The sequence below is a fragment of the Corvus hawaiiensis genome, chromosome 6, assembly GCF_020740725.1.
Source record: "Corvus hawaiiensis isolate bCorHaw1 chromosome 6, bCorHaw1.pri.cur, whole genome shotgun sequence".
Lineage (NCBI taxonomy): Eukaryota > Metazoa > Chordata > Aves > Passeriformes > Corvidae > Corvus > Corvus hawaiiensis.
Window position 1 is genome coordinate 3,102,723 of NC_063218.1, and position 71,709 is coordinate 3,174,431.

Below are 71,709 nucleotides of genomic sequence, written 5' to 3' on the forward strand. Positions count from 1 at the left end.
AACCTGGCCTTGGACACTTCCAGGGATGGAAGCTTCCAGCCTCAGCTTCTCTGGGAAAACCTGTGCCAGGGCCTCCCCACCCTCCCAGCCAGGAATTCTTTCCCAATCTCCCATCCATCCCTGCCCTCTGGCAGTGGGAAGCCATTCCCTGTGTCCTGTCCCTCCATCCCTTGTCCCCAGTCCCTCTCCAGCTCTCCTGGAGCCCCTTTAGGTCCTGCAAGGGGCTCTGAAATCTCCCTGGAGCCTTCTCTTCTCCAGGTGAGCACTCCCAGCTCTCCCAGCCTGGCTCCAGAGCAGAGGGGCTCCAGCCATTGGAGCATCTTCATGGCCTCCTCTGGACTCGCTCCAGCAGCTCCACGTCCTTCTGGATGTTGGGAGCCCCAAAGCTGGACACAGAACTCCAGATACTTCCATCTATTCTCCTCCTTTGTTTTTCTGGATAGTCTGAGGAGTCACTGGCAAATAAATACTGACGTGATTCCCCCTTCAGCCCCAGACCCCGCCAGGGAGTTCTGCATCCCAAGGTGTGTAAATGACCAATTGCTTGGAGAAGAAACTCTCCTTTCAGGTGCCCCTGGGCAGGAGATGAGCCCTGGTTCTTCTCTCCCAGAGGAGTTCTCTGGGGGTGAAATCTGGGGAAAGGTCTTGATCCTGCTAGGAAGACAGAAGTCCCAGTCAGACCGTGGGATGGGGTATGCTTGGATCACACATTAAACCCTTCCAAAGCCAAGACTTCCCACTTCAAACTCTGTCAAAACACAGACGATGCAGATATATCCAATTTATTCTCAATAGGTTTTGCAGACTTTCACTTTGCTGGGCTGCTTTCCTGGAATCAAAGGCAGAAATCTCTAAGCTGCCAGATCGCCAAAACCTCTGATAAAGATTTAATCCTAAATGCAGGCTGTGATTATTTGACTTTTATTCTCTTTTTTTGTCTATTGTTTGCTGCTATCTTCACCTGTGTCATCTGCTCTCAGCCAGGCAGCCCAGTGCTGTGAACAGGAAAGATCACCACGAACAAAACCTTTTACAAGGGATTAAATTTCATCTAAAAGCATGTAATTCTCCATAGCCAGGAGCAGTTTCTAATCTTCATATATAGGAACTTACAAGGCAAGGAATTCAAAGCCACCGGATTAAATGAAAAATGTGAATGAAAAGCTACATGCTGATACTCAGCTGACCTAGGCAAGTTACTGTACATTTTTCAAAGTTTTAAATTACCACTAATGGAAAACGTGGGGAGTAAGGCTGAAGTGTCTCTCTACATCATTCCTTAAAAAAAAAAAGAAGTCCAAAACAATGAATGAATATTTTCAGCTTAGCCCCTGATGCTTTCCAACACAGTTGGCCTCACTTTGTTCTCACTGTATAGATCAGCAGGTATCATCGGATTAGATTAAGACCAGCTGTTAGTTTCTAGTAAAGGAATTTCCCAAAAAGGTAAAATATAATTCAAGCTTAGCAGCCTAGATACTTTGGAAGAATAAAAACCTCCGCTCGTGACTGTAAAAAGCAGAGAAAAAGACATTATAAAGCATTTAAGAGCTTTGGTTCCAATTATTTTATATTAAAGGATAGGTAAGCTTAAATTGCTCAGACTCTTTATAAAAATAAAAGGGATTGTAAATAAAATTGGAAACAGATATACAACAACCGAGTTCCCACAGGTGCATTTTCTTTACTGGGGAAATACCCGTGTGAATTTCCAGTTTCCCATCATGTAAGGGGAGACAATGAATTCTGAAGTTACCCCGTTTGCCTTCAGACTTTGCCACAGAAGAAGAAACCTCTTGTCTCTTTAGACCCCAATGTCCCTCTGTGTGTCTCACACCAAAGCAAAGGTTTGTGCTGCCCGCCGGGGCTCAGCGCGAGATCAAAGCTCTGGGCCACTCACAACAAAACAAGAGGGTAAAGCCCAAAGAATCAAAGAGACAAAGGAAAGGTTTAAGAGATAAGGATCAGCCCCAGATATGATATTTCATCCAGATCAGATCCGGTGCAGAAGTTCAATTCAAAGTTCATAAGACAAAAATACAAAAGAGATCAGCTCCGAGGTTTTGTTGTTCTCTATCTCTCCAGGTTCACAGTGACATTACCATCTTCCAGGCAACAAAGGTTTCACCTGTATTATGCAAAACCATGGAGCTTATCTCATCTCCTGCTCCTGGCTATGCATCTGCTCAAATATGAATTTCAGGCATTTATAATATCCTTACCCAGCCCTACGCCAAATGCCTCCAGCTGCATCTCACAAACAAGATGTGACATTCTGGGGTAACCAGCCAAACCAGAAACTCCTTTCCTCTGAGAAAGGCATCTCTCCACTCACTGAAGCTCCACCAAGTTGAAACATCTGGAGGGTTTTTTTAAAGACCAAGAGAGAAAAAAAGTGCACCTCTGGATTTGTCAGAAGTGCCAAACCTGGTGCATATTATATTTACAGCCATAACAGTCTTGGCTTGCAGGGGAGTGCTTGGGAATTACTTGGTTGAAAGAGTCCATTTATCAAGAGTTTAGGAATGAGAAGATGATGGCTGTGGAGGTCTGTACGTGTTTGGAGGTAGGGAAGGCAACTGGGAACTGAGATGTCATTGCCCTCGGGCGAGGTGCACACTTGGCGGTGCCTCCCCTGGGAACAGCTCTTCTGAATGAAGTGAAAAGAGCATCACTGACTCTCAGTTGCTGCAGGCAGGACTAAAGGGACGGCAGGATGCTGTGCTCCACAAAATCCTACAGCTCTTTCAAGCTTTTATAAAAATACAACCAACATCTCCCTCTCAGTGTTACAGACCCTCAGCTTTTTTCATAGAATATCCTGAGCTGGAAGAGACCCACCAGGATCATCGAGTCCAGCTCCTGGCCCTGCACAGACACCCCAACAATCCCACCCTGGGCATCCCTGGCAGCGCTGTCCAAGCACTCCTGGAGCTCTGGCAGCCTCGGGGCCGTGCCCATTCCCTGGGGAGCCTGGGCAGTGCCCAGCACCCTCTGGGGGAAGAACCTGTTCCTGATATCCAACCTAAACCTTCCCTGGCACAGCTCCAGCCATTCCCTCGGGCCCTGTCACTGTCACAGTGGATGGATTCATGGATGTAGCTCCTACCAGCCAGTTCCCAGGCCAGCCCCAGCTGCTCCAGACCAACACAAACCTGTGCAGCCCTTTGGGGTGAGCAGGTCACAACACACCTGGCACGGGCTGGGCACTGCCCATCCACAACTTCCATGCAGGAGAAGAGCCCTGAGCGTGGCAGGGATGCATTGCACCAGCACACAGAGAGCCCCTAGGGATGCAGAGCCTTGGGAAACGGTTCAGCAGGACTATTTACCATGGGGTTTTGAAACAGATGTTGCCTAAACACAAATGTGATTTTATCACTTGTCAGTCTCAGTGGTCTGCAGACACACAGGTTATTTCAGGCAGGGCTGAGCAGAGCACTGAGTTCCCTTACAGCAAGTGAGGTTTCTGCCTGAACCCACATCTAGCAGAGCCTGCTCTGGCATCTTCACACCCTTCTGCTGGCTTTCCTCACCCCACTGCTCAAACAGAGTCACTGTGTTTCACAAATATTTACTAGAATACCTATTTCACCATGTTGCAAAAGAGGACTCTCTACTTTGTGAAGCACCAAATCAGAGGCAGCAGCTGGATGCAGTAGAAGACACAGGAAAATCAAGGAAAGGTTTGGCAGGAATGATGAGCACCTTTCTGAGCACTGTGTGAGGCAGCTGTCACTGCCTCCCTCTTAGGCAGAGCTGCACAAAACTGTGTGGGAAAAAAAGCAAAGAAAAAGGGATTTAGGAAAGCGCAAAAGAAAAAAATAACTAGAAGACACAGTTCTTAAATTTTGTGAGTGCTGCAGGCTTGCGGTTGGGTTAGGGCAGTTAAATATGTGCTGTAAATATACAGCAAATGGGTCAGGGCTCTATACAGCATCCATTCTCTTACAGGGATGCTTTTGGCATTAAAATATTGAAGGACATCACCAGGCCTTGGGGGGGGCAAATGCCCCCAGTGACAATGGGGTTGCACCTGAGCCATGGGATCTGTGCACAGCCTTGCAGTGAGGTCACCCTGATGGCACAAGGGCAAAGATGCATTTTCTGAACCAGTTGGAAGCCATGGTGCTTTCCCAGGCACCAGTGCAGCCCTGGATTATCCCACTTTCCAGCATGAAGGAATCTGGACCCCAAGCGCCAGCACCTCCTGAAGGGGCCGGGTTGTGCTTGTGGGGAGAATTTGTGGAATGGAGGAAGCCACGTGTCTGTTCCAATACTTTCTGCTCCAAAGGAGGTTTGTGAATGACTCACTCACAATCCTCAGACATGTGAAGACCCTGGAGAATCAGAGGCAGCCTGGAACATGAATATTGTCCCCACCACTGTTTATCTGATGCAGCACAAGAGCGTCACTCCAGGGGTTTTGTTTTGGCTGGGGGGGATAATTGGCTCCCTGTCAACACCACAGACAAACCCACCTCCTGGGGGATGTGAGGTTTTTCATTTTGCCCCCAGAGATCACACACACCTTCTGAAGTTCCCTCACATGTGGTCTCCCAAGGTGCTTTCACAACCTCCACACCACGGGTACATCAGCCAAGCAGAATTCCAGACTCATAAATCTCCCAGCAATTACGAGACCTCATTCAACCTCCCCGTGAGATAAAACAACCTCTGCACCGTGGTGTCATGATGGGATTTTTTGTTTTCCTTTTCTTTTTTCCTCTCTTTCTAACACATTGAGCTGGTGAAATGACAAGATGGAAAGAGGAGGGATTGTCCAGGATGATCCTTCGGCAGAGCCTGACTACACTGCAGAGATTGGGAAACCTGCACCACTGCTGGGACCCATGGTTGGGTGGTAGGTAAAAAAACTAGGTGAAAAAAGTCACAATATAAAAATAAATACATAATGTGAATAAACATATATACATATAATGCGTTTATATAAATAATTATAAATAAATAAAAATATAAATAAATATATAAAGATAATAAATATAAATATATGTTCACAGAACAATATAGTTTAGACAAGACTATGCCAGAAGTAAAAATAACAGGTTCTTTAGTGCTGCAGTTGTGGGGTTACTATTATTATTATTATTATTATTATTATTTCCCGTCATAGTTGTTGATATTGTCGTTATTATTATTTTTTGCTGTATGTAATTACTTCAGCTCTTAAAAAGGAGAACCTATGGCAAGACAAAGAAAAATTTTAAAAGAAGATGAAAAAAACTCCATGTTTAAATTTGCTTTTGTATTAAGCAGTCTTGAAGCTTTGATCTGAAGAAAATGCCAAAAAAGAGCAACCAAAGTGTCTGTTCTTACCTGGAGTCTTGTCACAGCACTTTCATACCTGCTGAGTTCTTAAGAAGGCTCAAACAATCAGGTGGAGTTGAATAAAATTCAGAATTTCAGTCCCTTGGACATCTCTAATATCCTGTCACCTGTTTAGATACTTGGTTAGAATTAAAAAAAAAAACAAATTAAAATATCACAAAGAATGTAAAATGAAAAGGTTGGGGAAATTTCTGTGTCAGAATCAACACTTAAATGAAACTAAAATGAAACTAAATTAATAACATTAAATGAAAAATAATAAAATTAAGTTAAAATAAAGTTCAGAAGGTTTAGTTCAGAAAATGCAATTTTTAAATTTTTCACTGAAACAAATCAGGCTTCCTGGAATTTCAGGAGACAGAGAAATGGGGATTTTACCCTTTTTCTTTGACCAAATCCCATCTTTTAGTGGAAAAAAAATACAGTTATGAAAACTGTAAGTGAATCTGTTAAACCATGATTTGTGGGCCCCACATGAGCAAAGGTGAAACAATATCCTTGTCCACAATCCCATGGAGCTCACAGCAATTACATGAAGCTGGAACAGCATTTGTAGTTACATATTTTTAGATCCTAAAGGATTTCATCCTTTCCAGTCCCAGGACACTGAACCAGCCCATCTTTTCCTTATTTCCTCAGACAAACAGTAGAGTCACAGAATGGTTTGGGGTGGAAGGGACCTTTAAAGGCCACTTTTTTCCACCCCTGCCTTGGGCAGGGACACCTCCCACTATCCCAGGTTGCTCCAAGCCCCATCCAGCCTGGCCTTGGACACTTCCAGGGATCCAGGGGCAGCCACAGCTTCTCTGGGCCATCTGTGCCAGGGCCTCACTGCCCTCATCATAAATAATTTCTTCCTTTATCTAGTCTGAATCTGTCTATTTTTAGTTTAAACCCATTATGCCTTGTCCAAGCATCACCAGTTGCAATCCACCAGGGAGTGACAGAGGAACCCAGTTACTGCTGAGAAAGGGAAGAATTCCCAGCCCTGTTGGCATCACTGGGTGACAGCCGAGCATGAGCAGCCCCTCCAGGCTCTTCAAAGACTTCCTGCAAGTCCTTCTTGACTTGCCACAGATTCCCACTGCTGGTTGTCCAATATCTGGAAAACGTGGCAAAGAGCTGGTTCACTGGATTTTGCTTCCCTTGCCAAGCTCTTTAGGAACAAAGTCATGGGTACCCTGCACAGGGCACTCAGACTTTCCTGTGCCCCCATCAGCAATGGAAAGTTGTTTGAGTTCAATGGGCAAACAGCTTCCTCTGGAAAGCTCTTCCCTCTCCAAACACGTGACTGCGCTGCTGGACACCGTTCAATTCAGCAAAGTCATCAAGTTAAGTCATCTGAGCACATTTTTGCAGCGAGAGGAGGCTGTGTGGTGGGCTGCTTTGGGAGAACAGTTGGATGCAAACCTCCCTGGGGGGAACAGATGCGGATGACATGCTGGAGTCCGGCTGCTTTTCATACAGCACTGTCCACTCCAGCTCCCCAGCTTTACTCCAGCCATTCCACACTGGCCAAACACAGACCAGGGGTGGTACAAAGCCATTTCTACACCTGCCTTCTGCCACAGCTCATCCCAGAGCCCACTGGAGGGGCCTCTCTGCTACCTGGCCCAGAGCAGAGCAGCTTTGGGGCTGCTCTGTGTTGTTACTGTTGTTGGTCCTGCTCAGCACAGCTGAGGCATCTTCCTTCCAGATGTTTGCAGGGTGTGTTTGTGCTCACTTCGCTGATGCATGAGAACAGTCACAAGACAAGATGCTCAGCACCAGCCAACATGCCCCAGCCTAAATAGCAGCCTTTATTTCAACCTCACCTGTCCTCAAAACAATGGAGTTTGTGATTTCCTATGTGTGTAATACAGCAGTGAGTGCTGAATAAATAAACAGGAAACCCTTAGGTCTGATGGTGTTGCTCAAGAAAGGCACAAAAGCAAAAATTCCACTTATCTGAGCATCCCTCCCAAATCTGCTTCCCACACAACCTTTTGGGACATCACGTTTGCATCAGTTTCCTCAATTACTGATTCTATCACTGGTGTGATTCTTCAAGTGGCTTCCCAAGGGTGCCCCAGAGATGAGCCGGGGCTGGGAGGAAAGGGGGTGTAGTTCCTTAGCTCTTGTTTTCCTGAGTGCGCCTGAGGCCACAAGCCATGAGTTTTCAGCTTGTGATTTAACCAGGTTTCCTGGAAAGGCAATTCCTTGGATTTTCATCCTACACCTTCCTCCTGGCTGAGCTCTCACCAGTCACACCAACCCGCTGCATGGCCAACCTGTGTGTGTGGGACCGAGCTGGGGCAGGGACCTGAGACAGGCAGGGGCAGAGCCTGGGGGGACCGAGGCTGAGCAGGGAGCTGGTGCATGGAAAGGGATCTGCACTCCTGCACAGGGACCGGGAGATCCGAAATTCTCGAACGTGCCGTGCAGCCGAAGGAAATCAGAGCATGGGATTGAAAGACCACTTGGAAAACATTAACAGCTCATTACTGATCGTCTGTTTAAAAAACCCCATTAATGTATATACACATGTCCCTGGACAGCACGTTTACCCCCAGCTAATGGCACTGAGTGGAAGCTGGAATGATCTGTGCATAACGACTGAGCAAACTCCCAGCCCTCCCTCATTTGCACTTTTCCCGCACAGGCTCCTCCTGACCTCTTCAAATCCCATCCCAATTACAGCCTCCCACTTACCCTTCAATGTAAATAAATCCTGCGTGGTGGGGAAGGCTGCTACCAGCACGGATAAAAACAGTGGAGGGAAAGCACAACCTGCAGCCGGCTCTGGAAAAGGGCAAGAAAACAAAGCACAGGAAGGAGGGATCGTGGGGCCGAGCCGTGGGATGGGAGGTGACACCCTTGGGATTCTCAGAGCTTGGGCACAGCTCAGTCCTCTGGGGAGAACTTGGAATCATTCAGGTTGGAAAAGACCCCTAAGATTATTGAGTCCAACTGCTCCCCAGCACTGCCAAGGCCACCACTGAGCCATGTCCCCAAGTGCCACATCCACACGGCTTTTAAATTCCTCAGGGATGGGGACTCCAGCACTGCCCTGGGCAGCTGTGCCAGGGCTGGACAACCCTTTCCATGAAGAAAATTTCTCTAATATCAAATCTAAACCTCCCCTGGCACAGCTTGTGGCTCTTTCCCCTTGTCCTGTCCCTGTTCCCTGGGAGCAGAGCCCGACCCCCCCAGCCGCCCCCTCCTGTCAGGGACTTGTGCAGAGCCACAAGGTCCCCCCTGAGCCTCCTTTGCTCCAGGCTGAGCCCCTTTCCCAGCTCCCTCAGCCGCTCCTGGTGCTCCAGCCTCTTCCCAGCTCCATTCCCTTCTCTGGACATGCTCCAGCCTCTCAGTGTTGTCATGAGGGGCCCAAAACTGAACGAAGATCTTGCAAGGCGGAGATCCAAAGCAGCATAAAGATACCTGCACCAAATAGACGGATATCCAGCAAATCCCTACAGGTTATCCACTCACCTGACTCTTCTCCTTGCTTGGATGCATAGGAAACTGCCTTAGGAAACTTAGGATCTTCCCCTGGGAAAAAATTCTGTCTCCCCAGATGGATTCAAAAGGGCTTAGAAAGAAAAGAACTGGATCTCTGTTGGCTTCCTGGGACATCCTTAGGCTGCTGCTACACTATATTTTCTCTGGATTTATGGATGCTGACGAGCACTTTTGGGCACTGGGGCAGGGTGAACACCATATGGATGCTCCTCACAGCACAAGGTGAATGGAGGCAATGAGCCAGCTAAAGCCACCCAGGCTGTTCATTCCTAAATCTCATCTCTAAATGCGTCTTCCTCGACTTGCACCCTGTCTCATCCCTGGGTTGGGATGCTGGGATCTCACACTGCAGTTTCCCCAGGAGCCATGGCTTCCTTTGCAATTTCAAGCCACTGGTGCAATTACAGGTGTGACAGGTCTTGGGTTTCAAGTTGCTGGAGGTTGGGGGTATCTTTGATTTTTTTTCCTTATTTGTGGGCTTAATGTGGGACTCTTATACTGATCATTAAACCATTACCCTGTGGCTTGAAATTGTTTTCAAAGAACTAAATGATGTTATAATGCTCTGGAGCTGTCAACTTAATATATGGGGATGTATTCAGCATAAATTATAGGCAGTTTCCATGCCACAAAAGCCGCACAAGTTCATGGATCCAGCCAAAATATTCAGCCGAAAGTTGTGCCAGGCCGCAGGGCCCGTTTTGCCAAGACATGCAGGTGTTCACCATGGAGAGCAGCCCCACCACTGATCCAGGAGATTCAGCATCTCCTCCCAGCCAGCCACACTCTCCTTGGGTCACCTGAGCCAAAGCGTGGCATGATCCCAGAAGCCACAGTGGGGATTTTCAAAGGTATTCCAGCCCTGAGGAGACACAGCCTTTCACCTGCAGGTGCAGGAGCTGTGGATGGAGACCCTGCCAACAGTTCTGGAGAGATTCAGCTCCAGGATGCAACAGGGCTTAGAGCCTTGGGCATCGCTGGAGCTTTGTGGGATTGAGGTGACACAAGGCCATCCGCTTTCTTCTTGCTCATGAGGCAAGTCCTACCCTGTCAGGAGAGCAGAGAGTTTGGAGGCTGGAATATCGAGGGCAGATTTCACACACACAGTCCTGCAGACAGGGCCCAGCTCGTGGACACGGACACAGAATATCTGAACTGGACAGTTCCTCAAGAAAGGCCAAGGCTGCTGCTTTGCCATCACAAATCCCAGATTTGGGGCATCTGCAAATGAAGTCCTCCTTTGGAGGACATGTGTGAAGATCAGGATGGCAGTGCCTGCAAAACAGGCGTCTGCATGAATAATCCTAATTATCCCAACAGCTAAGCCACCTGCTGCTGGGATGCTGGGCCTTGGCACGGATTCAGTGCAAGGAGAAGGTTGTTTGTGTGAGTCTGGGTTTCACTGTCATGTTTTTCCCATGTCTCAGAAGAGCATGGAAAATACTGGAAAGCATGCCAGGCACACACACTTCACATCCACTCCATGGAATGGCGCTTCAAGGCCTAATCGAGGCCTTTGGATCTTCAAAACACCACCACAGGCTGAGGAAATGCTGTCTGTGCTCTCACTTGAGTTCAGGGGTTGCAAAGAACCTGCTCTGCTCCTCCTGGAGATGGGGAAATATCTCCAAGCCTGTCAGATTTCAAGAGGCATTTGGAGAAAGCCCTTAATAATGTTCTTTAACTTCTGGTCAGCCCTGAAGTGGAGAGACATCATTGGAGGTCCCTTCCAACAGAAATTACTTAATTCTATTCTACCCAAAAGGACATTCCAGTAGCAACAGGGAACCACCAGGCAATGCTGCCTCATCTCAGCATAAATACTGGCTTCAGAGCAACATCCAGAAATAATGATCAAATAATCATCATTTTGGGTGCTCAAAGGGCACTTGGTTCACTGCTCAGCTGGACAAGGCTCCCACCAGCAGCTCTGTGGGACATCCTCTCCTTGGCCTCCCTCTTCTGTGCCTGCCACAGAGATGGTGAGCTCCAAAGCAGGGCAGAAGCTCCAGCAGTTGGAGATGCTTCTCACCCTGAGTTCCCAGCAGATTGGAAATGGATCCTGTCACCCACAAGCCTCAGGGAACAGAGGAATGATGGAGTCCCACCAGCTTTTCATGGCAAATTTGCCCACCAAGTGCTGGCTCCTCCAAAGCAGGGATGGAAGAAAATTCAGCAGCATTTTTGTGGCAGATTCTTGCACTGCTTGGCCCGGCTGTGCCTTTCCCAGGGAGCAAAGGGAAGAGCCCTGTGTCCTCATGCAAGAACAAGGTCAGGAAATACTTAGTGCATCCCTGCTCCTGGTTTTGCTGAGTCCAGAGTGAGTTGTCCAGAACAAGATAAACGGAGAGCAGCGGATGTGTGCAGGATGCCATGGGCTCTGTGCAAAACATCCTGTTGTCCTCTGCATTCGAAGTGGCAGGGACAAACACAGCTCATCAGGGTGGATGCAGGGCAAACTGTCCCTCCTCTGCATCAGGGACCTCCTTTAGGATGGAAAAACTCTCTCTCCTGCAATCTCATTTGAGTGGCCTTAATTGCTGGATGGGCTGAGATTGGTATCAAGGATCCTTCAGGAAAAATTAACTGCAGTAGAGACAAACCTCCTGCTACGGTGTCGGAGCAGGGCTGAGAGAAGGGAAGGGAGGAGCAGCACCCAAAGCACTGGTACAGAGGTGGCTCTCCTAGATGTCACATTTTGCTTCATAAATGACACATTCCAACAGAAAACACTTCCAAACATCCCTCATGTGGCCTCTGGATCAGACCAACCCAAACCAGTCACATCTGCCCCCAAAACGAGAAAACATCCACTTGTGTCTTGCTTTTCTGGGAGCATTAATACACTTCAGCCACATAAAACCTTCACCTTCTAAAGGGAAAGGGGAGAGACAGAAAGGAAAGCCACGGAAAGCAACTGGCTTAGCCCCAGTTACAAACTGAACAACACCAATCCAAGAGGAGCTGACCTGGTGCAGAAGGGTTTCTCCACACGGGGCTTCAGATCAAGCAGGGATCTGGGGATGCCACGTGGCAAAATGATGGGATGCAGGAACAGATTCAGGATCACTGTTCCCTGGTTGTCCCCAGGATGCTGGGATGCTGCCACCGCCTCATTCCCAGGCGCCACGTCCAGCCTGCAGCTGCAGACAGCCGTCATCGCCCCGGCTGTGGGGTCTGTCCGTGGTGATTTGGGACTTTTTTCCACGGAAGATGCTCCTAACCAAAACCAGATTTGATTCCCAAATATCCCCGATCTCCCTTAAAGCTTACAAATCTTCCACACCTGTGTTTGCTCATTGCTGCTGCTGGGCCCTGCCCTGGGAAGGACGATGTTTATCCCACTCCTCCACAGCTATTTACAATGGGGTTTTCGGATGGAGATGGAGCACATATTTGTCTAATGGCAACAGGGCAGTGAATTTAACTCTCCTCATTAGCAGTCATCAGCTTAACGGGAAGCAATAAAAGATTTTTTTCAAGAGCAGCTGCCTGTGAGATAATATTTATGGCCGGGACTGTCAGCAGGATGAGTACATTGCTGGCTTGCAAGGGGGGAAACTGAGGCACGAGGCCATTCACTGACCCACCCTGGACCACACAGATGGAGGTGGGAAGAAAATCCAGTCCTCCTCTCTCCCATCCTGAGGCCGTGCTGCCCCAAGGCTACACAAGCCATGTTGTTACTATAAGCCAGCTATTCATCCCACAGGAACGGGAATTTGTGAGCAGTGTCATATTTCCAGTACCCAAGGGAGTCACAGCAGGGCACTCCACCCTCTTTTTCCCTCCATAAGCCACTTCCAAATCTCTGACTGGCTGGGAACAGAAAGTGCCCCTTCCCATGTGCCCCCCACTACCCATCAATTCAGGAAAGGGCATTTTGACCCCATTCGGATGATGAGAAATAATTTTGTCTGAGGTTGCTTCTCTTTTGGCTGTGGCTGGTGACATCCACAGTGAAACCTGGGATTGCAGGTGCTCCCTGAGTGGCTTTGGGCCGAGGTGCTCACCTGACATCCTGTGCCCAAAGCTGCAGAGACCCCCAGCAGGGGAGAGCTGCTCTCTGCTCTCCTGAGAACCACACTTTGCTTTCCCATTGGTAAAAAGGAGTCACCTCCAAACAAGGATAGATTTATGACCTGAGTGGCCCTGTTGAAGTGGCCCATCTGGGATCTCATTTCTGATAACTGGATTTTTTGTTTTGGTTCCCCAAATGTTCCTAATCAGAGATGAGCAGCCCTTCCCTCTCATTGGTATTTAACCCAAGACACACAAAAAAATCCCCTCCAGCCTCTCATTTTCCTGGCAGAACCAGACCAGGCTGTTCCCTAAGGTTGTTTGATCCTGATGCCAGTCCAGTAAGGTCTGAAACAACTCCCCATGAACGCAGGGATCAGAAAACCAGTCAGCATTTAGCCCTGCCTTTGGCAGCTCTGGGGGGAACTCCTTACTTCATCCATCCCAAGTGTAATTTGGGCTCTCTCGAGTTGTTTTCTGACCAGCAAAGCCCCCAGGTCTTTGTTTTCTGCCATATCCAAGAGAACTGCTCAGCTCTCTGTGGAGCCCTTCTCACCACATTTTGTTGCTTGTACCACCAAATTTTGCTCCCAAATTCCATCCTGCTACTGAGGCACATGTGAGTCCTGCTCAGTGCTACCATTGGTTAATCAGATTAAAAATATTATCTTTGCAAATGATCCTTGGGGACTGCCTCTTACTGGGAAACTGTCCAGCTCTACAAACTGTCTTTCAAGGAACACTGCCATGATTATTTTTAATCCTTTTAAACACCAAAATAAGTAGCGACTCCTCAAGCTGTATATATTAAATCTCTTCAAGTGACACCTAGAAATACCAGTTTCTGATGCTCCAAGCCCAGAAGTGGGAAGGAGCAGGATGTTCCACAGCCTGTCTTGCTTGGGGTCTCTGCCAGAGGCGTTCATGATGTGAATTGAGGCCCTTGGATGAGGGTTCCTGTGGTGAAGAGCAGGAGAGCAGTGCCATGTGGGGTTGGAGCCCTTCTCCTCAGACATCCAAGTAGGAGACACTGATGGAATAAGGGCCCAGTTTTCCTCTTTGATGTAGAACAACACCAAGAAACTCCCCTCCAGTTCCAGCTCAGCAGCGTGGGTGCCCTCAGAGCAGACCCAGAGCCCAGCCACGAGCAGCCAGTGAAGCACCTGTGGGGCTGTGCTGCTTCCACCAGCCCCAACCCAGCCCACAACTTCATCCATTTACTCTCTTCTCCCCAAAGAGCTTTTTCCAGCCCGGAGAAGCATTTTCATAGAATCACAGACTGGTTTGTGTTGGAAGGGACCTTAAAGCTCATCTTGTTCCACCCCCTGCCATGGGCAGGGACACCTTCCATTAGACCAGGTTGTTCCAAAAGACAGGGAAAAAAGGACATAGATGGCTCTTCACTGAGCTCCCCAGTGCTCCTCCTTCAGAGATAACTGCTTAGTGTGGCATTCAAGCAGAGTGCTTGCTTCTATTTATTTAATTCCCAATTAAACATCCTTCAACCTCCACATCCTGTCCAGGGCTCCCCCGGTGAGGTGTAAAATCAATTTGGCATTTCTGAGCTAATCTTGGCATGAAGGATTCCAGTACTGAATAGCAGGTGTGCATTACAGCCCAGGCAAAACCTGCAAAGCCAATAACAGCAATGCAGATTGTCACCATCTTCCCTCAAGTCTGAGCTGTAAAAGAGCATAGTCTGTATCAGGAGATCACTTCATAACATATAATCTCATATTACTGAAGGAACAGGTGAGGGGAAGGTGGGTTACTTGGAAAACCACTTGCTCTTTGCCTGTGGGACTCCACTGTGTCCAAAAACATAAGAACTGTGGGACATGAAGATGAACTTCTAGGTGATGGTTTCAAAACCAATAAAAGGCAACAGTTCAAAAGGAATGGATAAACAAAGTGTGGGAATCTCTGGCACAGGATTACACTGAGAAAAAAAGTTTTAAGATTTATAAAGTAATTCTATAAATTACTGGAAGTAAAGTTCACAGTGGCCTATTAAATACAGTGACCCTGATTTTGGATCTGGAAGCTCTGACCTGTAAATAGCTGGAGACTGATGGGTGCTGCAGAAAAAAGTTGTTACAGACCTGCTGAGCTCCTGACTTCTCCCACAGCACTAGATGGAGAGAATTAGCATGGACTTTTTTCCTTTTTTTTCATTGTGAATATAGAGTAACTTCAACATTTCCCATCCATAGTCTGCTAGAACGGAGGGTCAACGTCTCCTCCAGGAACCGTGTGGTCTCCCTGGATCTGCACATCTGTGATCTCCAGGAAAAAAAGGAGAATCAGACCAAAAGTGGAAAGGAAAATCTGCATCTATAAATACATTCTGTGCCAGCAGCTGAAAGCAGACTGGAAGAAATGCTGATGGTGTAAAGCACCTCAAGTTGCAGCCACGCCTGGAGCACATGGACAGATCCAAAGCATAGGGTTTGGATAAGGATTTCATTGGCACCCTGGTGTTACACAATGGGCAGCTCATCACAGGTCCTTTCTAGGATGAAATCCTACTGGTGATGGCCTTGTTTGAGCAAAAGGTGCAGGCAGCCCTTGTGGTCTGTAGCACAGCTCTGGGGCTGGGAGTGATACCCCATCCTTGGAAGAGTCCAAGGCCGGGTTGGATGGTGCTTGGAGCAACCTGGGATAGTGGAAGGTGTCCCTGCCCATGGCAGGGGGTGGAACAAGATGAGTTTTAAGGTCCCTTCCAACACAAGCCATTCTGGGACTCTGAGATTTGATGTCCCTGCTCATTGCAGGGGGGTTGGACTCTAAGCCCTTTAAAGGTCCATCCCAAAGTATTCTGTGATTCCATGGTGCCTCTTGTGGACATGGATCCCATTAACTCCACCGCCATTGCTCAGCAAATGGGCTCAGAGCAGCTCTCCACAAAGCCAAGCCGGAGTTCTGGGAGAACACAAGGGATCAGTGGGATCTTGCTATTCTTGTGTAAAACATGGAATCAAGGCATGAGCAGGAGGCAGAGGATGAAAAATGCTGACAGTGTAAAAAATAGCACAGAGGTCCAAGCTGGGGCAAGTTCTGGATGGACCACTGAGAACCAAAGTCCCAGCACATTTTTTTCATCTGCTGGGTGGAATAAATAACTCACAGCTGATCCAGCAGAACCAGAGCTCCCCATGGAACCTTCAGACCTTCTTGGGCTCTGCTAAGGTGTAAGTGACTGATGGAATTTTTCCTTCACTGCTTGTATCTTAGTGGGTGCTCTGCAGTCAACCAAGGAGCAAGTTTAAGGCACTTCTTTAAGAAGCCAGGTGAAAATAGGGTATTGAAAATCCTGTTTTATACTTTCAAACTTGAATGCAGGATCCATGAAGTAGATGAGCATTGTCTGGGCCATTTCTGATGCTCCCTGTCATTATCACTTCTGCCTATAATACAACATGGACTTTGTAGCTTCTTCTCCTTTATATTATACAGGAATCCACCTCTGGTTTGAGGTGAAGTGGTGGATCTTCAGAAGGCCAGACTCTAGACCAGAGAAGAGTTTTGTGCTGCATCACCGGGCACAGACTGAGATGTCAGACACCTCTTCTGGCTCTACCTGCTCTTCATACATGATTCTGCCCAAGTCTCTTCATCTCTCTGTGCTCAAGATCCTTATCTATAGGGGCTCAGTGACATCTCCTCTTACCTGTTTTGGTCCTGTGATTTCAGATACAGGCTCCACGGCAGAGGACATTCAGACCTGCTCTTATGCTATGAAACCCCAGGACAAAGAGAACAAAGCCTCTGTTGATGCCAAGATTTCCAAGGCATCCCAGCCTGACTGTGCCCATCACTTTGTGATGGGTGAGAAGTTTTCCACAGGTGTCCAAGCAGTGCAGCAGGGAAGGGCCCAGTCTTCCTTTGCTGGCTCCACAGCAAAGCCTCAGTGCTCTTCCCAGAATAGCAATGTGCAAACCTCGGTGCTTCTCTTCCAAACCCATTTGTGTTTTTAGAAACTAATTTGCAAAGCCTTTGCCCCTGTGGCTGCAAGCAAAGCCTGGCTGTCTCTGCAGCCTCCTCAGCCACGGCATCTCTGGGGCAGCAGCTTTGCTCAATATGATGCTGTGAGCTTGGACTTGGGGGTGGATTTACACCTGCCTGAAGAGTCTTAGGATCCTACAAGCCAAGAGGGAAAGGGTTGGGGATGGGATGGATCGGTGTAACCACAGGTCTCTGGGGGGAGCTCCTGACACATGGCAGAGCCTGGGACCCCATTTTCCAGCGTACCTGACCCCACACTCTCACCTGTGCTCAGCAGTAACATCATTCCAGAGCACCAAGAGGCTCTCACCATTGCCACTGTGACCACTGGAATGCAGGGAGCTGGCAACCCCCACTGAGATCTTCTCCTCATTTCCAGTACCCATAAGCCAGGCACACAGTACTTTTTAGGTATCCAAAACTACAGCCTTCCTGGGGAAAGCGGTGAGTGGGATCGTGGTGAGCTGCAGAGCATCTCCCATCCAGCTCACATTTCTGGGAATGCTGGTCCATGGGCACAGCTGCCAGGACACCGGATGGGGGAAGTGGCTGCAGACCCACCTTCAACCTGCTCCCCTTTTGTTCACAGCTTGGATTGAATAAGGGGGGGATTAAACTGATATGCTTTATCTCAGACCTCCCAGGGATCCCTGCACCAGCCAACACAAACACAGCTCTCCCTCTGAAATAAGTCACATTTGCAAAGAGTAAGTTCCACGGTCAGAGGGATGATGGCACGATAAATTTGTCGTATTTTTAAGCAAAGATAAGCACTGGTTGCCTGAGACTAAGCCTCACTCCAGTTCACTCCCTGTTGAAACCAAACCAGCACTTCCCTAGCACGGAGCACTCAGCAAACAGACAGGATCAGTCACCACATTAATTCCAGCACGGGATTAAACCCCGTAACTGCTGCAAGAAATGCACAAAATAATGGCCAGAAATACTGTGTGGAATTCCAGGGTCTCTGCACCAGCACTTCACTCCCAGCTTCCCAAGAGCAACCCTGCTCCTCCTTGACAGGATGGTGAAGAGAGCCCAGGTGAAACCCAGCATTAATTGAAGTGGTGGGGAAAAAACACCACTGGCTGTCAGATGGAAACGAGAAAAGGCCTAATTCTGGCTTCTCTACAATTCTGTTGTGTTTTCCTATTTTTAAACGATTTAGCAGTTTGAGAATTTCACTAAGTGCCTCTCCAATCAGACATGGTTATGCAGCAGTTTGCCACCCACGTGTGACAAGGACACACACAGGGACAGGAACCCTCAGCCCCTGTGCTCAGTGTAAAACACAGAAGTTCAGCTGTGATGAATAAATTCCTTAATGCATCTATGAGTATTTTGTCACTGAGATCACGTTTACTGTCAGCAGGTTTATAGCCACAGTTTAGATGCCTATAAATTTTACATAATTAAAATACTTTAGAATTTTTTTTTTTTTAAACAGTTGACTTTTTTCCTACACTTTCTGAGCAGAACACCCCATGTCGGATCTCACCAGCTCAGGCAAAGAAAAATCTCCCAAAGGCCTCAGGACAAGAGCAGCACCTACGGAAAAGCAAGTGCCTGTGCCTCCACAGGGTCAAAACTTTGATTTCATCGTTGAAAGGCAATGCAAAAAGAAGCACCAAAATAAACAGCTCCATAAAGCAGCAGGAACGCAGCAAAGCAGTTGGAGGCTCCTCCAGCAAGAATGACCTAAATCCAAGAGGCATTTGTGCAGATGCTGCTCAGCTCCACAAAAACCTCACAGCCTCCAGGACAACCCGGGATGCACCGACAAACAGGGAAGCAAACCTGGGAGAAACCTCTTTCTTTTTAGTCGAGTCACAGTGATTTTTAATTTTTTTTTTTTTCTCAAGGTACCCTCCCCACAGTGGCTGCCCGACATCCAGGGCTGCCGGGGGGGCCCAGAGACCCCTTTTCCCACCCGACCCGGGGTTATCGAGGGAGATGTGTGTAATTGCCCTGTCAGGCAGCTGAAAGGCGCTCGCCTTTAGCTGATGCCACTTCAAAATGAAATTCTTTCTTTGGCATGGCTATGTCTGATATGCAGGCATCAAAGGGGAGGCAGCAGGTCGCCGATGCCCCAGGCCACACATTTCCCTTCTAAAGGCAGAATGAGAGTGTCAGCTCGGGGCCGAGGGGGCCCCGGAGACCCAACACCCATCATTCCTCCATGGGGTGCTGGGAGCCTGGGAGGACCCCCCCAGCACCCGGAGACACCCGAGAGCTCTCCGGCAGTGGATGGGACCCTGTGGCCTGAACACCACTGGGATGGAGGGGTGGGAAAGTCTCACTGGCACAGAGGAGGTCGAGGGCTGGGGTTTTTTCATTCCGAGAGAACCACAGGGCCACGCTCGCCTCCCCCCCGCAGCTCCCATCTCCTCTCTCCACCTGCACTCTTCAGGGAGCCAAGGCTTTTGGCAAGCTTTCCGCTCCAGTTTTTATTGGTTTCAACTAAGCTGCCCCTTTCGGAGGGTTGGAAAGCTTCAATCGTTAAAGGAAAAGAAGAAAAAAGAAGAAAAAAAGAAAGCATCACACACCCTCACCCTGCTGCCACCTCCCCACTCCCACGACGGCCCCACACCACCCATTCCAGGCACAGCTCCCTATTTTCCAAGCCAAACACAGCCCCTCCAATACATTTGAGGCAGGGTTTTCAAGGCCCTGGATACCTCCAACTGTACCTGCTTGGCTCCAATCACCTTCCTGCTCGGAAGCAATTTAGAAAGGACACAGCACAGGTAGCTATTAGCTAACACATATTTAACTGCTCCAGATATCTTTTTTTTTTTTTTTTTTTTGGCATTGTAATGGAGCGATTTGATCTTCAAAGGACCCGTGGAAACCTTTGAAGCTTCCCAATCTCCAGTGGGGAGGGGAGGAGAGGGGGAAAATGTTAATAGTTTTAAAACCTGGGGAACCCTGAAGTCAGAGAAAGGGTATAAAACCCAGCAGGTTTAGCATAAAGCCCTCAGGTAAATCTTCACCTTCTTTTCAAATGCATTTTTGGTGGGTTGCTTTGGAAAGGCTTGGGCCAGGTTAGCAAGGTCGGCTCTATTCCCAGCGGCTCTTAAATCCCCAGGGACCCTCATCTCCCACGAGGCACAGCCCCAGCACCGGGGCACCCGAAGTACCTTGGTGAGAAACAGAAAGACTAAAGTTTGCAAAGCCTTTAAATGAAAAAAGGATGGGGGAAAAGGAGTGAAGGAGGAGGGGGTAAGAAGATAAGGAGACAAGATAAACTCCCGGCTGCACTCCCAGCCAGCACAGCCTCAGCAGCACCCTGAGAGGCGAGACACAAAATGCATTTACCTTTAAAATAATGACTCATTTTATTTTTTTCTTTTAATATGTAGTTATAAATATATTTTGTCAAAATATATGATCATTATTGTCAAAAACATTTGCACATAAAGTCATAAATAAGGTCAAGGTGAACGTTTAGTTTAGAGAAGAGTCCAGCTATAGCAAGCAGTTCTGGGGTAGGACGGAAGGGAGAGAGAAGGGGAGGAGAGGGCGGTGGGGAAGGGGGTCAGCGGCACCCGCACCCCTCCACCACCATCTCCTGGTAGTTTTTCAGGACCACCTTGTCATACTCATCCAGGTAGAGCATGGAGATGGCGCTGAGCTCCGTGGGCACACAGCAGGCCTTGGGAATGCTGGAGTTCACGGAGTTCACCAGCGTCTGCACGATGGCATGGTTCGTGGAGTTGAGGTGGTCGGCCAGAGGGAAGGGGCAGTCCCCGTGGCAGTAAAACGCCTGGTACCCCGGGGGTGCCACGATCCAGTCGTTCCAGCCCACGTCGCTGAAATCCACATAGAGGGCATGGCGGCGGCAGTTTTTTTTGTTCTTGCGGGAACGCTGGTGCTTGGGGCTCCGGCGGGCTCTGCGGGTCAGCGCGTGGCCTCGCCCGTCGTGCCCAAAAGTGACCAGGAGCGGCCTGAGCTGCGCCCAGTCCCCGCGCCCTTGAGGTAAAGATCGGCTAATCCTGACGTGTTTGCCCTGATGAGTCTGTGCGTGGTGGAGGTGGGTAACCTCGATCACCAGCCCGTGGTTCGGCTGCTTGTCCTTGGTCCACCGGATCACGGCCGGGCTCACATCAAAGGTCTCCCAGCGCGTCACGTTGTGGTGCACCAGCCGCGTGTCCAGCAGGCGCGTAATGGCCTGGGCGCGCTCTGACAGCGGCTTCATCACTTCATAAATGTTTATCCGGTGGAAGCCCCTCTCCCACGCCGCGCTCGGCTCCTCCACCTGCTCCCGGTACAGCCGCAGCTCCGCCGAGGAGATCACCTCGTTTTCCGGCACGCTGCTGAGGTTGAAGACGAAGCGGATCCGGGGCGCCTCGCTGGGACCCGGGACGGTCTCCAGGTGCTCTGGAGGGGAGCAGGGAGGGGGGGAAGTGGTAAGACAAGCAAACGAGCACGTCAGCCTCGGGGCACTCAGCCACGGCCCCGGCACAGCCACAGCTCACACCCACGCTTCACCTGCCCGGCAGCCACCGGCTCCTCTCCGCTCCCCCACGCATCCCTCCCGGCCAGACCGGAGCAGCTCCTGCCCGGCACCGCTCCTGCCCCGGCACCGCTCCTGCCCCGGCACCGCTCCTGCCCCGGCACCGCTGGCTCACCCGCACCTGGAGCAGTCCACCCCTTCCCATCTCGCCTCCCCGCTCAGGGAGACTTTTTCCCTTTAGCTTTTTCCCCTTTTGCTTTTCCTTCCCCCGCCTCTCCAAAATCATCTCCCCGGCGAGATGCGGTGCCACGGAGCACAGAGGTGCCTTGTTATGGGGGGCAGGGGGAAAAAGAGAAGCAAATTCCAACGCAGTAATGATGCGGCTGGATTAATAATTCAGATTTACTTTGGAAAAGAAACATCCGCTAGGAAACATTTGGATCAGATTACAAGGGTCTATTGAATAAACCTTATAAACACACAGCTGTAAGTATTAAATTCGAGTCGGGGTTTGGGGGGATCTTTTTTTTTTTTTCTTTTTTTCTTAAGAGTAAAAGCAGGCAGCAATTGCTTTGATAGTTCAAAAGAAACACTCCAGGGGCGAGATCCCGCCCTCGCTTTACTCCCGCATCCGATCCAGAGCCATTAAATCCACGCGAGCCCAGGGAGTGACCCCGAGGCAGAGGCACCGAAGGAAACTCACTGTTGTCAACAGAAGCAAAAGCACTTCAAAATATGGTCAAGCTCGGGTTAAGCACAGGATGCTGGAAAAAATACCGAGCAGCACGCCTGTCACCCACACACGGCAGGCTTGGGGGGGTGGCTTTCCTCCCATAAATTTAGGGCCGGGCACGTCCTGCTTCTAAAGGCATTTGTGAGCTTCCAAACGCAAGGAAATCCCGATCGCTACCGGGACTGGGAATTTACCGCCTCCCATCACTGACCTTCATGGTGGAAGCTCCTCACGGTGTTTGCCCGGCTGGTCGATCGCTCAGGGTACTGCAGGCTAATTTCCTGGAGGCTTTCCTCCTCTTCTCCGGACTGGAGTCGATAGAGATCCAGCATGTAACTAGGAATGACGGCTGACTTGCTGGGCTGAGGCCGCCTTCGCAGCCCAAACATCTGCAGCAGAGTTGTTTCGAAACCCCGCAAGAGTTCATGGCTTTGGGCAGAGCGGCGTCCGGATCCGGCTTGTCCCTGAAGCTCTGCCACTTTCTTCCTGCCGGTCTCAGGGATCAGGCTAGCATGGTTAGTACCTCCTAGAAGGACTTGGCATAGTAGGATGACCATCAGCATTCGGTTACCAGGAATCATGGTGTCTCTGGGGTGTAAAAAACGCGACAACAAACAAGAAGGATAGTCAGGATGAGAAGCGAAACCCCCCTCCTCTTCCGAATAAACTTTAAAATAATAATAATAGTAGTAGTAATAATAACAATAAATGGCAAAAGGACACGGGGAGCAGCCCCCATTCGAGCGGCAGCCGGCGCGCCCCGGCGGGCAGGGACCGGCCGCCGGCCCTGGGCTGCCCGCAGCCCCCCTCGGGCAGGCGGGCTCCCGGCGCATCCCGGCGCCGCTGCCCCGCGGCCCCCTCGGGCAGGAGGGTTCCCGGCGCATCCCGGCGCCGCTGCCCCGCCGGGACGGGACGGGAGCGGGACCAGCGGCGGCGGCGCCCGGCGGGGAAGGAAGGGGCGCGCGGCTCGGCGCGCTCTGGAGCCGCGGGTTCGAATCCCGCCGCCGGACCCCGGGAGGGAAACCCGGGATAAGAACCGCATAAAGTTTTTTCCCCTTAAAAAAAAAAAAAATAAAATAAAATAAAGCTCCGCGATGAAAACAAAAAGCGAGGAGCGAGGCGGAGGAAGAAGAGGGCTGTACTCACTGACAGCAAGCAAGGCATATCAGCACAGTCCATGATTCTGGAGAGCCAGCCCGGACCCAGCGCGCCGAAAGCCCCGGGGCAGCGGCTGCCGAGCGCCTCCCGCGATCGCCACCCGGCGCAGTGCAGCCGCCGCCGCCGCCGGCCCCGGTTTTCTGCCGGCCCCGCAGTCACGTGGAGCCGCGCTCGCCGCCAGCCCGGCCCGGCCCGGCCCGGCCCGCCGCCCCCGGCCCGCCCCCGGCCCGGCCCGGCCCCGCGGGGGACGGCCCTGCCCGCCCCGCCGCCAGCGCTCGGGGATTGGGGGGAGCGCGGGGACCCCCGGCGGAGCGGCCGCGCTCGGACCCTCGGGGCGCGGGACGGGGTCGGCGCGGTGCCCCCGGGATCCCCCCGCGCCGCTCAGGTGCATCCCCGGGGGACCGTCCCGCCCCGCCCTGTCCCCGCACGGCCGGGGCGGGGTCCCCGGGGAGGTCGGGGCACCGCGGGGACCCGGCTGGGGAGGGAGACTCGGGACGGGAAACTCGGGAAGCGGCTGTCCCCTGAGGAGAAGGGAGGGAGAGCTTGGGAACGATAAGCAGCTGCGCGGGGAAAGGGACGGCGGCAGAGTGCGGGTTTCTCCTCTGCTCCCACCACCCCCGAGGGTCTCCTCCCGGGGAGTGGGAGCGCGCTGCCAGCACAGGGGCTTATCCCCGGTGCCTGCCGTGGGTTCCCACTCGCCCTCCAGGTTTTCTCATCCTTCTCCCTGACTGCTTGAATAGCCCTCTCCCTCTTTCCACCAGGCCGGGTTCCCGGACCCCCACCTAGGTGTGCAGCGAGCGCCTTCCCAGGCCCGCACGGGCTGTGTATGGCCACAGCTGACTCCAGAGAGGTACGGTATGGCCATAGCTGGCGGCTCCAGAGAGGTACGGACAGGGGTCTCCGGGAAGAAGGATGCTCCCTGCCCCGCAGTTCAACCACAGCATTGCTCTAGGCCAGCTTGGGGCTGAGAATAAGAACCAGACTTCCCAAGGCTTGAGGCTGCTCCCAGGTGGGGGTTTGGGACAGCCTGGTTTGCCATCAGTACACATTAACTGGATGCAATGCTCTCAGGCACAGGATGGGATTCTTGGGGCTGTCCGGTACAGGACCAGGAGCTGGATTTGGTGATCCTTGTTGGGTCCCTTCCAGCTCAGGATATTCTGTGATTCTCTGACACACTGGGGGTGGTGTATGAACAAGGTGTGGAGAAGGCAGCTCTGGGGAAAGGCCCCCTAAATGAAGTGTGATGGGTGCCACATACTTTGGAGACACAGAGTAGACTAAGCAACCCCATGGTAAATAAAGGCAGCTCCACCAGGGCATTAAAATCTGTCCCTTTGTCCTGCTGGGGTATCCCTTTGTGTTGGGCAAACTGTCACCCACAGTGAGAACACTCGGTTAATTTATGAGACCAAAAGATGTGGTCATGGAGTGGCCATGGGAACTCCTAAGCTCATCAATTAACCACAACCAAAAACCAGCTCAAAAACGATGACTGTGGCCACAAACCACGGGGCTGCTGTGCCTGAGCACAGCAAACCCACACCAGCGCCTTGGTGTCCTCCCAGCACTGCCCCAGAGCTCACACACCATCACAGACGCCTTCTTTTCATATTTCACTTTTTTTTTTTTAGCTTAGACCTGACCCATGCATTAGAAAAGCCCAGGGATGTCACCGAAAGGACACGCGCAGATAAAAGGCAGTGCTGACACTGTAATATCTCTGAGTTATTCCTATACCACTCCGAGTTTAAAAGAAACATCTGTTAGCAAGGTATTTGGACTATGAATCCATCAAAATTTGTGAAATATTGCTATCGCCATTTCAAATGTATCACACTGTGTGTTATTCTTAACAAGGAAAAACAATTTTGGGAGTAGCTGCTGTGCAACTTTTTAAAGTTAAATAACATTTTCATTGAAAATACTCCAGTCTATAAACAAAGTTTACATGAGGGCCTGTATAGCACTGTTCCTAAAACAGACCTCTGGACTGGGAAAGGCAACTGGCTCCCTCTTTGTGGGATGTGTTCCCCTCTTTGTCTGAAGACCTCACTTGGGTTTTGTTAGGATCAGAGAGTGGCGGTGCTGGAAATGTTTGTCCCTGAGGAATTCAGTCGCACGGCATCCAGTGCCTGCTCTCCTAAGCCATCCTGTTAAACTGAGATCCCAAAAATTGCTTATGTAACGCTGGTTAACCATGCCCCTGTGCGAGGAGGTGGCCAGCTGGGGCCAGAGAGCCAGGGCAGAGCAGTGTAGTTTGGGCTCTCGTAGGAGGCAAGAGCGTATTTGAGTAGCTCCTTGGTTACTAAGAAGTGTTAGTCATGGGGAAAGCTGTAGTATTTATTCCGTAAAATGTAAATACATAACCCAAACCACAAAGGAATAACCATGGATGGAAATAGTGTAGCGTTTACTGAAGGAGCTGGGCTGACTTTCTACAGAAGCTGTATTTCCTCAGCCCCATAGAGCGTAATTCACCTTGAACGGAGCTTCTGCTCCAGCCCGTGGAGTTACACATCGGCTGAACTCGGTCCAGGCACACTAAACAACCCAGTGTGTTACATATTCCAACCAAAAAAGTGATGCCAAAACGGAGCTAAAAATACAAATGTGGAAGGTTTGAAAAGCAAACACTGCTTAATTCAGCGGTAGATGCAGCATTAAAGATCCAGCACATCAAAAACAGAGAACATTGTGTCTCCACTCAACGCAAGGCTCAGCTCCCCTGATCACACCTCACATGGGTGAGAGGGGACTGATGGTGGTCTTGCCTGTGACCCAGTCCTGGCCTGACTTTGGGATCTGTTGCCAGGTTTTTTCCTCTCTGTCTTCTGTGAGAAACCTTCTGGGAATCTCTGCACCTGGACAGCAAGACCATTGGTCTCCTCTGGAAGCAAAGCACTGGGGCATTGGGGACATCATCCTGCAAAGACTGGCCAGACAAAGGGGTGATTCATCATGTGCAGACCTTGGCTGTGACAGTAGACTTTGTTGGTGGCAGCAAGAAGCCCAGGTGTCCTGGAGCCCCAGTGCCCAGCTCTGCTTGCAGGGGTCATTAGCTGAGGGGCAATTATTTGCTCACTTTTGTTTCAATCGTGGGTTTGCCCAGACATGTTCCTGATAAAATCCCAGCCACTCACATCTGACCCATTTCCAGGTTTTCTGTACTCAGGACCTACCAGCAAGCACTGCAGGTTGAGGTTCAGCACCTCTAGAAATTAGGCCAGCTCTGTTTACAAGGGAAACTTCTCCTCTAATGGCAGCATTTCAGGAGATGCCTCTGGACTCAGACCTTCCCAAACCAGTTCTTGCATCCTATGTTATTTTTAGAGCAGCTGCACCTTTTTGGGCTCTAAAGTTTGCAAACAACCCGCCTTGGGAAAAACAAAAAAGAAAGAAAAAAAAAAACAAGTGAACTTGCCTCACCAGATTTGTGCTTGAGCAGAAACAAGCCTAAAACCATAAATAAATAAATAAATAAATAAATGCCTATGTCAGAGACATTTTAGTGACATGAATTACAGGAGGAGATGCCCATAAGTGTGCTAAGATCAATTCCCTCCTACCCTTTCCTTTCATCTGCCCAAGCTTGTCAATTAAAACAAAGGGAACTGAGCAAACAACTCCAAGGGATTACATTTTCCAAAGTAGCTCTTCACTAAAGAGCCGACTGGTAAAAACAAGTGCAGCTGCTTGAATGGCGAAAGGAACATTTTTTACAACCACTCTGAGATTTTCATGATTTCTCTGAGTGCTTCAGAGCTGGCCTGTTCTACCAGAATGTTCTACCTCCTCTTGAATAAATAAATTCATACTTCTCCTAAAACACAGAACTGGGCCCAGCTTGGACTTTATTTCTGTTTTACATTTAAGTGTCTCTGCCGAGGTGTCAGGACCACGTCTAGAACCACTCCTGAGCTAAGAGGAGAATCAGGTTCAGCACTGCTGTTTTATTCCAAACAGGGTTTTTTTTTTTTTACAAATCCCTCCAAAAACACTGTGTGGGAACATTAAAATAATGCAGTTCTAAAAAGGCAGTCCTTGGTAATCAGACACATGACAGTCAAAACAGTAGGATTGTCTGCTCTTTTCTATTTTTAAGTTTTTAAGGATGATTTTTATTGTTTTGAGAATGCTATTAAAAGGTTGGCTGTCCCACGCAGGGTGAATCTTAAGTTGCTGTTACTTGACTCATTCACTTTGTCACTTTTCAGAGATGCCCAAGAGTGAGCAAGGGTAGGAATGTCACCCCTTGTTGTTCATACAGACACTGTCTGTCTTCTGCCGTGAGAGTGTGAGGTCTCTACCGCTAAATATTGTTCATTTACAGATGACGGGCCTCAACATTCGGAGGTGTGGATCTTTTGGGCTGGACATCAAGAAGAATTCCTTCACAGAAAGGGTGGTTAGGCATTGGAATGGGCTGTCCTGGGAGGGAATGGAATCAGCATCCCTGGAGGTTTCAAGAAATGGCTCAGTGCTCTGGTCTGCTTGGGAAGGTGGTGATCGGTCAGAAGTTGGACCTGGTGATCTTGGAGGTTTTTTCCAACCTTAAAGTTCCTGTGATTTCATGATTAGGGAACACATTCAGCAACACGACTCATAAAATAGAGGGAGAACCATTTTAATGGTCTGTTGTTAAAATTCCCCTGAGCTGTGTTAGAAACACATCTGTTGTAAAATCATCTCCACATCAATGGATTTCCTCGAGGGATGTTACAAGAAGAACACGCACTGATTTCATCCAGCTTTTGGAAAGAATCGCTGCCTTTAGCCCATGTTTGCTTCTGCACTGTGTTGCTCCCCACCCCATCAAAACCTCATCCCTGTGAAGCAAGGAAGACCTCCAGAAGATGAAGGACTCATTCCTCCTGCTCTGCAATTGTGGCTGGTACTAATAAAGCCCATCATTCTCCTAACGAGCGCCGTCCAGCCATGTGGCTACTGGAGACAAGCAGATTCCTTTTGGATCTGATGAATCATGAAGGCTTTTGGAGAATAGCACAGGGCTGGCAGCTCCCTGACCTTACAAACCACTCAGTGTGTCTCTAGCCCTGAGATGTGGCTTTGTCTGACTTCTGCTGTGACTGATATTTCGCTCTCCCTCACAGCCAAAATCTGCAATTCCACACAACCACATAGCACCTCCGGGGTGCCAACATTTGTCTTTGTCCTTTAATTGCAGCTTGAGATCTGCTGCCAGCAGAAACTTTAATGATCTCAAACACTACTACAAGGTGTAAATAAGCAGAGCAGGACAATTGCTGTAGAAATAATTCATGTGAGCTCTACTGGATTTTTAGCAATAGCAAAGGATTTTACTGGTAGGTGTTATAGCAAGTGCTGGGAAATGTCAGCACATGGATGAATTTAGAGTTCATTAATGTGAACATCCTCACCTGAAAGCAGAGAGGAAGGATCCTGCCCAGATCCTTCCCAAGGAGTCCCTCTTGGGAAACATGGCTATGCCCTGTGGCCTCCATCTCCAGCAATAACAAACTGGTGGGGCTCGTTTATACCAGTTGCCTGGTGACAAAGTTCATACTCACAATTAATCATCATTCTTAGAAAGTGCTCACTGAATAAACTTACACAGGGTGTGTGTGAGAGCAGAGCACGAGCCTCCCACAGACACGTGACACTGAAAAGATGGTTTCTGAGGGAAAGGCTCCTGCTCATACTGTCACGGAATATCCTGAGTTGGAAGAGACTCAGAAGGATCAGAGTCCAACTCCTGGCCCTGCACAGACACCCCAACAATCCCACCCTGGGCATCCCTGAGAGCATTGTCCAAACACTTCTGGAGCTCTGGCAGCCTTGGGGCTGTGGCCATTCCCCTGGGCAGTGCCCAGCACCCTCTGGGGGAAGAGCCTTTTCCTGATACCCAGTCTAAACCTGACACAGCTGCAGTCCTTCCTGACAAACCTTTCAGCAGGACCTACTCCAGCCCAGAATGGCAAGGCTCTCTGTTCTATTATTGATCAAGCAAGCTAACGAGTGAGGTGTTAGCTGGGTTTATTTTCAATTAGAGACGTTCTTACTTACTATTACCTGCTCTACCTCGTTGTGGGGCAATAAAAAAAACACTTGTAAGCAGAATCAAAGCCCACCTTCTGCCCCAAATAACCATGACCCAAAAGTACTTGAGCGGGGATGCAGTTTGTGTCAACAGTAGTGAAACCTGATTTCATTTTTGGCTTTTTTCTACATAAGCAATTATCTGTTTTCCTCTTCCCTGCTTCCATCATGCACAGACACTGACTCAGCAGCCCAAAGGAGGCCTACTCCAACCTGGGAAGTTCAAAGGTGATAGATTTGGTGCAGAGCTACAAGTACTGGGATGCCTAAAGGAAGGTTGTCCTAGTGATGAAGGACCTGATTTGGACTTCAGAAGGTCTAGGTTCAGCTTTGTGCTTCTGTGACAGTGGCTGAATCATCAGGAATCTACTTTATCCAAGTGGTTAGGAGTATATTAAACAGTGAAGAGTAATTAAGAAGAGGCAATTAGAACTAAAAGCAGGTCAGAGCCTCCATTCTGGAAGAACAAGAGTATTTTGCACCCTTCTCAGAAATAAATAAAAAATAAACATTACTTCTGAAGAGGTCCTCAATTTCCATCCCAACAAACAAAAGGCTTTTAAACCATTTCAGTGGGACTCCAACTCCTGGGAAAATACTGGATGAGTAACAGGATATGGAGACTCTGTATGATCTCTCACTGACAGCGTGTGGAACAAAAATTGTACTGCCCTGTCCATCAGTGGAGAGACCCTGGTGATTCACTGTCACCCATGGCAGAGGAAGAGGAAGGAGAAGGAGAAGGAGGAAGAGAAGGAGAAGGATGAGAAGGAGAAGGAGAAGGAGAAGGAGAAGGAGAAGGAGAAGGAGAAGGAGAAGGAGAAGGAGAAGGAGAAGAATGAGAATGAGAATGAGAATGAGAAGAAAAAGAAGGAGGAGAAAAATTAAAAGAAAAAGAAGAAGGAGGAGAATAGGAGGAAGAAGGGAAGAAGAAGCAAAACTGAATATGCCTGGAAACGAGAGATTAAACACATTGTAGTCAGAGCTGGGTTTCCAGCATTTTTCAGAAATACTCATCAGGGCTTTACATTACTGGCTGGCAGCCACGTGGCCTGTGAACTGAAGGGAGGCCAATTTCTTGACCTGCAGGTTTCAATGCAAAGACAGTCTGTCCTCTCTGATACCTTATCCAAACGATGTGGGCAAACCAGCGTCGTACGTGCGTTCCGTGCGTGTCTGATCCCACAGGCAAACCAGCCTTTCTATTTCTATTTCCTAAAATATCAGCCACCAAATAGCTTACAGAGGGATAAAACTGAAGAACAGGGTCAAATAAAAAAATAAAAAAGGAGGAGAGGGACTTTTAGAAAGGAATATCTAAAAGTCAGTTTGAAGAGAAAAAAAGTGAAATGGCAAAAAATGAGTGAGTCTGGAGACAGCTCATATCTCTCTCTTGCATATGAAGGGACCTTGGAAGTGAGGGGGTGCTCACCTCCACAGAGGTCCACCTGGGCAGAGGGTTTACAGAGCCAGACCCCAGAAGATCAGCAGGAACGTAGAACAGGAGAGAAAACTGATATGGAAAAGAAGTGAAAACCAAGAAGGCAAATTCAGACTGGGCAAAGGGCCAAGGCAAGGCCAAGTGCAATTCTAGAAAACAGGACTGGAGCCAGAGGCACCAAGGTGTCATGACAGGCCCGCACTGGTCTGCAATTACAACCCAGGATGATGCACCTGCCAGGAGCACAGCATCACCCAGACAGGATGAGAAATAGGCTTAAAACAAGATTTTTGAACAAAAGGCTCAGGATGGAGGGCCTGAACTAGCAGTTTCTACTTGTGCAGGATCTGGAGTTAGCATAAGGCTGGTATCTCCCAGTAGCAGCCCCCTGGGCACACAGGAGTTACACTTTGAGTCAGGGAAAGCAGAACTAAGTTAGAACAGTTTCCCTGAGGACCTGTTTGTTCCCCTGGCTTCACCCTGCATTCCTGCTTCTTCCACCTCTGTCCTGCTGACTGTGCTGCCTTTTCCCACCTTCTGTACACATACCTGATAGAGCAGCAAGCCTCAGAACCAGGTATTGTACGCAGCACCACACCCCAATTCGAAGAAATATTGCAAAAAGCAAATGTGCAATGTCATTTATAAAACTGGCATCAGCTCACAAATGTTCCTCACAAAGACCCAACACTGAGGTTACTCCATGGCTGCCAGAAAGTCACCTGTCCTGTCTCCAGAGGCCTCAGCAAGTCACTTCATCTCCATCACTCTTTCCCTACATAGCAGTTAGGTGCAAAGTGGTGCAGGAATCCTGATGCCTGTCCTCTCCAGCCCAGGCTGAGAAGCTGAGTGGTGTTGGGGCTTCCAGGATAAAAATGAAGTGGATTAAGGCAGATGTTTGAAGAGCAGAGGATAAAATGAGAAGGTCAAAGAGGACTTAGAGTCCATGAATATTGCCTTGAGTCAGGGATAGTGGAGACAAACCCCAGATCCAAAATACCAAGGTGAGATTGATGGAATCTCTCTCAGGGTGGTGCTACGAGGAGAGCTTGGACTTGCAAAGCTGTTGTGTGAATTTTTTCCCTCTCTTGGGACCACTGGCTGCTCCCAGAACAGCCACCATCCTTTTTCACAGGTTCCCCAACTGTTAAAACACCAGGAGTCCAGGATGAGACCACCACAGGAGGTGCCTTGATATGGATGGCACAACTGGATCACTTCCATCGTGTTTTCTACTGGAGGAGAGGGACGGGAAGCAGATTCCTGAAGGTATCTATGGAGTTGAGAATGGCTATGACCTGGGGGCTGAGAAAGAGTCACCAGAACTTTGGAGACCCAAACACTGTGTCTATGCTTGCAGGAGGTACACAGCTCCAATGTCTTGGAGTATCTCCCAATTCACTCTCAACCCTTTCCAGAATACAGAGAATTTACCTCACCCAGCATCCTCCCTTCCCTGTCCACACAGGATCACCCCAGGCCTTTTACCCAAGGATCCCTTTTGCACAGGATCACCTTTTACCCAAAACAGCAAAACTCAAAGCCCAGTCTGAAAAAAACACCAAACCTAAAACCTGAAATGAAACCCAAAAACACAGCAGTGTACAAAAGGCATTTTTAAAACAGAAACTGACTGAAGGCTGGGCTCTGTTCTGTTGCTTGAGGCATGTAAATGCTCTATTCATACATTTCAAACTCCTCCCAGCAACAGAGCTCCCAAAACACTTTGTGTCTCTGGGGTGAGCAGCTTCATGTCTCCCATGGCAGAGGGCACACACAGTGATCTGGCTCGCGTTACTGAGCAGGATCAGATGATAGATGAAGATCCATGATACTGAGCAGCAGCTCACAGGTCAAAGTCTTTCCCTTCTGTCTGAAAATCCTCCTGCACCTTTCTTTCCCAAAGTAAGTGGAAGCCCTTCATTCTCCAAAGGCTTTTGTTGCTACCAAGCTTTATGTACTTACACATCCCTGCTAGAACAAGACTTCAGCACAAGAGAATTGGCACAGTATGTTCCAGCTCATATAATTTTATTTACTTTTTGTTATACTAAAATCTTTTGTAAAACTGTTGATTCTACTGCCCCATGAGAGGTGAATTGTAAATCCAGCCAAAAAAATCCTGCCCCACATCCCTGCATCTTAGAAAACGTAGGTTTGTTACTTTTCAGTCTCTTTGTATGCTGTTAGATTTTCTCTCTGTAATTTTATGCTGCTCAGGCACCTAATGACCTAAGTGGTCCCAGGAGAGAGGAATTGGCTTCCTCTAAGAAAAAAAAAAAAATAACAAAAGAAGGGGTGTTTATTTGCAATTTACCTTACCTGACTTGTTTAAAGTGTTATCAGAATGCAAGCACCTACTTTCTTCTCTTCATTTTCAGTCGATATCCAAGATTTGCTTGAATTGAGAATGTCTAAAGCCTCAGGCATGATCCTGGGTGTTCTCAAGACTTAAATGCCACTGCTTAAAGAGTTAAAGATCTAGATGGCTGCACTAAGAGGATGATAAACTAATCACTCACTCACTGCTGGTGAGCCTGGTGTCATTTACTGAAACATGGAATGCATTTAACAACGTAAGAGAAACTCCATGCAGTGCAAAAGCCAAAGATTATTGTTAGATTGTCAGGGTTTACTTTGGAGAAAGTCCTCAGTCTAATTACCTACGTTTAAGCAACAGAAGTATTTTTGCCCTCATTGAAGAAGTTCACATTTTCCTTTCAAGCCAATGGGTGGTTTGGGGTTTTTTTAATGCTACTAAGGATTGCAGAGTCTGTTCAGGGGGCTACAAAAATTTAAGACAGGGACTAGGTAGAAGAAGTAATTCTTCCAGGAAGCAAGTAAAAAATGTTTCCTATCGTCATAATCATGAGAAAAGTAGAAATAAAAATTAGACTACTAGTACTGAACATTTACCTACTGGTTTGTGTCTTCCAGTTCTGTGAAATGGCTGGAAAGAAAAGGACAGCTCTTGGCCCTCAACAGAAATGCATATTTGAAAGCCACACTCTTTTTTAATGCTATTGGAAAAAAATACTTTAAATCCTTTTCACTGCAATCTCTGAGCCTTGAAGGAAAAGAAAGAGCAGGTCCAACATTTTGGTTTTGCACTTTTTGCACCAGAATTTGGTGAATATTGGCAGTTTTTCTTAAAATGAGATCTTAGTTAAAGATCAAGATACCAAACATGAATAAAACGTCAAAGGGATTTTGTGGCACTCACCCAGTGGGCATCCAAACTGCAAGTATCACTTTATTCTCTTTTACTCTATTAAACTTCAACTCCCTTGTGTGAGCAGTTGGTACAGGACCCTTTCCCAGCACACCAAATCCCAGAGCTACTCCCAGTGGATGCCACCAGAAGATTTTTGTTGATAGGAAAGCAAGGCCTGGAGTGACAGAGCCAAATGAAGGAGTGACCATAACTCATCGTTGTGGATCAGTGTCACTTTGACCCAGCAAACATGGGCAAAACCAGGCAGTGCAGTGACATCAACATGTCCTGGCAGCCAAAGCAGCCTCCTGAGACTCTGGCTGGGTGCTCTGATGTGGCCATTGCATATCCCTGCACGCCAGTGTCAGTCTGACTCGATAAACACAGGTAATAAAAGCAGAGGAAGCAACACCAGCTTAGCAAGTGTTAACTGCTTACCCGTTCTCCAGAGACTCACAGTGGGCACTCTGCTCCCCAGCTCGGACAAAGCTTGTCCCATGGCTCTGCTGCTGTGACCCAAATGACTTCTGACGAGAAGGAGGAGGAGGCAGAAACACCTTCTAATGACACCTGCCTTCATGACAAGCCTGGCAAGACAGCACATGATCATTTTCCCTGCTGGGTGATGGCTGGTGGCTCAGGCAGTTCTGCTGACCTCGGTTAGGGCAGTCTCTGAAGAAGAAAGCAAAGCTCCAGCCTGAATCAAAGGATCAAAATCCAGCTGTATAGGTGGAAATTCAACTGATCAAACAGAGATGTCTTCAGCATCGTCCTGAATTGAACATCAAAAATAGATCAGATTGTTCTCAAGCAGTGGCTATTTTCCTGCACACCTAAAAGGAGAATCCAAATGAGTAAGTCAGGTGTTGCTGTGCACACTGTAAAGATCTAAAGGCAGCAAAGAGAAATGCTATTCAAAGGAACCTGCTCTTCCTGTTGTGTAAACCTCTCCCTCTACAAAGAGGCAACATTTTCCCTAGGAACTGTGTGACAACACTTGCTTCACTGCACTGCATGAAAGAGAGAGCAAACACTTTGAGATCAGTGGGACCAAAACATGGGTTTTTTTACAAGGGCATGGAGTGACAGGACAAGGGGGAATGACTTTAAACTGACAGAAGTCATGGTCAGATTAGAGAGTAGTAAGAATTTCTTCCCTGTGAGGGTGGGGAGGCCCTGGCACAGGGTGCCCAGAGAAGCTGGGGCTGCCCCTGGATCCCTGGAAGTGTCCAAGGCCAGGCTGGACGGGGCTTGGAGCACCCTGGGCTAGTGGAAGGTGTCCCTGCCCATGGCAGGGGGATAGAACAAGATGGTCTTTAATGTCCCTTCCATCCCAAACCATTCTAGGAGTCTATAATAAGAACTGGGGAACTTTTGAAATACACTCACAGCTCCACAGACCACAATTGCTACTGCAGAGCAAACTGTTTCTATTTCATCTATACGTGCATGATTTTAGGACTTGAAAAACTGCTGCCCTTGTACTTCTCAGCAGCTAATAAAAACCCTTGTTAGCAACATCTGGATACAAGATAAGGGAACCTTACAAGGAAACATGAGGCATTCAACAGGTTTCTGCAGTGGGTTCTTCGTCGATCCTCTGAGGACTCTGCTCCAAAGTCCGCTGAGGTGTTGGGGTGTTTTTCCACTGACTTCACTGGGCTCCAAACCAAGACCTAAAGCTTCCCTGCTGTGTTTTGGACATTTATTTGTGTTTGATCTGTAATAAGATCTTTCATTTCTCTTATTCCTGTAAAAACAAATAAAGCCAGAGCACAAGAAAGCAACTAAACACATGCTTAGCTTTAAGCATATCCCTAAACCCACTCACTTAAAGTCCTTAATTCTATGGACTCCTGGGAAAGAAAAGCACATGCTTAAAGTTAAACACGTGCTTGGGGTCTTTGCTAATTAGTGATGGCCTTGTGTCTTACAGGGCTCTAAACACTTCTTAGAGCATCTGGGGTTTTAGGGCCCATATGGGAGAAATTACATGGAGACCATCTCAAAAGTGCAACTTTTAGTATTGTATCTGATGCTGGAAGCCTTTCTTTAGTGGCTTTAAGACTGATTCTGTTACAACACCATTTACAACTAGTTGAGGGAAGAGTTTCTTAGATACTTGTAAAAATAAGAATATCTAAAACCAGAATCTCTCCTTGGCTAATACTACAACACCAGCTCATCAGGATGATCAGTCCAATCAACCTAAAACTCCTTTTTGGAATGGATGTGCTTATTGGCATCTCAAGAGCAAAACTGTCTGACTTCAGCCAAGGTTTTGTCCCTGACATCCTTCACTTTGCTTAGAGGATAAGTCTGGCTCTGGAAGACAAGTGAGCCTTTACCTTTGGGTCAGGCAGCAAAAGGAAGAACATTCCCAGTAAACTGCACAGAGCAAGAAGCACTTTTTCTCACTGCACCATGTTTATTTTGGACCTCTGCTAAAGTGTTAGAAGTCTCAGCTATCTTGATCAGACAAGGCCTGAAATGTAACATGTCTGACAGGTCAAATCAGTGTCCTTCCCAGGGAGAGAACATTTGGGAAGTTTCTTCACAAAACACATGCTAGCTCACAGGAAACCTCTCACCTTGTCAGCATCTCCTCCACAAGGACTGAAACTTGTCTTTCTGTGGCTCTTGCACTCTGTCTCTTATATGTTCCTGAACTCTTTTTCAAGGTGCATCAGTGCACTCAGCTTCAGATGCTCTTCGACTTTCAGCTCTCTATTAAATTTTATGCTGTCCCCTGTTTATAGATTAATTGTTCTGGAGGCTGAACAATGAGGCCATGTCCATTAGTGAGGAATCTGGATCAGATGTGAGCACACAACGTTTCTCTCAACTGCCAAAGCACTCAGCCTGGTGCTCCTGCTGGCTTTCCTATTTATACAGCCTGTGGGAAGACAGGTGATATCTGAACCCAGCAGAAAGCCTTCAGAAGAATATTTTTTTTGAAAGAAAAGTGATTGTTTGGATGCTTTACATCATGTGGCTGCAGTGTCTTTGATCTGAAACTAGATTTATCACAGCTTCACACTTACCTCTGAGGAACAGGGAAGTTGTGAGTTGATGCATCAACCATCAGAACCACCACGAACAAAAAGCTGCTCCAGGCTGTGCTTGCCTAGAAGCACCAGCTGCACAGTCCTCCCCAGTCCCAAGTCTAGTTAAACACCTAAAATAACCTCAGCTTGGCCCTTGACATTTTAAGGATGGAAAGGAGGATAAACACAGGGAACTTCTCTTGGATCCTTCTGCAGCCCCAGTTTTTAAGCTGGTGATCTCCTTAACTCTCTGATTCTTCAGTGCCAAAGGCCCAGCTTATAGTAACTGTACAGAATAGATGAAACTTTTGTAAGAGGCATCAGATCCACCTTCTCTCAACCTCAAAACAATAGATGCAAAGCAGAAGGGCCCAGGATGTCCATCCAGTGATAAGATCTTGGATGGTTTTTGCAGCTGAAACAGTCGCACTGGTATTTCCAATGTTCTCTGAGCAGCCCACGTAATAAAGGAGAATTTACAACCAAAAACTCACCAGCATCTTCTGTGCTGAGTCTCCGATTGCATTAAATGTCCTGGAGTTATGATCCACTTTTAAACTACCCTTTGGGGATGACCTACATCACTTGTTGGAGAACAGGGGTTGATATCACTGCAGGCAAGCTGACTGTAGAAAGTCTGCATGAAGGACATACCATACAATTTAAAATTACTCTCTGGTCCCCTGCTCAATGCTTTCCTAGAGACTTCTTTCCCTCCAGCCTGTGGAAATGAAATACTGTCTTCCTTCTGATAGCAAATAGGTAAAAGAGTTTCCCAAGAAAGTTGGGGAAAGAAAATTGTGTTCAATACACTTCCTAAACCCAAAGAAGAATGGAAGGCTGTACTCTCAGTAGACCTCAGAAAATTCACTTCTTTCACCACCAGATGCCTGTTCCCAATGCTAACTCTAACCTCTCTGTTTCCCTTCCTTTCCACACAAGATTGATTCACAGAACTTGATTTAAAGGATGTTTATTTCCATAACAAAAATGATCAGGGGTCTAGAAAACATGACCTATGAGGAAAGATTGAAAGAATTGGGTTTGTTTAGTCTAGAGAAGAAAAGACTGAGGGGGAGACATGATAACAGCCTTCAACTATGTAAAAGGTTGTTGCAGATAGGAAGGTAATAAATTGTTCTCCATGTCCACTGGGTATAAGACAAGAAATAATGGGTTTAAATTGCAGCAAGGACGATATAGGTCAAACATTAGACACGTTTCCTGAGAGGAAGGACAGGTGAGAACTGGAGTAAATTAGTCAAGGAGCTACAGACTCTCCTGTCACCAGGAATGGCTCAGACCTGGCAAACCTTGCCTTGGGGTAGAGGGATAGATCATCTCTCAGGGTCCTCTCTGCCCCTTTTTCTACTGGTCTATATTTATACCAGAGAAAATGATCAAAAGTATATTTGTTCCAAAGAAAGAAAAGAGAAAATCTTTCCTGAGCTCTCCCTGAGATTTTTACTGCTGGTTTTATCTGCAGTTGCAGTGCATTTGAAGGCATCCACATTCATTTTTATTTAGACAATTAATGAAAGGACGATTTTTACAGCCCTATGCCCCTGCACAGGTTTTCTGTTATGGTTCATGCTCTAAAATGACATATCTACCCTCTGTTCAAAACCTTTCCTCTGGGTAAGACAATGACCCCACAACCATCAACCCCACAGCACAGGCTGGGTTTGGATATTGAATCTCAGCTCTGCTCATACCAGTTGTGTGAAACCCTCCAGTTCACCTTCAATGCAAAGGACAGTGGAGTAAAAAACCAACCTCTCTGGCCAGTGAAGAAAAGGTGACATGGATAACAAGGAAACATCTTCTTTTGGCACTTTATGGAAGCAAAATAGTTCTGCAATTTAGTTTCCATAAAAAGAAAAAAACCCAACCAAAATCAGAAAAAGGCAAAAATATTTGTAAGAACCTTTTAAAAAATGTTCTGATTCTTCATCTGAAACGAATTTTTGACACTGTTGGCATAACCGCATTTCTAAAGTGGTTTATGCACACACACATCCCCATGTATATGTAACCAACCAAAAATAAATGGAACATTTTATTTCAGGCCAAATAAACATTTAGTATGGTACCAAGAGATTATTTTTTTAAGAGAGCTTCTTTTCTCCTCAAGTTCATGGTATTAAACATCTGCAGACAACAATAGCACTCAACAGTTCATAAAAGGTGTTCTTCCTTCAGGTTTCCACCTCAGCTTCCTATAGGAAAGCTGCAAATCCTACAGGTCCTGCTCGACTGGGCTGGTCTGATAACAGGGTTTGTCTCCATCTGCTGGTGTTTCAGTTTTTAGAGTCTCAAATGTCTGAAAAACAGTAATATTTTTGAATATATTTGAGAAATTCAGGAAATAGTCCTCAGTAAGTTCTCTAACTCCTAATTTTTACTGCTGAGACCAAGTATTGTCTGTAAGGCTGGATGCCATTAAGTAAAATCATGTTGATATATCAGTGCTGATTAGGAATTGATTTTCTCTAGTCATGCTGATTTAAGATTCATTTTTTCTGATATTGGGTAACCTTCTGTTTGAATCAACCCACCAGGGAGGGTGACAGATTTACACCCAGGGTAAAACCCTACGTAGTCACCATCCAAGTCACCAACCATGAAGCACAAGTGTCCACTTGTGAGACTTGATCCTTTGACTTTGGACTGACAAAATCATCAGGAATTAGACAGGGTTGCTTCCCTTCACTGATGCCAAAATGTGACAAGTGCCCCATCCTTGGAAGTGTCCGAGGCCAGGCTGGATGGGGCTTGGAGCAGCCTGGGATAGTGGAAGGTGTCCCTGCCCGTGGCAGGGGGTGGAATGAGATGGTCTCTAAGGTCCCTTCCAACCTAAACCATTCTGGGATTCCAAGTGCAGGAACAGATACCTCTCGTTGTGTCATCTAAAGCCATGAAAGGCAAATCTCATCCTATGCTCCAGATATTAACTGCACCCCAAGGGCTTGTTCCCTCAGATTAACACAAATTCTTGTCTTCCAGCTGGATTTAGCTGGTGAAGAACCTCTCCCAGGTCTCTCCCAGCAAGGCACAAACATTTACAGTGATCTGGCAGCACATCTAGAAGTCGGGGAGCTGATACACAATACCTTGTGCACATTATATGGCAGGATTCATCTTACCTAACTCTATCCACCTGAGAGGCAGCCTCAGGTCTGAGCCAGTCATTTTAGCTCCCTGAACACCCAGCAGAGAGATGCATTTCCAGAGGGCAACTTATTCCATGACTTCAAGACACCAGTCTTTGGCAAGATAAATCCAACCCTAAGAAAACATTGTCACCTACATTTTTTTTTTTCACTTCAAAATAAAAGATCACTCTCAGCCTACCCACCAGCAAATCAGATCTGGATTCAGCATTCACCTGATGGGCAAGTGAGGCTCTGGAGAAGGTAATGGAAATGCCCTGAATTACTTCAGCTGAAAAATACAGTCGTTTGCCTGTGTCAGAACAACTACCCTGGCTCCATCCTACAAAATTTAAATACCTTTGTCAAGGACAGTACTCACCAGGATATTCAGTTCCTGGGAATAGGAAAGAGGTTTTTATGTAGAGTGTTCTTGATTAAAATAAGTTTCCTTGTAACACGTTTCACCAGTGATTCTAAAGATGATGATCATTAAAGTCCTGTGTCAGATGCTACATAGGCTGCCTTTACTTTTATATTTAAGTGCCCACATGCACATAAATGCAGCCATCAGAGCACCATTACATCAAGAATATACGATTACATCAAGATTTATTTAACTGAACCCCCCCTAATTAGGTCATAAGGTATGATTAAGCAGTTGTTAACTGTGTCGTAAGGAAGTCTACAAAGGGAATGAAATATTTAAAACAGTAATAACATACCTATCCTGCTTTGCTATTTATGCACAGTTAAACACATAAAAACAAAGGAGCAACTCTTAATTACAAGGACAATTTATTTTGCTGACCTTCTTTTTGGGACACAAGCCAAACCCACTGGGGGTTGGTTTGGTGGTTGCTCCGGTTGACTTTGCAGGGAAAATGTCCTGGCCCGTTGTTGGAGAGGCTGCAGTTTCTGCCTGGAGAGAGCAGAGCCTTTCACAGGGCTAATTTACAGCCTTCCCCAGTGGTCAAGGGCAGCCATGAAGTACACAAATTACAGTTAAAAATAGAGATGGCTTTATGGAATCTCATTCCGGTGGCTTCCAGAGGTGCGGGGCCAGGAACACACATCTCATTCCACGCTGCCTCTAAGTCCATTTTCATCTTTTTTTCTTTTTTCTTTTTTTTTTTTTTTTTCACTTTTCCCCTTGGATCCTGAGCTCCACTTCAGTTTTGAACTTCCATAGGAAGGCAGGAGGTTAAACCAAACTGCTAACTGTGTCTCTTCAAAACTGACATTTAATACAGGGTATAAATCACTGTGGGAGCCTGTTATTCCTTTAGGAATGCAATTACATAGGGTCAAATAAAACATGAAAGAACCCAACAAGTTTTAAAATGTAGTATGTTCTCAAAAGCAGGCAAGAAGGAATGCAAAGCAGTCCAAATATGCTAACATCCACATGTTGTCCTGTATGAGGGGGATTAGAAGGGAAGGTTTCTGCTCTTTAACGATTATGTTGTTAAGGGTAGGTTTGTTGCAGGTTCTTGCTGAATACCAGCCCACTCAGGGAGCTTTGGGCAGATCACTGTATTTATTTAAAGCAGGTGTCTTTTATGTATCTCATTATTTTAATTGCCACCGTAGTTGTGTTTAAGATACCATTTAGCACAAAATAGGATGTGCAAAGTGGATATTCACCTTTTCCCTCGAGACTCAGAGCTGCACCCCCACTCTTCTGGTGATGGAGAGATATCAGAGACACATCAGGGGAGAGAGAAACACAGCATTGCAAAATCATCTCTTTGATAAACAAATCCTCCTGATTTTGGCCACCTCCATCTCAGTCTCACTGGTTTGCTTTTAAAAAAACAGGCAAAACCATAAATAAAACCCCATGAAACCTGCTAAAATCTGAACCAAAGATGATTAAGCAGGTTCAGCACCTCCTATAACATCACTCCCTGTCACCATTCACATTTCACTCACATTTCTCTGAGAAAAACCCTTCTGCTTTCATATTTTAGTGATGTATTTAAATAGCTTGCAAGGAAAAGTCCAGAGGTTCTAGCAAATTTTTGAGGTCAAATTTGCCACCCTCAATTTCACTACTCTGTATTTTATACCGTGAATAGTTAAACTAAGCAAACTTTGAAGTTTCTTAATTGAAAATCTGCGGTTTGTCAAGGCAACTTCTATCTGAAAGTAATTTTTTTTTTCAGCTAAATGGAATTTTTTAATTCAAAATGAAAGGCTTTTTGAAAGAAAGAACCATTTTTCAGCATCTAAGTATAAGAATGGCTAGAAATGTTTCTTTTTCTCTTTTTAAAGAACTGACTTCTCCCCAAGAGTGAGTGATGTTTAAAAACTACATATATGAGAGAGTATTTTTCTTTTTAAAAGCCTTATACTTTTTAAATTGCTTCAATCTTGCTTTTAAAGGTTTTGCTTTTCACATTTAAAGCAAACCTTTCACTTTTTAACCCTGTCCCTAAGAAAGTAACACAAGTAATACTCTACATTTTAAATGTTTTCCAGGGAAAAAACATTTAAAAGAAATATGTGAAATAACTCATTTTTATCTTTTCAAGTGAAGCAGGGAAAACCTTAATAAATTGGGAAAAAGTAAGGGTTTCCTCCAGATCTTTTAAAAATTACGTTTTTACAGCATATTTCCTAATGGGAAAATTACAAGTGGGGATTTTTTTCCTACAAAATCCCCATAGCTGGGAAAATTACAAGTGGGGATTTTTTTCCTACAAAATCCCCATAGCTCCCACTCTCAGACTCCCTGATTTCACCTCCACTAAAGCTGCCAGAATAAAACTTTGGATTTCTCTCCCCTGTTTTATAGCAACCCAATGCATTACAGCTCCATGGGTCACTGGTCCTGCCAACACCTATATATATATTCTCAGAACAAAGCCTGGGAATAAGATTTTGCAGAACACACCCTTTGTTAAAGGTAGAGGTAACACTACTGTCCATTATAAAAATAATTAAATACTTCCTATTGCAAGAATATGGTTTTATTTGCTTAAAATGTTGCCCCACTCCAGCCACACGGGTGAAATACCTCATGTGAATCGTGGGCCTCAGGGTTGGTTTGTGTGTGGGAAGGATTTTTTAACGTATTTTTAATATCAAGCAGAATGACTCACCTGTTCCAGAGGGGAACAAAGACTGCTCCAGGGGTTTCTCAAACAATCCCTGAGCCCTGTGCTTTGAAATGTTCTGGTGTCTAATTCTTCATAGGAAGGGCTTAAAAATTCCTAGCAAGGGAATCTCTGGATAAGGAACAGATTTTTCACTTGTCATGTGAAACTGTCCCCAAATGCAACCAAATTCCGAATGTTTGTAAAGAGTTGTTTGCACTTAGGCACAAATTGAATGGAGAAAGAAACTTGAATTTCACTTCCAATCTGAAGCTGTCTTCCATGCTGGGAGAATTCCCCTTTTTATAGTATTGTTTGGAAAAGAAATTACAGTGAGGAATATCCCATCTGCTGAGGAAGCACCCCCGAAATCTGAGGACACACTGGGTTTGTTGGCAGAGGTGTAGGGTCTGTGTGGTGCCAGTGTCCTGAAGCATCTTCAAGACTCCAGTCCTGATGCCTGTGACATGCTCTGAGCCTGACACTGCCATGAGAAATTAGCTTGGAAAATGCTACTAACCTGGCAAAAGTTTCGATGTTTTTCAGCCTTTCTAGAAAGTCCTCCCTCCTCCAGCTGGGAAGGTTACATCCTTCAGATCCAGCTCCTTGAGCTCTCCTCTGCTAGGAAAAACTAAACCAACAAAAGGGAAAATTCAGGTTAGATACAGGGAAGAAATTGTTCCTTGTGAGGGTGGGCAGGCCCTGGCACAGGATTCCCAGAGAAGCTGTGGCTGCCCCTGGATCCCTGGAAGTGTCCAAGGCCAGGTTGGATGGGGCTTGGAGCAACCTGGGCTAGTGGAAGGTGTCCCTGCCCATGGCAGGGGGTGGAACTGGATGGGCTTTAGGGTTCCTTCCAACTCGAACCATTCTGGAATTCTATGCCCATTTTATGTATACCTGAGTCTGTTCCAGGAAATACTCCCCACACAAGCTCAGTGACAGCAGATGTGCTGCAGAGATGCTCCTGACTGCAGAAATCTAAGGCACGCATGGTCAAGATAGAAGTTGAATACAGAGTGAGTAAAAAGGTAACATTTCATCCTTTCATCTGCATTTGGTACAGAGAGGTCACAGAATCCTTAAGGTTGGAAAAGTCCTCAAAGATCATTGAGTACAACTGTTCCCCAGCAGTGCCAAGGCCACCATTACCCCGTGTCCCCAAGTGCCACATCCACATGGCTTTTAAATTCCTTCTGGAATGGTGATGCCACCACTGTCCTGGGCAACTGTGCCAGGGCTGGACAACCCTTTGCATGATGAAATTTTTCCCAATATCCAATCTAAACCTCCTCTTGTGCAACTTGAGGCCATTTCCTCTTGTCCTGTCCCTTGTTCCCTGGGCAAAGAGGCCAACACCCAGAACACAGAGTTTGCAGTGGTCCCTCAAAGAGAAATATTCATTTCACCAACCCAAGTAAAACTGAATTAGTGAATGTGCTTGAGCAGGGAGGGAGCAATGTCAGTCCATCTCTGAATGCTGAAAGAAGTAGCATGTGGAACTGCAAATCTGCTGACAAGATTTATTTACCTTAGAGAAAAGCAAAATACAGTGGCTTTATTTAATGACAAAAAACCAACTTGTGCATTAATAAGCCCAATACAGCATTATCAATATTATACAAAGGTTCTGAAGAAACACTGGGTAAAGTATAGACATCTGTGGCAAAGTGTGACACGGGGGACAAACTTCAGTCTGGACAGAAGTGTCAGGCACTTGTACCAGGTTGCTCTATCCAAATATTAGGTAAATTCTTGGTATGTTACCACACAACATCTCTGGTGAAACTGGAGAAGAGAGGGATGAGACAAGTGTTGTAAGGAGTATAATAAACTGTCTAAAACAGAGATGAGAGCACACTGTACTGATGGAACAAGTGAACTGAAGGGAGGTTACTGGAGGAATTCTCAGTATCAGCTGTGGGATGGCTGCAGTTAACACTGCCTCTACCATGCTGCTGCTAAACGTGGAATCATTTCTATCCAAATTGCCTGAGGCACAGAGTTAAAAGACATCATCAGTACCAGGAAGATCAGAATATCATACCTGAGGAAATGACCTACAAACCACAAGATGACTCAGGGACTAATACAAACATCTTACTACAGTCACTGATGCTGTGTAGGGCACTCGTGACTCTTTCTGATGAATTCTCTGCTCAATTGTGTTTGAAACAGATTAGTTCAAAGTGGGATAAGTGTGGAAAACAGGTGCAAAGGCTGGTCAAGATCCAGGAGACATCATGACAACAGAGGTATGGAGTAAATGAAAGGTCAACACTGGCAAGTGTGGCCAAGAATAAGGAGGGGAAGATTTCTAAGGATCATGTCAGTAGGGTTCACAAACAGGACCCCAAGAGGAGTCCCAAAAGTCTGAAGCTGCAACCTCATTAGGTTAAAAACAGCTATAAAATGAGGCTGCTTGCTCTCACTTATGGGAAGCTCAGCTCTCAAAAGGGAGAGAGACTTAATCTCAAAAACCTGATAAAAACAACACTAAATATGGATTATTCAGCAGGGGGAGGAAAGTGCTGAAAGATGGGACAGACTTAGCAAGCACTTAGAGCTGAGTAGTGTGTTCTCTGCTGATAAAGTTGTGGCTCAAGCTCTATTCCCCATTTCCTAAACACCTTGAGTGAGCACACATTTCAGAGGAACCACCAGATGCAAAAGGCACTGCATGTTAGACAGGATTTCCATCCCCTAGAAAGAAGACAGCTCTGAACAAGAACCTCCTCTGAGACCAGCAAACGCCTGGATTACTAGACATTGTTATCTTTAGATTTAAAACAATGTTCTGATTTGGAAAATCCAGGTCAGTTTGAGGGTTGCAGGGTAAATCATAAACCAGGTGTGTGAGCAGTTACTGTGCCTGCCATAAACACAACGGCTGAGCCGTAGGGGCAGACCCTGAGGATCATATTCAGTTGGTGCTTGATCTCTCTTATCCCACTGGTGAAACTGGATTTTTACTAAGTATTGTGATGGAGATCCTTGTTCCAATCCACACAGGCACACACACACCTACATGCATTCAGGCAGGCAGTCTCATAAACTTTAACTACATACAGAAATTCCCATATTGCCTCTTGGATATGCTCCAGCTCATGAAGGGGTGCTGGTGGATGATCAGTACCTGCCTGGTACAAAGCCTTCTCTTTTCTCCCTGGGTCGAGGGCTGTCATGAGCTGCCCTAATGCCTTTGCAATAAAACTCATCAAATTCCCCCAGTATAAAGTAACGAGCTGTAGCCTTTCTACCAACCTACATCTGCTGTTTACAGCAGGCCAAGAAAACAACCAGTGATGTCAACTCTTCATTTTGTTCCTCAGATCATCAACTCTCTGAAAATAACAAAATCTGAAAGGCATATGGACCTTCTCATAAAAACAACAAACATACAAACAGAACCTCAGATGAGTTTCCCAAGTCAGCAGGATCTGTCTGCTAATTATTACAGTACAGAGGGACCAACCATCCTGTAGCCAGAAATTACCCAAGAAGAGGCCTGAGTTCCTCCCCCAGGCTGGGCTGTTTGGACACACTGAACTCCCTCATTTCTGGGGATAATGTTTGGGGTTTGGCTGCCCAAAGCAACACAGCCACAAGACCTAAAAGGCTAGATTTAGATTAAATATTGGGAAGAAATTCTTCCCTGTGAGAGTGGGGAGGCCCTGGCACAGGGTGCCCAGAGAAGCTGTGGCTGCCCCTGGATCCCTGCAAGTGTCCAAGGCCAGGTTGGATGGGGCTTGGAGCAGCCTGGGCTAGTGGAAGGTGTCCCTGCCCATGGCAGGGGGTGGAACTGGATGGTCTTTAGGGTCCCTTCCAATCCACACCATTCTGGGATTGTGTGATAGCAGGGCCCTTGTGACGGATGTTGGGGACTGCCTTTACCCTCACCATCATGCTTGTGCCTCTCACATGTAGACAGTGTGGGCTCTGCAGAGACAGGGAACTCATCTCTGGCTCAGGAGTCCTTGAGGAAATATTTTGACCCACACAGAGAGAAATACAGATAGATGAATGGTATTGGGTCTGGAGAAAGCAGGCTGGAAAAAAGGGGAGAGAAATATCTGTAGCCACAGATGATTTTGACCCTGGAGTGCTCTCTCCTGCACCAATCCCCTCAAAGCCTCCAAGGAAATGTGTCCATGGGGGATGAGAGAATGGAGACGAGAAGAACACAGCATCCTACACAAACACAACCTTCCCTCCAGACCTGCCAGGCCTGCTCTCTCCTCATCACAAAGGGCAGAGAGGAATGACGTGAAGCAACAGGACAATTACCTTCAGCAGATGGGCCCCCCATGCACTGTGTCTGTGCTCCGAGCTGCTGCCAGCCCCTTCTTCCAGAGAGAGGATAGAGCTCACCTCCCCATCCAGAAAAAAAAAGTAGCATCTGTGGGAGAAAGACATATGTCTGGCCTCCACCGTGAACCCTGCGCCTGGCAGGAGAACGCGATGCTGATTCCAGCCCCAGCTTTTCATTCCTGTTGTAACAGTCATAAACGCCTGCTGAAACCTAAGAAGAACAAGACTGTAATCCTAATAAAACAACATTCTGGAACCCTGAAAACTAGATGGAGGCTTCTCAGGCCAACTTTAAAATTATATTCGCTTTTCCAAGAGCTGCACTTTGTGTGTGCCGGCGGGATGGCCGCTGGCAGGCTGACCCCGATGGGATGGGGGATTTCAGCAGCGAAAGGACAGGAGGCAGTTCTGCAGCACAGCAGCCATCCTGTCCCAAAATATAGAGAGAATCTCCCAAGCCCATGCTCTCAAGGTCCCCTCCTGAAAGCAAGCCTTGATCTGTTTTCCCCAAATCCAGCCTTCTTTTCCAGATGCCCTGAAAGCCCGACTCCAAAGAGCAGGAACAGGCTGTGCTTGTTTGAAGGCAAAAGCTCATGCAAAGGCACAGCTTTCCATGCTAAAATCTTTCCCTTCCTTTTTTGGAGTGTGGTGTTGAACAGAAGCCATGGGACTTGTGCACTTCCACCCCCAAATTGAAGAGCAGGAGGAAAGGGGTTCAGCTTTCCCTCCTCTCCATCATGCAGCTCTCTAGGGACACAATATATGTTGTGCTCCCTTGGTGGCATGCCTCCAGCATGGCACTACATCGACTGGTGCTTCTCTGTGGGCCTTAAACACTGACCAGCACTGAGCCCAAGGGTGGCAGGTCCTCAGTAACCAACAATTTGCATCCTTCTCCTGGCATCTGTAGCGCTGGAGCTGCACCAGCCAAGAAGCTGCTCTCTGGAACATCGAGCTGTGCCAGCCCTTTCAGAGAGAAAACCCCTCTGTTGGTAACTCCTGTGATTTTACTGCAAATCTTCCCTGATGTTACGTGAAACCCAAGTTCCTGCTGTGTCACTCCATCCAGCACTTCCACCTTAAGGAAAAAAAATTCTGTGGTCTTTCTGGTCTTAAAGAAAACACATCCCAGGAGGTGGCCTGAACACATGCTAAAGGCTAAAAGTAGCATTCACAGAATAAAAACTATCCCATGATTTTTAAAAGGTTTTTGCAGTTCTGGGGGCCTGACCTGTGATCTGGGGAGTGACAGGTTATAGAGAACCCAACAACTGATTGGGCAAGTGCACTGTCTGATAACAGGTATTGGTTGGTGGTGGTGGAAAGCATGTGACAGCTCCCTGATCAGCTCTGTGGGGATGACATGAGTCAGTCCCTGCAGGAATAGCACATTGGAACTGCAAACGCCCACAGGGCACTAGTAATATTTATCTGGCAAACAGCATTTTTTATCATCACATTGTCTTAGAAGCATCAATTAATTAACTCACCAGTGAAGCAGGAAATGTTTTTCCAGGCTGAGGAAACTGTGAAGGTGCAGAGAGGCTCCATATCCCAACCCCAGGCCAGGGAGGCTGTCAGGGTCAGGGCTGGCTATTTAACAGCTCAGCACTTCAGCAGAGGATGAGCTTCCCCAGTAACCCCATTCCCACTGATACACCACAAAAAGCAGCCAGGATTTCCGAAGAGCTCAGCGTGCCCGTGTGCACCACAATCTCATCACCACTGTCCTGGTGGAAAATGAAGGGCTGAAAATCTGCTCCCAGGCCACAAAAGGCTGCTCTTGGTGCTGACACTGAGGCCCTCTTTGGACTTGGGTGAATCACTTCACACCCACATAAACATACACAGCTACACAGCTCCTCCCCACGCCACAAGACGCATCCTACTCATGACATTCAGATCGCTCTTGACTTCCCAACTTGGCCCTGACTGTGGGTGGTGAATTCTTAGAAATCTGGTCCTGAGCTATTTTGGATTGGCCCTGCAGAGCACAGAGACCGACACACCTCAGCTCTCATGTGCATTTAGTGCTGCACAAGAGGGGGCAGATCTCAACTGATCCACAGGAGCCTCAAGCATGGAAGAAAGAGGAAAGATCTGCCCACATTAATGCACTGTTCCTCATTTGGTTTGAGTTTTGCTGAGTGCAGCCTTTAATCTCTGCTGAGTGGAGTTTTTTGTGGAGGGGAAGATTTGGAAAGAAATCAGTGGACAACATCATAGATCAAAATCATAACAGGTATTATAGCTGGCCATAAAAGAGAGAGCATCTCTGAGTGCAATGCTCAGATGGAGGACATTGAGCTCTCAGAGCCTTTCACACACTAGTTTTCCCACTTTAGCCAATATAGGCATCTCCCCTGTGCTTCTTCCTCAGGATCCCTTCAGCAATGGGATATATAAGCTGTAGAAGTCACATTTCACTTCCAGATCAGCAAAGTAGAACATTGTGTGGTATTTCAGTCCACAGAGAAGGAGGAGAGAGCGAACACTTTGCACTTAAATAACTAAACGCTTCTAGTGTGACACAAAGGCAAACTTCACTAACCTTTAATTTTCCCCACTTCTTAATGGCACACAGATCCAATGAAATCAAATGAGATAATCCCAGCCTGGTGCAGCCTGGAAGCAGAGGTGAAAACCTCCCAGAGCTCACGCAATCAGAATAGAGCTCGGACATTGTCGACTTCCCCCCTCAACTATTTCCAAATAAAACACTTTTGTTGCTTGGCTGCTCCTGCCAAATGAGTTAACAATAAAAGAAGGAACTTGCAAAGCTTCTATCCACAGGAAAAAAAAAAAAGTGAAAAAAAAAGGAGGAAAAAGAAGTTAAGGAACTTTAAGAAAAAAACAAAACTAAAGGAAAAAGCTCCAAGAAACTATAGGGCAGATCCTCTGGCTGGAGTAAATCAGCACAGACCCAGCTCTGTTGCTTTACCCCAGGCAAACTGTGGGCCTGGTGCTATTCTGCATTTCTCAGGGGCAGGGGGTGGTCTCCACTGGAAGATTGCGACACTGCAGGATACTTTTCCATATTAAAAAGGCGCTTTTTAGCGTTTTGTCTATTGCCAGGTTTTGGGTTTATTGAGGACTCATTTGGCAGAGCCATCCTGGAAGAACAATACAGATGTTTTATGGAGAAATAAACTGGGACTTGGGCTGGATTCTTTCAGTGCTGGATTCCACCTAATTTGGAGGGAGAAATGGCTCTTTTAATGAAGGGTGCAATCAAAACCTGTACAAAAAGCCAATATGCCCTGGGCAAGTGGAGCAGGAGATACACTGCCCCTTTCTGCTGCCCAGTAAATTCTGGTCTCTTTAGCCCAGCAAAAGCCTCCCAGAAAGGGTAGAGAACATCCTTTTTCAGCCAGGGAATCAGAGCACCACAGCTTTCCCTCTGCTGAATCTCTTGGAGGGAAGTGGTGACTTCTCAACAATGGGTCTTTACAAACTAGATCTTCCCCATCTTCATAAGAAGCTGATCCTGTGGAGCCACCTGGCCTTTGTGAGTTCTCCCTCATCAAGGATCCACAGTCATGTCCTTAATTATCACCATTTTTAAATGGCAGCTTCTGGAGCACCTACAGATGATGTAGGCACTTCTTCATTAATGCAAGATTGCAAGGGAAGGGTTGAAAAAGTCTTACTCTCCACTCAGAGGCAGGTTGGGTTCACTTCCCTACAAGGAAGGTGATGCCAGATGACTGGGAAATCCAGGTTTATTGCTAATTGTCAGCTACACGGTGTAGAGTGCCCCTTAAATCATGGCAATTGTCATTGACAGAAGAAAGTGCTTGCCACCCTCCAGCGATGCTAAATAGTCATTGTCCTTTAGGTCAGATCAAGCTAGAGGAAAGCTGCAGGCTAAAAAGCCTTTTTTTATCTTTTCTTTGGCTTCTTCCTTACTTCCCATTACCAAATTTTGCTCTTTACATCAACCATGCCTTCAGATCCTTTTTTTTTGTGGAGCTGAACACTTCGGTTAGCAAAGCGAAGGAAGAGAGACTTGAGTGTTAAACTGACATGCCCTCCCAAGGGTTATTAAATGTGGCCAGATGTGCTGGGCTATGCTAAAGAAATCTTCACAGGGGAAGACTCCAGAAGTGAAATACTGGAACAGAATTTACACAAATTCCCAATCACAGTGTTGCAGGTACCAGAAAATAACATACAGCCTAAGCAGCTCCAGGGAGTCGAGAGTTTGCAAATCAAGGGGTTGGCTGATAGGAAGAAAAGGGTTTTTGGGAATTGCTTTGGGCCAGCATCTAGCAAGGCAGATTAGGCTGGCTCTGATCCAGCAATGCCCTTAAGCACATGCTTAGCTTTAACCCTGAAGGAGCCACTGGAATCAATGGAAACATCAGCACCCTCGTGTCTCACAGACATACAAGACAGGTTTGTGCGGTCACAGCAGAGAAATGAGCCCCCCTTGCCAGGCAGAGGTTTGTTTCTCCAGCACCTGCTCAGGCTGTGTGGGGTCAGTGCATCAGGCTACCTGCAGGGACAGAAATCTCCTATTCCAAAACTGTTTCTAACTTCTCATTTATTTTCCTCTCTTTTGAAGTCAACAGCCAACTCTTCAAAACCACCTGTGAAATTCTGTAGGAGTGGTTGGAGACATTCCTGCTGGCTCCTCCAAGCCTGGATTTCACTGACATCTCTCTCTGCTTCTCTCTCAGTTTGTTTTTTAAACAGCACATGGGGGTTTTTTGACCTGTCTTGAGAGACTCAGTTTTGAGGATAGATGGATTTGTTTAAGGTGGAGCTTCTCAGCTCTGGACTAGAAACGGCTACATGTAAAGCAAGGATGGAAGGTCCCTCTGAGCCCTGTGGAAAGCTTGTTCTGGGGGTACAACAAGGGATACGATAAAGACAAGGAGTTAGTTTTGCCTAGCAGCTGAGAATAACAGTGCTGTTATTTATCCATTACTGCTACTCTAGACCTAAATACTTGATTTTTAACGACCAATGACAAGGATAACAACAGTGGGTTAATATATTCCATTTCCTATTTATCTGATGAACTGATAGCCAGTCATATGCTGTGCAATATGCCGTTTTTGGCCATGCCTTCCTTTGTGGTCTCTGTTTGCATTTGCATTAACCTGGGAGTATTAATCAGGTCATGTAGACACCCAGGAACGTAAACCAACTCAAACACCCCAAAGATACACACCACACTCAGAATCAACACACAGAAACCACAGGATGGAGTGCAGTGTCCATTAACTGAACCAGATTAATCACATACACACCAAGGGAGGCCAAACATAAAACATCTGATTCCCACCAGCCTCTAACTATACAAACCCAAGTAAATACTAAAGCACCCAGAGGCATGACTGGCCTCCTGCCCCTACCACATATGCTGTTAACCCCCCTTGGAAACAAGGCCATGAACAGGTTAAGGAATTACTACCCACAAAAAGACTTCTGATATGACCACTCCCTAGGAAACCACCTCCAAAGTCCATATTCTCTAAGCCCAAGTGTTATAATCCTTTCCACAAACATGTCAAGCTTGTTCTTATAAGCTTCCCTTAAGTCACAAACCTTCCTCTGATTTGAACCCAGTGTACTCAGACCAATGTAATCATAAAATCATAGAATATAATCAGTTGGGTTGGAAAAGCCTTCTAAGATCATCAAGTCCAACCATTCCCCCAGCACTGGCAAGGCCAACATTAACCCATGCCCCAAGTGCCACATCCACATTCCTGTTAAATCCCTCCAGGAATCCTGTTAAATCCCTCCACCACTGCCCTGGGCAGCCTGTGCCAGTGTCTGATCATCCTTTCTGTGAAGAAATTTTTTATGACATCCAATCTAGAATTTTTACCCATTTAGCCTCATGTTCTTTACCTTACATGGCTTATTTTCCTCTCTGATGTTCCCCGTCCTGATGTTTAGATGTACAACCGTCACCCTTCTTCTCAGCTTTCATTTTCTAGGTTCAAAATGTAGCTCTTCCATTCTTCTCCCAAAAGACGAGCTCTTCCCTCCCAACATCTCCACCATCTTTTTCTGTAAGCAGCCCAGGTCAAACTCACACCTCAGGAACATGGGGACCAGAATGATCCATAGGATGCCACAGTTCCTGGCGTATTGATCTTCTCCTGGAAGAAATACCTCCTGGGATCTACAAAGGTGTGCATACCTTTTTCAGAGCCCATCCCATGAATTATCCACACATTCTTCTCCTTTGTCATCTACACATGACGAGTCTCTGCAGTGGAAATTCTTATTACTCCCTAAACTCGTGACATTGCAATTTTCAGTACTGGATTTCATCTCTTTGCTATTATTCCAGTCTTCAAGGTCATCCAGTTCTCTCTGCATGGCACGTCTCCCAAGTCTGTGTCATCAGCAGGCTTCAGCAACATGCTATGTTTTGTGCCAAGGTCATTCATGAAAATATTAAATAAGATCCATCCCCAAGAAAAATCCTTGCAGAACTCCACTCATACCCAGCCAGACACTTTCCCATGCTACTTGTTGTCACTCAGTCAGTTCATCTGAGCACTACTTGTTCAATCTCCATTTTTATGTGTTAAACATGTAAACAGCACATCATCAAACTATTAGGAAAAGGTTCTTCATCCAAATAAAGCCTCACCCTTGCAGAGAAAGATTGTTTGAACTCTCCCAGACCAACTTTTCCCAAATAAAACAGCTCAAAGGGGCCCTGAGCAACCTGGTCGACCGGAAGGTGAAAGCCAAACCATTCTAGGGTTCTGTAGTGAGCAAGTTGTCATATGACAACCAAGATACAATGAGGATGGCTCTGCTTGCTGGTAGGTGAGATCTTACACCTGCTCAACTTATTGAGAAGAGTCAGGTTCCTAAAAGCTGTTAGGCCATTGTGCATTAAAATTAACACTGTCAAATTAATGTTGTTAAAGCATGAAGCAAGTACTGAGTTACTGTAATCTTTCCTAATGGAATAACACTGTCCCAGAGAGGCTGGAGGACATGGTTTAGTGGTGAACATGGTGGTGGTGCTGGGTTGAGTTGGGATTGGTGATCTCAGAGGACTTTTCCAACCTTAATGATTCTATGATTCTATGCACACAGATGGCTTTGTGTATTAATATTCTATTATTGATAAAATCCACCAACTGCAGTCCAGACTTGTGCCTCTTTCTGTCTCAGGCAGGGGAAAAAAAAATGACATCAGTCCAAAGGGAATAAAGGTTATGTTGCTTTCCTTTGATAACACTGGGAAACAAGCAGCTCGCCATTCAGGATTCGTTGGTATTCGGTGTAATAAACACACTTCCTGATGGATGCATGTGCTTACAACGAGCACTGTACAGAAATGACACTGCAATTTAGGAATAAGACAAACACGAGTGATGGAGTTCAAAGCCCCGCCGCACTCGCTGGGCTTGTGTTTGGTTTGCTGTTTTGTTTTGAGCCGACTCTCCATGCCCGAGAAAGCTGGGATCGCCTCGAGGGTCGCCCCAGCTGAAAAGCATCTGCAGTGATCCCCACTGACCTTTCTCTCTGATAGCACCCTGCCTGCCTTTTAACAGGGGCTTGAACCGAGTCAGAGGTGAAACAGATAAATGACTGGAGATCCAAATGTTTTCTCAACAGGCAAGTTCCCACACGCTCAATTTTCTTTTCCTCCATGAAGAACAAGAAGGGAAAAAAATTGCAAGTGATTAGCTAATGAACATCTGGTTTGCTTTATTTGGGCTTCCTTGCAGCCAGGGGTTGCATTTACTAATTTTTATTTCCTACTAAAAACAAAAAAGAGTTTTTTGGTTTTTTTTCCAAAGCCTGTAGAGGAGAGACTCCTCACAAGTGCGGCCGTTCTTTCCACCACTGTGATTACCTGGCCCACATGCCACGTCCTGTGTGGTTACCTTCTGTCCTGAACTTTTCATGTGGTTTGACATGTCTTTAATTTAGACAATCAGACCACGTCTAACCTGAAACAAAAACACTCTTTGGAGATCTTGAGCCCTTTTTGAATCCTACAGATGTCAACCCAGCGGGATGCAAATGTTAATTATATGTGTAAAAAGGGTCGATGTAATTACATAGTAAACACAAATATTATCTGATGTAAATATAGACTGATTGTGCTCTTGCGCTGCTGACTGCTAAAAATAGCTGATTTAAGGCCCAGCTCTCCACTGATTTCAGATTTGAGCAGCACCATTGATTCTCATTGACTTGCCTGTGCTCACTTCAGTTCCTGAATTCATCTCTACTTGTTTATTTTCCAGGGTTTTCACCAAACTGAACACATGACCCCGCATGGGAATAATCAGAGATGGGATTTCTGAACAAGCAAACAATGATTTAAAGATCTGTTCTTCCTCCACCTCGTAGAAATCCAGTTTTCCAAGAAGGCTTAATCACACACCTCAATTTCCCCAACCATTTCAGAGCATTTCAAGCAGGTTCCCAAAATCTGTTGCTGCTTTGGGGAGTTACAGCCTTTCTTTGCATGGTCAATTCATTTCAGAGGCAACTATGAGACTAATTTTCACTGTTTACTGTTGCCCAGCACTGAACCAGGGGTTAAGGAAATAAATTGCCAGCCATAAACCCTTTAAAAACATGGCTTAGTTTCTTCCTCCCACTCCCACAGATTTACCTCACACTGACTTTGCCAGCGAGTTGCTCACTCCAGTCTGTCTTCACTGCAGTCACAAAGGCCCTCAAGCCTTGATGGCACATTTTTATTCAACAGACTTAACTCCAAAATTGTTGAAATCGCCATTGATGGCAACTCTTGGGGCCTGATCCAGAGCAAAGCTGCAGCAGTGTAAATCTGGAGGGACACTCACATGACACTTGTAACTGATATCATACCCTGCCCCAGTTTATCACCCCCATCTTTATCGTTCAACCAACTTGTTCTCTAGAGAAGGATCATAAACCCACAGGTAATTGCAGGATGGCCACACAGACAGTAAAAAGAAAAACCTGCAGATGGGTAGTTCAAAGACAGATTTCTCAAAAAACACCAAACCACTGAAAGGAGCCAAGCTGGGTCTCATTTGTGATGTACTGAGCATCTATAAGTTTATTTAAAATCAGCAATAGCTGCAATATGCAACTCCTATCAAAATCAGACATTTACCCACAACTGTGGCTTTTGAAAGACGTGATTTACTTCAGAAGTGAAAAAGAAATAACAGGGCTTTTAGACAGACTAATAAATGTATGGTCCAGAGACTTTTCCAGTAGCATATTTATTGTCCAAGCCCTCCAGTCAGCAGCACACTTAATTTTAAGCACATGCTTAAGTGTTTTACTGAACAAAGCTGAAATGTGGACCCACCAGGCAGCTCAAGAAAATCACTTTCACATCACGAGCAGTGATAGCAACCCAGCTTTTTACCATGCTAGGCACAATCCAAGCTCAGAAGCAGCTCTTCCTGGAATCTAATCAAGAACAAAGCAACCCTGGGGAGCAAGAAGGGTTTTCCTGACTTCTTAGGCTGTCCCATATGACCACCCATGCTGGGTGATCCAGCATGGAGCCCTGGAAAGTCTTCACCCAGTGTGCAGGGCACAAGCTTTAGGAGCAGGTGGTGGTAGTGACATACAGGAATGAAAAGGATGCAGGGTTAGGCAAAGCTACAACAACCACACTGTTACACCAAATAATTTTATGCACCTGACAGTGCTAATACGCATCTGACAAGGTTAGAGGCCCACCAAAGTCTGTATATTACCTGCACCATGTACCCCAGCTCCCTTGTCCAGGAGACAAGGGAAAGGTCCAGGGTGACCACAGACATAACAGGTGTGTAAAATCCTTCTTGCCTTGTTGAAGCCACTGGGTTAATATCCTACTCCAAGGTTTTTGTCTGGAAAAGGGACTGCTGGCACCTTTAAAAAGGGACTGATGGTCATCTTTAAAAGAGAAAGGAAAAGTAAAAATTATATTTGTTATTTTATAAAGAGTGTGGCATCAAAATGTGTCAGTCAGAAGAGGGCAGGGATTATTTTGATAAATTATCACCCACAGTGCTAAACACTAGAAAAGCCACATAAAATTATCTCTAATTGAAGGGTGGATTCTCTGGTATCCACTTAGATTACAGCATGTTCTAACCTTTTCCTGCTTTCCTGCTCTCTGCCATCTTCTAGTCTAGTAAGGGTTGAGCTTAGCTTTCCCTGTGCTGGGAGGAGGAATTAGAACTCTCTCTAAAGACTGGCCATATAGTTGTATAAAAATCGCTAAAACTGAGTAATTTTGAGATTCTCTCACATGTGAGTGAAACTGGCCCATGGATAGAGAGTGATGGGGGCAAAAAGCAGGGACAGGGACCCACATACCCAAACAGTCCCACCGAGCATGGCTGCATTAATCTTTCTCTCCCTTTAGGAGATCAGACTAAAAACAACAACCTCACATTGTCTCATTGCAGCTTCTTGCTCATTTAACACAAGAGTCTGTGACATATCAGATATCTGGTTGTGCTTGGAGGACTTGGTCATGCCAAAGTTCATGCCAGGCTCCATTCACTTGCACCAGAAAAGCAGCTCTTTATGTTCACAAAGAGGTTCAGAGCCTGTGCTGCAAGAGCAGATCTTTTTTCTGAGCAAGCCATGGCCAGCATGCCAGACCTGCAGAAATCCTGTGAACATTCCAGCACCAGCCTGGGCCCCTGCAGAGCCCATCTGAGCCTTCTGACCATTTTCCCTGTTAACTTTTAGGGACCCCTCAGGAGAGGTCTGCAAGTCCCCAAAAGAGGCACCAGCTAAAAAGCACCATTCTCTGTGCTCCAGAGCCCATTTACAGCTGCCTCGTGTCTGCCCTGGCTTGGAAAGCCCTGCAAGACCTGGAGGCTGCTCAACATACCCCACATACCCCACACTCTGCCTGAGCTTTGAGCCTGCCTCCCACAGGTGAGCACCAATCACAGAAGATAAATTCCCCAGGACCAGTGATGTGTGTAACTACTGGAGGGGATGTCAGCCCTTTCCTAGGAGCTACAAAGCAAGAGTTTTGTGTGCTGTCCTGGTCCTCCCTTTCCTTGTGGAAAGACAAAGGGTTTGTAGTGTTCTACAGCTGTTGTAAGAGTTAAGGAGAAAGCTGGTAGTTCCACTGGGCAGTAAAATGTCATCCACGAACACCTGCATCCATAGAATCAGCAAGGTTGGAACAGCCCTCCAGGAGCACTGAGTCCAACCATTCCCCAGCACTGCCAAAGCCACCACTGACCCATGTCCCCAGGTGCCACATCCATACAGCTTTTAAATCCCTTCAGGGATGGCGACTCCACCACTGCCCTGGACAGCCTGTTCGAATGCCTGATCAGCCTTTTAGTGATGAAATTTTTCCTAATAACCACCTGACTACCCCCTCCTGTCAGGGAGTTGTGCAGATCCACAAGGTCCCCCCTGAGCCTCCTTTGCTCCAGCCTGAGCCCCTTTCCCAGCTCCCTCAGCCACTCCTGGTGCCCCAGACCCTTCCCCAGCTCCGTTCCCTTCCCTGGACATCCAGTTTAAATCCATGCAGAACAAGGACAGCACAGAGGTAGATGCAGAGCTTTAAGAAGATTAAACTAGATAAATGCAGGGGAGGAGCAATTTTATTTAGAAAGGCAACAAGAGACCTGGATTTTCATCGCTGCATAGTTGGAGTTCCTCTCCCCTCTCTCCAATGCTCATAGACCAGGACTCCACTGCAGTGGTACTGAAAAACACAGGACTAAAACCCAGTTGTTTCCCTCAAATACTCACAGCCTAAATAGTTTTTCTTTAGCAAGGAACATTTCAGTCCATAGGAGCCTCTATTTTCCTCAGCTGTTCTGAGGCAATCCTGACCCTGCCTGATTTTCCACGTCACTTTCTGCATTGCCCACACGCTCCTGAAGCACATGGAGACTCACTGAGCTTTTCAGACATCACCTCCCAGCACAGAGGCAAAGTAAGGAAAAATCATCCTGCTGGTTCTGATGGCTCATGGATCAGAGCTTTATGTCCCTGCTCTGCACCTCAGCTCCCAGGGCCAAGGAGCCATCCCAGAACTCCCAGCCCCCATTAATGCCCGCAAAACTTAAAGATTTGCAGAGTTTACTTGCAAAGCCTTTTAGAAGCAGAGATGAGTAAACAAGAGTGAAAAGTTAAACAAAGGAAATACATTTATGCTTGTACTGTTTTCAAGTTTATGCAAACAATCCATTTCTAAAGCTGTCACTGACAGTCCTGGCACGTTCTCATTCCCCAGCTCAGAGTCATGTTGGAAACTGAAATCACAAGCATTTCTGAGATGCTTTGGGCAAAATACCTCCCTCAGCTCCACCAGCCGAAAATCAGTGAGGTTGGCTGTGGCTACAGAGCTATGGCAACATCCTTGTGCCATGATTCTGGAAGAAGAGGCAGAAGAGTCTGAACTTCTCTGGCCACAGCAGCTGTGGAAGAAACTGGAATAGAGATATCCAAATGAGTTATGAAGAGATCAGTTGAAGAAATAATAGCAGGAAACCATCAGGCAGAAAGAATTAGAAAATACTATTTTCTATCTGGTCAGGCAGTAAGTGGAGCTGCCATAAATGTAACCTTTTGCTCATGGCTTGACCAAGGGAAGGAGACCTGGAGAGCCTGCTCTCCGCCGGCACAGCCCCCCACGCTCCACGTAGGAAGGGAGGACTCTCTGCTAGACCCAAGCAAAGGGTCAGCAAAGCCACAGCTTCCCAAACCATGTCCCAAGAAGCGGCATATGGGTTTGTTTCAAAGGCAAAAGCATGCACAAGCTCTGCTTCAGCTGGAAGACAGCACAGTTGCCATTCCGACGCCTCCTCACCCTCTTTCCTCCCCTCCATTCAGCTGCACAGGACAGCACGTTTAACAGCTGATCCATCTGGAGCAAAGCCTACAAAGTTAATTTCTAGCTTTGAGGTGGTTACTGGTAATTGTAGGTAATTTCAAATATAATTGCAATTGAGTTGAAAAAGCTCTGTTTGCAGTGTTTATGCTCATCACTCTAATTTAAGACCTAGAAAGCTGGATACACTGCTCTTCAAATACACACCCATTTTTCATCTTCCTGATTTTACCACGAGCGATCATAAAAACAGCCCCAGCAAACCACAGTCTGCAATGCAAGGCAAATGTTTGAGAAGCTGCATATAAAGTTTCAAGCAAAGCTGCTTGAAGGTTAACGATGGAACATGTTAATGATTATCAAATAGACAAGGAAAACCGCAAAGCGCTTCCAACACAGAAATGCAAGAGCCCCTCAAAATAAATGGTGGCTAACCTTGTTTGGAATAATACTTCTCTTCAAAGCCATGGAACTGTTGCATGTCGCAAATATGTCCACATGTCGTTTTAATACAGGAATAATTACCCATGGCATGTTTGTTAGTGGAAAAAGCAAAGGTCTCCTATTACTTACACATAATAAAACCTGCATTGTTTACCATGAATGAGTTATATGAGAGTGGTAATAAATAAGTGTTGTAACAAACTTTGGTGCCCAGGCCTGCAAACTGTTCTTAATATCTGCAGTTTGGTAGCACCTAGAGGCCCTGCTAAAATCTGTGATGCTGAGCCTGCTGCAGAGCAAGAAACTGCCCCTGTTCTGAAACGCAGAAAATATGGTATAGGTAGAGTAAAAACATTCAACCCCCTGGGCAGGGTGAGTCAAAACATACAAGTATTTGCAGAAAGCTCAGCTGAGAGGGACACACTGCAGGTGGCCCTTCTGCTCCCTCTGGGATGTGCCCCATGCGTGCAGCCACGTGAGTGGAGAGCAGGAACCAAGCAACCTTTGATTCTGCTTGGAGCAGATACTACCAAAGAGCCCACACCAAGCAAAGCTACTCCTGTGTGCAACTACTCCCAGGCTGGGGACTGTAACATGACCATTTTAAACACCAGGATACACCCTTGAAGTTAAAATCAACAGCTGCGTGCTGGCTTATAGGACACTTAAAATATCTGGGTTTTAAAAAATACATTTGGCTTTCTATAGTTGAAAAAACTACTTGGGAGTTTTAAGCTCTTTGGTGGCTAAAGTCATATAGAATCACAGAATGGCTTGGGTTGGGAGGGACCTTAAAGACCACCTAGTTCCAATTCTCCTGCTATGGGGAAGTTTTATCTGCCAAATCTGTGCATGGATCAGAGAATCTCTGTTCATCTCTATCCAATGTTAATCTCTGTCAACATGGGCCTGCTTGAAAAAAACCACCCAAACCAAAATCCTTTGCTTGCTGTATTCTCAACTCATCAAACAAGACACTTTCAAAGCTGGAACTACTCAGGAAATTATTTGTTTCCCATGAAAACTTCAGAGGAAAATTAAAAACCAAAAATTCTTTACCTTAACATTTTCCTACTTTTTGTTTTAAAATTTAAAAATATCTTTTCTTAAACTGTTTTTATTGGGTTTTGTCAGCCATTGGACCATCTGAGAATAGTTTCAGCAGCAAATTATCCATCCAGCTCTTCTGTGTGAAGACTTGCTATTTAAATGCAACCCACCAAGGCAACCTTCTCTGCAGAATTCAGAAATGTTATAGTTTAAAAACTATATCTAACTTGTCTGAAGAAAACTCCAAAACCTTGCTTTAGTAATGAAATGGACTTATTTTAACTTCTCAGCAGGTTGTTTCATACAGCAAAAGAAGCAGCTGTAGGATTACTGGTAACACTGCACAGGATCTGTAGCTCTGCATCACTTGACCTGAGCCAGACGTTGCTCCCAGCAGTGTTTGCTCCTCCTTCATTCAACCCCTCAAAAATGCAGGGCCATTTTCCTATTTATTTCTGTTTCTTCACTTAGGAAAAAGGAGTTTAGGACAATTTAAGACCATCACCTCAAGCCCGGGCAAAATCCCAGTACCTCCTTGCTAGATAAAAGGGTTTACTAAAGATGAGGAGCTCTAAGGAAAAACTAATGACCAAATTGAAAGAGAAAAATTCAAGCAAATGAATTTCATGGCAGCCTTGCAAGGCTCCTTTAGACTTCTGCAGATGGAAGTCCAAATGATTGCTCTAAAATAATGCACTGATCTCACAGGCATCAAACAAATCCAGGTGATTTGCCCTTCTCCAGCCACTTGGTTTGATGTGTTAGACCCACAACCCTACCCAACCATCTGGTAAATGTAGAAAAAGAAAAGCTAAATGATCAGGATCAATGGTGGTGGGGACCAGGACTTCAGATTTATCAGCAGAACCTCAGCACTTCATTGTCACTGAACTCCAGTTTCTGCAGGCACTGACCATGCCACAGGAAGGAAACCTCCAGCTCCTGACAATTATTTTTACTCTGTTTTTCCAGACTTCCAAAATTTTTGCTGTGCTATCAGTGACTATAGCATCCTTTAAGGCTTTACTGAGGAGGCAAAATAATAGGGGGGCCTCAGAAACTTGGTAATCAAAGGCAGATGCATGCAAGACATTACACTCAAGCTCTAAGAATAACCATTAATTGCTTGTGTGGGTCAAAAAAATTAGCTCCCATGAAAAATTAATATCTAAATGAAGACTAATGAGAGGCTGGTTAAACGTAGCAGAGAAATAACAGTAAGGGAGAAAAATTTAGGACCTTGATTCTAAGTGCCTGGAGTAACCAAAAGTGATGGTGAAGCTGAGACTTGAAGTCTGATCCTTCAGACAGGGCTGGACATGTTTATTAGTTCAGTCCATGGGTCACCTTTTTGTTACTTAGGGGTGTCTGGAAAAGCCTCTGTTGTTATTCAAGTTGAAAGGGCAGCAGGACCACTGAGATAAATAAGAGTCTTTCCCTGGGAGGACTCTGGAACAAGTTAGCAAGAAAAAGTATGGAAAAGGGATTTTTCCTGCCAATGCTGTGCATACTGAATGCCCCAGAGATACTCCTCCAGGAGCACAGAGAGCAGTGCTTTGAACAGATTGCCTGCAGCTCATCAGGCTGTTTTCCCCCTTTATAGCACATGCTGTCTTCCCATGCAGGCTGGAGGCACTTTTGCATAGCCTGTGACCCAAGGAATAACCTCAATGCATCCACAGGAGTCTAAGCAGAGCAGAGAAAAACAGCCAGAGCTCACCCACCCTCCAGGTTCACATCTTTGCCCGGGCTGGCATCAGGTTTAGCTCATGGTGATAAACTTGGTTGGAAGTAAAGTTTATAAACTCAGTTGTTGAGACAAATTTGAAGCTCCCAGCCTGCCAAGCCCTCAAAAGAAAGGCAGAAGAGATCTGAACCTACTGTAAGGGGTACAGCTCTTCCCCTTCTAAGTTACAGTAAAATGCAGGGCAAAAGTATTCCCTCCCAAAAACTGCAGTTACTCCTGCCAAATACCAGCCAATATAAATAAGACTGCACTTCTTGATCTCTGGGTAGCAATTAGACCTGAAAGATGGTCTCATGTTATGCCCTTCAGCATCCCAGCATGGCTGAGGCAGCAGCAGCTCAGGAGCCTTGCTCAGCAGTGTCTTGTGCTTTGGGGACTGAGAGCATCACAACCCCACGAGATGGGAAACAGCCCCCTGCCCACGTGTGGAAGGGAAGATCTGTCAGCCAGATGCCTGGGACAGAGATGGCTGGAGATAATCTGGTACCATGCACATTTCAGGGAGATCTTACTCTTCCACAGAGAAGTATGAAACCAGCCAGGGAACTTACTCTTCTCAGGAAACCTTCCCATTTCCGTCCTGCCATTGGTCTGTGAAACAGGGCATGGGTGGGTAATCCCCACCGGGCACCAGCCAAGTTCCCAGACTTCTTTCTCAAATGCTTTGCATTTCAATGCGCACATTGGAATACCAGCAAAAGGACCTTTCTTGGTAGGTGTTCTTCTGTTCCTGGAACTTGGCAGTGATGCTGGAGATGCTCTGGTGTTCCACAGGTTAACAGGCAATGTGAAATACTTGGAAAAAATGCAGCAAATGCAAGGCCAAGATAAAATATTTCTAGCCATGAAGATCAACCCTAATCTTCGTAAAATGCCAGTCAACAACAGCATTGTTTATTACTACCAGCTATAGTCCTGCTGGTACTTTCGAGCTGAGAACTGGTTCTGATTCATATTTCATCTGTTCTGCATCACAAACCTCCATCCTTTTGCCTACTGCTCCAGTGAAGAAACTTAACTCCAGTATTTCATATTTGACTCATAATATGTGGGATTCTCTACTCATCTTGAATCAACCTTAATACCTTGCACTCAGATTTTGGTGTTTATTGACATTTCATAGAGTATTGCATACATACACTTGAATTATAGATTTGATTTGAGGTGATTCTTGTGTCTGTTAATCCAAACATTTGTATTTACTGTGAACTCTGAGACATCTGATGTGGTTACCAGTTTTGATTCAGTGACTGAAGCTGTATAAATAGAAGGCTCTTTCCCAAACTACAGTTTGATCCCTTTTCTGAAGTCACATTTGTACGTGTATTGTTAAGCACCTTATTTTTTGGCACTGTCTTCTAAAACTGATCCTCGTGGTCCCTTCCAACTCAGGACATTCTATCATTCTATGAATTCATTCCCTTAAAACACTGCAAAGCAAAAAGGATTTAATTCCTGGCTAACCAGGTTAAAGACCTTTGTTTGAACATAAGCTTTCTGTCCTGAGGAATCAGGATTAAAATGAAATTTTCAAAAAATCTGCATTTAAGCCTCAAAATCAAGCCAATTAAGGAAAGCAGGTATCTCACTACAGCTCTCTTGTGCTTATGTCTCATGATGGGGTCTTCAATTACAGCATCATTTCAGACCACTTTTACATATCTTAATTCACAGAGTGAACAGTCCCGAATCAATGAGCAGCTACTCAGTATTTTGCTCTGCCCTCATTACACACTCTGTCTCTACAACTTCTTTTGCAACTCCAACCCTGCTCTGAAGGCAGGATTAATAATTTCTCCATAGGTTTTCCTAAAGAGCAGTTCAGTGGAATAGATTAGTGCTTGCCCAACAATAATCAATTCCCATTCACCCTGCAAAACGGGGAAGTGGTACATTGCCCATCTTATAGGCAAGGGGAATGTACATATACATTTCCCATTTTATAGGAACAGAAAGAAGGTCAAAAGTGCTCATGAATTTCCAGAGCCCAATTTGCTATGCCTTGGACATGATTATTCATGGTACTTAGCATTAAACAGTACTTTATGCATCCAACATCCTGCTCTTGTTGAGTAACATGGCTGCTGGTAGTCCTGTGCACTTCGTATCAAAATTGTAGGATTTTAAGTCAGAAGGTGAGCAGCAAACAGTGACCCCCAGGAAACATCCAGCTAAGGGATGGACAGTCCCACCTAGGGACACATAAACCCTATTTTCTCAGGCCAGCATGACAGCACCTTGATACTGGGACCATCCAGTTGGTCATTCATCACGTAATTTCCAGTTGCTGCATCAGCAGAGAAAGGATTCTTGCAGACTATAACCACATTACTAGGAGAATGAAAATTGTTCATCCAGACATTTCTCCCATTTACAAAAGAGGCAGTGGTCTGAGGGCAAAATAGTTTGTGGAGATACAATTCAAGGTGTCTGTCCCAGGGGAGCTGCATCAATGGCAGCTTTATGCTGCTATTTCTTTACAGTTTGGAGAGTTGATACAAGGGAAAGTTTTGGGTTGGCCCTTCAGATTTGCAGTAAAATGTGTTCAGTTTTCCAAGAGGATGAATTTGTGTGTAGTTTGAGACTGTTAAGAAGACACAGTCCTGAGACTGCTGAGCACCTCTGTACCTGGGCTTGTGCCAGTACCCATTGAGGAAAAGCCATATGTGAGATGATCTATTTCTAGCTGAGTCTTTAAAACTTCCAGGGACAAAGATTTCCCTCCTTTACTCCTCCACTAGCAGCTTGTTTCAGTCTTGCCCTTGCCAGGAAAAAAGGTTTCCCTAATGTCCAACATGAAGCTCCCACGCTGCAATCCATGGCCTTTGCCCCCTTACAGTGTCACCTGCCACTATCAAGAAGAGTTTGATCCCATCATCTTTGCAGCTGAACTTTAAACAGTTGTATTAAATTTCCTCTTTACTTGGCCTCAGTCCTGAAAGAAGCCAGGATTTCTGTCCTTTCTCTGGGGCCCAGATACACTCTTGGCCCAGAACAGGGGGCCCTGCTTCTTCCAGGGTAAAGGCCAAACACCTGTACAACCACCCCAGGGCTCCATCTGAGCCACAGGCTGAAGTTTCCCTTCCATGTAGGCAGCTGGGGAGGGTTATTGACCTCTTTGATATGGACTGGGGACACAGCCAGAGTCGGCATCAACAGAGGAAAATTCACATCAGAGGTTTTTTAGAAAGCAGAACAGGCAAAAATAGTCTCTGATGTGTAACTTCAGGCCTCTAGCACACAGGGAGACCTGTGGGGGCACCCTGACTGGGTTCCCAAAACCATGGGCAGACAGAGCCACCATCCTCACCAGACTGTTCGACTACTGAGAAACTAAAGCGGATCAAAAAATCTTCTTTCCCCAGATGCCATTACATTCTGGGAAACCTAACCAGAAGCAGCCAGGCAGGGAGGGAGTTCAGACCAGGTCCAAGAAGAGAAAAGGCGGAGCTGGCTGGGGCAGTTAACCTCTGACAGACAGTCTGTAATATACCTGACACAGAAAACAAACCAGGTGGTGCCACTGCTTGGAAAATACAGACACAGCGGGGGCCTGGGCGTGGAGGAGGGGGAGAGAGGGAAAACATGAGCAGGGGAAAACCGAGAGGGCAGGAGTCGTTAACCCCTGATAGCGAGTATAAAGTATTTTACTCCCCATCTCATTCATTAGAGCGCGTCAGCTCCAGGAGGACCACATCCATTCCTGCACATAAATCCAGCAAGTTTCTCTTTTTAAAAGGCCAGACACTGTCTCTGCATGGCAATCCAGCTGTCTGGCCGTCTGCCTGCCCTGCCTGCAGGACCACAAGAGCTCAGCTTTGGCAGGTGAGGGCAGCCCTCTCCTGGGGGCTCCCACACCCTCTGCCTGGCACTCCCGCTTGCCCACTGCGTCCCTGCAGCCCAGGGGAGTGGGATGGCCCCAAGGGCCACTGTGTCCTGTCCCTGTCAATGCCAGCCCATGGGCAGGAGCAGCTCAGCCCACCCAGCAGAGATCTCAGGGAGGCAGAGCTGTTCACCAGCTCCGTAGTAAAAGCTGATGTGGGACAGACTGCTCAGGGAAGTAGAGGTAGAATAGGGAGAGTCACGATCCCTAGAAGCGTTCAAAAGATGTGTGGATGTGGCACTTGGGGACATGGGTTAGTGGTGGGCTTGGCAGTGCTGGGTTAGCAGTTGGACTCAATGAGCTTACAGGGCTTTTCCAACCTTAATGACTCTATGGTTCTATAAACTTCTGGATGACTGATTTCATCCACGGTCCAGCATAGTCCTCTCAGGCATCTGATCATAGGAGTTGTGATACAGAAAAAAAATGGGACTCTCACCCTCTCTGCAGAGCCACATCCTTCACAACCCTAAGGAACAAATCTCTTTTATAACCCACATGTAAATAAGGGTACAATGATGAGGGAGAGGAATGATGCAGAATAACTTGCATCTGGTATTGGTTTGGAGCTTATCTCTGCACTTCCAGCTTGAGGGAACACAGTGTACCCCCATCCTGCCCCATTTTTATAAGTTGCTCAAACCAGCAACCACCCCAGCAAAGCTCTGGGAAATGTACGAAGTAGTTCTGTCCTTGAAATCCGACCTGAATTTTTACTAAAAAGTTAGCAATTCCAATAAAAGAACAGGGGCACAAAATCAAACTATTTTTAACACATCTGTCTACAGTTAAGCAACATTGTTTTTCTTTGTGAGAATTAGTAACATCAGAAAAGTTGGAGAGCCTTGCTGGGGCTGAGGTATTACAGGGCATCTTGTATACCTTGGCATTGTGTGGCTTTCCAGGACATCATTTTAACACTTCACAAATCAGGCTTTATGGACATTCTTCTCTCATAAATCCACTGCAAAGCAAACACAGAAATTATATGTTACACGTAGCCAGGTAAACTGCACGGAAGATCACCAGCGAGCAGAGCATTTTTAAAATGTATAAAAACCATAAAGTATTTTTGGTGTTTTATGATGGCAACATTTCTTTTAGGGCCTGATCCAGCCTTCTTTGAAGTCAAATGGAGTCTTTCCATTGACATCAGAGGGTGTGGGATTTGTCTCACAGCAACTTATACCAATGAGAACAATATTTTGCTCTGAAGTCATTACTTTCTGCCATGGATGTTTGGAAAACAGCTCGTCACCTGACAATACACCCTGAAGGTACTGACAGTCCATGTGTTTTCATTATTTAAAAATGAGACTTGGTAACGGGCTCAGCTGTTTAGGGAAGGTAATATTTTTCTTAAGTACGCCTACCATAAAGTAAATTAGCAAAATCTTCTTCGAGCTGTAACTAAAACATAAGGGCACAGCTGCCCTGGAGGAGTAAAAGGGCTCTCAATGTAAACTCCACTGATATCATCACCATCAGAAGGTCATAAAATTGATTGATTATAAATACAGTCCTCATTTGTTTACAGCTTGCATTTTTGGGTCCTGGGTAATTAGCACATTAACCATCCCTCGAAGTGAGCGCTTACAGGTGCTGCTCCCAGATAGCCAAAGTGGAAAACTGCACAAGAGCAGCCTAATTTTCCTTCCACAATTGCAGGATAGATGCATTAGGATGTAGGGGAGAAATGTCAGTTATGTGTTTAGCTACTTGATCACACCTACCCAGGAGCCAAGGGCGTAAGGGGGCATTAAAATGACCTCTTAATTTCCTTCAGCGCTAAGGTAGTACCCAAAAAATGAGAGACATGTCAGCAATGTGAGGGAGATCTCCTCTTTGGGAAGCCTGCGGCTGCCACAAGTCTTTTAAGATTCTTTTTCCCTCGGCACAAGCCAACAGAGGAAGATAAAGATCACCCTATTTGTGGTAACTGGTACTTAGTTCCTTTTAGTTACACTTAAAATAAACTCTCTTTGAGTTCTCCAAAGGTTTCAGCCTTCAGACACACCACTACCGAGCTGTAAGCCAGCCACCTTCCTCTCAGCCCCTCTTGGCTCCAAGTTCACGACTACTCTGTGCTCAGGGCATTAAACTTTAAAGTCACGTTTTATTTGTACAGCTGGATGCATCAGGTTTATGCTTATTGTCTAATTAGCCAACTAAACCACTTCTGAAAGGGTTTTAATGCTTTACCCCCAGTGAGATCTCTGTAGTGAGTGTGTGTTGAAATGCTAATGGAGACAAAGAATTCCTTTTTGTAGGAATTTGCAGTATTTTGGATACATCTCGTGGGCTAAATCTTCAACTGCTGTGGCTTGGTTGGAGTGAGGCAGGTTATTCCCAATTACAGACGTTGAAGGACTCCTGAAATGTAACAGGATGCCAGAGAAGCTATTCACTGATATTCTTGTTTTCAGATGGCTTAAAACTATGGCCAGGTTCCAGGTTTTTCCTATCTTCCACAGAAGTTTACTAGAAATGCCTCCTGCATGAGGGACAAGATAACAGCTACAGGATTCACCAAGCCACGAACAATTAAAGTATGCACTATCTGCCCTGACATTTACACAGTTTTACAGATTAATTCTTTCAAAACATTTCCACTGGCATCACCTGCTGCACAAGCAATTTGAAAAATCTCACACTTACGTTTTTTTCATCCATTAAACAAGAGTAGCAAGTGAGCAGAAAGTGAAGTGGCTGGCATAGCTGGTATCACCTGTGCATTAAAAAGGAGATCTTGCTTTACTTTTGGGGTATTTCTGTTAATGCTAACAGTGTTCCTAAATGGAAATACTTTGGAGAACTGCTTCTTCTGATGTATTTGTATAAGCTAGAGAAAAAATCAACCTGAAAAGAGCCTCTGAACACTACAACACTGGCAGTAAATAGTGCTAATAACCCTTAATTACGGGCCTTATTTAATTCCTGTTTCCAAGTGCCATGAATGTAGCTAAATGAATGTGCTAAATGATAGCAAATTAGCTTTAAAAATGTTAATGGAAAGTTGCTTAGTGCTGAAGGCTGTTTTTTGCCCCTCTGGCAGGAGAGCAACTTCTCCATTAAGATTCCTCTCTAGCCCAATTGAATCCACAGATCACCCGTTTAGTTTTTAGACCCTAACACCTCTACACATGCAGAGACCCATTTTCACTTTAAAGCAAGAACATTTTAGTTGCTTTACTCCTCAGGTTGTTTCATTTATGGTTGGACTCGATGATCTTAAAGGCCTTTTCCAACCTAAAGAATTCTGTGATTCTGTGTTTTGGATGACTGAATCCTCCTGATACAGTTGTTTGATTTTGCACTAACTCAACACCCACCAGTATACACAACAGCCAACCCAAGCTTGGCTCCTTTCAGATCTGTTTTGAGTTCAAGGTGGCAAAATTTCCCTGTAAAGTTTATCCAAAGAGAAACATGACAAACATTACAGGTGCAGAATACAACGCAGTGCTCCCTTGGTCTGATAAAATTTAGCATTTCACAGTGTTCCTGCGTCCTGGGCATGACGCCTCCTTGTAAAACTGTCTCATGACCAAACCACAGAAGAGAAGATCAAGCAAATGATTCAATTTCTAACATTTGAAATCTCTGGGTTTTTTTACACTCAAGCCAGTTGCCCAGCTGAGCCCATAAACACAAACGCAGTGGAAAATATGATGTGCTTGGTCAGACGGTGTTCCTGTAACAGCGATGACCCAGCAACATGAGCACAGCAATTTTTCTAGCTGCAAGTGATAATCTTTATTGAACTGATTTGTACAAAGAAGAGCAAAAATTAATCACAGAATATCCTGAGCTGGAAGGGACACACAAGGATCATCCAGCCCAATCCTTGGCCCTCCTCAGGACCATCCCCAAGAATCCCACCATGTGTCTGAGGCATCATCCAAATGCTCCTGGAGCTCTGGCAGGTTTGGTGCTGAGGCCATTCCCTGGGGAGCATTCCCTGTTCAGTGTCCAACCACCCTCTGGGGGAAGAACCTTGTCAAGAGGAAGAGCTTCTGTTCCTAAGACTGTCCATCGCCCCACCTGCACACCTGCATCACTTGTGCTAATATTATTCCTCCTTACAAATTTAGCTTCAGATCTGATCTTTGCAAGAAGTAAGTGAAACAGGAGATAAGAGACAACAACATCTCTCCCCACAACCCCCCCTCCCCCCCCCCCCCCCCCCCCAACCTTATCTTTGCAAAAAGAAACCC

General features: G+C 46.3%; 1 protein-coding gene and 1 long non-coding RNA gene across 2 annotated transcripts; both read right to left on the reverse strand.

Moving 5' to 3' along the window:
- Positions 1 to 20,188: 20,188 nt before the first annotated feature.
- On the reverse strand, positions 20,189 to 23,337 carry BMP4 (bone morphogenetic protein 4). The gene is made up of 3 exons (XM_048308391.1): positions 23,211 to 23,337; positions 22,276 to 22,652; positions 20,189 to 21,255 (listed from the first exon to the last, which is right to left on the reverse strand). Exons 2-3 carry the CDS (start codon positions 22,643 to 22,645, stop codon positions 20,414 to 20,416), a joined length of 1,212 nt encoding a protein of 403 aa, XP_048164348.1. The 5' UTR covers positions 22,646 to 22,652; positions 23,211 to 23,337; the 3' UTR covers positions 20,189 to 20,413.
- A 15,742-nt stretch (positions 23,338 to 39,079) lies between these two features.
- LOC125328172 lies at positions 39,080 to 57,351 on the reverse strand. Its single transcript, XR_007204576.1, has 3 exons — positions 57,268 to 57,351; positions 43,779 to 43,889; positions 39,080 to 39,328 (listed from the first exon to the last, which is right to left on the reverse strand). It is a non-coding gene; the product is annotated as an uncharacterized LOC125328172 (long non-coding RNA).
- Positions 57,352 to 71,709: the final 14,358 nt, after the last annotated feature.

Bases quoted from the DNA above. Each gene is read 5' to 3' on its own strand.
- BMP4 (XM_048308391.1), bottom strand. From the start codon at position 22,645: ATGATTCCTGGTAACCGAATGCTGATGGTCATCCTACTATGCCAAGTC. The intron at 21,256-22,275 runs GTCAGTGATGGG...GCTCCCCTCCAG, and splicing joins GAGGAGCTTCCACCATGAAG to AGCACCTGGAGACCGTCCCG.